The sequence below is a fragment of the Pelodiscus sinensis genome, chromosome 26 (assembly GCF_052426305.1).
Source record: "Pelodiscus sinensis isolate ZL-2025 chromosome 26, ASM5242630v1, whole genome shotgun sequence".
Taxonomy (NCBI): domain Eukaryota; kingdom Metazoa; phylum Chordata; order Testudines; family Trionychidae; genus Pelodiscus; species Pelodiscus sinensis.
Genome location: NC_143077.1, coordinates 7,415,549 through 7,486,523, shown reverse-complemented (window position 1 = coordinate 7,486,523; position 70,975 = coordinate 7,415,549). Strand labels below are relative to the sequence as shown.

Here is a 70,975-nt window from a genome sequence, read left to right as displayed (position 1 = left end):
CCAATTCTTTCAGCCAGAAATGCATTCTGGGAGACAGGGCTGGAGGAAACAAAAGGAACGTCTAAAGGAAGTTGTCATAAGAATTTAAGAGCGGCCGCATGGCGTCGGACCAAAGGTCTATCTATCCCCGTGTCCTGGCTTTCGACAGTGGCCAATGCCAGGTGCCGCAGAGAGAACGCACAGAACAGGTAATGCTCATGTGATCCTTCCCCTGTCGGTACCATTACTTTCATCAGGAGTTGATGCTGCTCATACCATGCCAGATTAAGCTTTCGGTTAATGGTTTTTTCTCCCCTGAGGTCTTACCCACAGCAACGCAAGAGAATGCCCTGGTTTCGTGTGGCACACCCCATCCAGCACTAAGCACGTCGCGTCCGTGGCATGACCGCTATTTACATTGCCAGCTAGGAAACCTTCCAAGGCCCCAAGGCAACCCAGGTGTCTCTGCAGCCCTAGCGCCACGTGCTGTGATCCTACCAGCGTGGCCGGGATGGTCAGCAGAAGGTGCACCAGCTGGGGACTTCCTACTGATGGCTCCATCATTTACCTTGGACGTGCGGTGCGCAGAATGCCACGGAGTGCAGAGCAATGGAGAACCCTTCGCCATGATGGGGACAAGTTGCCTGGGAAGCCACGGTCCACCCCAGCACGATGGAACGAGCTTTTCATGCAGGGAATCGCTGGTTGCATTGCTAGGGCTGGGTGCAGTGCTGACTTTTCCATTCGGTGACTGCTTTGACAGCAAGGGGTCAAAGCTCATCTGAAATTTGTCAGCGGTTGGAGAATCCTGCGGGGTCTATGCTAGAGCAGGGATTTGAACCTGGCTCTCCCACTTTGCAGATGAAGGTACCCAGGCCTGGACTAAAGGGAAACAGCACCCTCCCCTCCCCATCCCAAAAATTCACCCAGCTCTATTCATCACTGATCATTTCCTCCTAACATGAAGCTCCTACCTTGGCTCATATGGCAACATCTCCTTGTCTTCCCAGCAAGCAAAACGACCCCCTCCCTCAACCCCAAACCATGCCGAGTAAATATGCATACGCCCCCACCAAATCTTTGCCATTTCATTTCAGGCCCCCGTCTGTAAAGAATGAGGGTGCAGGGTAGCAACATAACATAAGAACGAGGGGCACCAAATGAAATGAATAGGTGGCAGGTTTAAAACAAACCAAAGGAAGTATTTCTTCACGCAACGCACAGTCAACCTGTGGAACTCCTTGCCAGAGGATGTTGTGAAGACCAGGACTTTAACAAGGTTCAAAAAAGAACTAAATAAACTCATTGTGGATAGGCCCATCAATGGCTGTTACCCAGGGTGGGTAGGAATGGTGTCCCTAACCTCTATTTGTCAGAGGCTGGGAATGGGTGACAGGAGAGGGATCACTGGATGATTCCCTGTTCTGCTCACTCCACCTGGGGCACCTGGCATTGGCCACTATGGGCAGACAGGACACTGGGCTAGATGGGCCTTTGGTCTGACCCAGTCTGGCCATTCTTATGTTAACATGCACCCTGGCTGTTGCAGCTGGATGAGCAAGGGTCCAGTCCAGTTATCATGGAAATCAATGAAAAGGTTCCCGTCGATTTCCCCTGGAGGTTTTTAAGTCCGGGCTTGACAAAGCCCGGGCTGGGATGATTTAGTTGGGATTGGTCCTGCTTTGGGCAGGGGGCTGGACTCAATGACTCCTGGATTCTCTTCCAGCCCTGGGATTCTAGGATTTCCATGGGACTGGTCCCAAGTGAACCTTAAGAGAGTCTGGAGGCCTACATGCCCTCCGTCACATCTCCATCACATCAGAGGGCATGTTTCTCAATATCGTGTGTGAATGCGTGCATAGTGATGAGCGTGGGCATGTGTGGGACGCTGCCCAATACCATCCTTGCCATTTATTTGCGGGAAGAACTTTTATGCACCTACAGACTCTCCACCCTGCCGCCCCTTTAGGAAAAAAAAGTCAGCTCTTGCAAAACATCTAGAGTCTCCGCCAGGAAAAAACAGCTTCCTCCTCCACGGGGCTGATGCATTTCTGAGTGGGGCGTAGCTGAGCTGGGAGCTTCTCAGCCGTGTGATGCAGGCTCCTCCCTTTGCACTGGAGCGCGAGTGGAGTGCATGTCTGAACAGACCCGGCGCCGGGGTGGGGATCTCTCACAGGTTACAGGTGTGTTTACCTTGCGACTCAGAAATGCCCCTCGAAGACACTGGAGCCTGGCCACCCACAGGAGCACAGAATTCCCTGCTCTGGCATGCTGCAGGGGCCAGGCATTCCTGAGGCTACCTCTCCACTTGATCAACAAAACTTGTGACATGCCCAGGTGCTTACCCCCGTCCCGCCACGAATGACAAAGTTTTGCCCTGACAAGTGGCAGTGTGAACATTGCATTGTCGGCTGGAGCGCTCCCCCCGCTGAATCTTTTGCTTTGCTTTTTTGTCTGTGCTGCAGAAATTGACCACATCAGGGATATTTTGTGTGTGCCTACCATGGGGTAGTGTGTGTGTGTGTGTGTGGGGCGGGGGAAGCAAGAGGGATACCCCCCACAATTGCAAGCTTCAGGCAGGCACAGAATCCACCCCCGACCCAATTTGTGCATGCCAGGTTCATTGGAGCATTGTTGTCTCAGAGGGCAGGAATGTGCAGAGGGGGAGCGGAGGGAAGGAGCTACCTAATCGGGTGCCAAAATTCAGGAGAGCTCTGCAGGGACTTGTGCTTAAGGATCAGGTGAAGAGTCAGGCATGCTGGCAAGGAAGAAGGCTGGGTGAAATTCAGTGTTGATAAATGCCAAAGGAATGCAGATTCCCCAACTCTACATGTAAAACGAGGGGGTTTAAGTTAGCAGCTACGATTCAAGAGAGATCTCGGCATCATTGTGGATAGTTCTCAGAAAACATCCACTCCGTGTGCAGCAGCTGTCAACAACAACAACAACAAAAGCAGCCAACAGAATGTTGGGAATCATTAAGAAAGGGACAGAGCATGAGACTGAAAACGTCACGATGCCTCTCTCGAAATCCATGGTGTGTCCACATCTTGAATACTGCATGCACGTGTGAGTCCCCATCTCAAAAGACACACCTTGGAACTGGAACAGGTTCAGAAAAGGGCAACAAAAATGATTCGGGGTATGGAACAGCATCTGTCTGAGGACAGGTTAAGAAGACCGGGACTTTTCATTTTGGAAAAGAGAGGACTAAGAAGGGATACGCTAGAGATGTATATAATCATGACTCTTGTGGAGAAAGTAAATAAGGAAATGTTATTTTCTTCTCATAACACAAGAACTAGGGGTCACCAAATGAAATTAATATATAGCAGGGTTAAAACGAACAAAAGGAAGTATTACTTCACACAATGCACAGCCAACCTGTGGAACTCCTTGCCAGAGGATGTTGGGAAGGTCAAGACTAAAACAGGGTTCAAAAAGAAAGCTAGATACATTCATGGAGGATAGGTCTACTAACGACTTTTAGCCAGGACGGTAGGGATAATGTCCCTAGCCTCTGTTTGCCATAAGCTAGGAATGGGCAACAGGCAGAGCCGGCCCAAGCTACGAGCTGACCGGGCAACAGCCCAGGGTGCCCGATTGTGAGGGGTGCTGCGCAGTACTGCCAGGCCGGGCAGGGGTGGGGATGCACATGCGTCCCGTGTCTGGGGGCGCGCCTGGGGCCCAGGGTGCTGGAATGGCTCGGGCCGGCCCTGGCAACAGGTGATGGATCATTTGTTTTGTTCATTCCCTCTGCGACACCTGGCAATGGCCACTGTCAGAAGACAGGACCCTGGGTTAGAAGGGCCCTTGGTCTGACCAATATGGCCGCTTTTATGGTCTCAAAGCCAACATGGGGTCTTTAGATGTACAGGAGCTAGATGTTATCCTGGCTCTATGCCCCACAGTGCCCCCTACAGGCTCAAAAGGAAGAGTTCGACTCTGATTCACGCAGGAGGGTCCCAGTTCACGCTGTTAGTCTCCCAGTGATGTGAAAGACAAAATATCTGAGAAGACACAACTGGTGCCAGTTCCCAAGAGGATTTCATTGACCATCTCTTCTGACGGGGCTTCCTTTCCTCCGTGGAACATGTGCGTTCTCTCCCCCGCCACACAAAGTGTTATAGGCTTGTTCGTGCCTTTGCTTTGCAACATTTGGAGCCCTAGAAGGAAACCTCTGGGAGCGCATCAGCATGCAAAGGAGCGAAGAGCTGCCACAGAGCCGGCGCGTCCGGGGAGGAGAAGGACAGGTGTGCCAGGACACACAGCAGAGCTTGGTCTCCTAACCAGCTCAGCCCCAGCTCTCCTGGCCTTGGAGCTGGGCAGCCCTCAAGGGAGGACTCCATGTCCCATGCAGGGCAGGAGAAGTGGGTTTGAAGTCTGAAGATCCGATCCTTTGCTGGGGAAGATAATTGTGGCTTGGTTGCCTTAGCGTAGCTCCCTCGGCGTGCAACAGCTGAAGCTCTGTTTCAATAAAAGGATTCCCGTTCTGCTCTCGCTGACAATGGCAAGAACCTGGAGGAACCACGCTGACGGCCGCGGGACATGCGCTGGGAGAGGGGAATCTGGCTCAGAGCCTGTGCGTTCCTAGCATTTCAATCACACCTCTGCACCCACTTGAGGAGTAGATCGGTGCCTGCCAGGCCGAGGAGCAGGGCAGGGCGTGGAGGGGGAGAGGAGCAGCAATGACTAAGCAGCCCGGCCCCAGGAAATGGGAGAAGGAGGAGCAGAGTGCAGAGATGGGGAAAAGCTTCCTCGCCAGGAGAAATGTGATGAAACGGGAATATTGCAGCATGCGTGTGAGGTGCCACCTTGTATCAGCCAAGCAGCTGGTGTGAGTCCATGGGACAGATCAGATGTCCCCTTTCTCTGTGGGGCTGGAAGCAGCAGGTAGTTTTCCCACTGGAGGAGAAATCAGTGATGCGGAGTCCAAGTATTCTTAGTGCACCTTTTTACTGACCATAAATTGCACCGATCTTGGAACACCACGCAGCAAGTCTTCTCTCAGATTCATGAATGAACATGAGCAGTAAGGGGACAGGGTGGAGGAAAGGGACACAGGGACTAGGTTTAATCAAAGCATCCAATCCAGCCCAGACCTTTGACATTCACTTGTCACTGACCAACCATACTGTAAACACAAGAGCAGCAAAAGTCTACTGGCAGGAAATTGCCAATACCTTGGTATGGGTACATCTAGATTACAGAGCTTTTCCAGGATACCTCTGGTATCCTGGAAAAGCTCTGCCACATCCAAGGAACACATCTGCTTTTCCGAAGAAAATTTCGGAAAAACAGATGCTTTTTTTGGCATCTCTGGAAACCTCGTTTTACGAGGAAGAAGGGATGTTCCGAAAGAGGTTTTTTTTCTGATATTTGGCCCTATGTAGATGGGTCAATTGTCTGAAAAGCCTCTTTTGGAAAAGCAGAAAAAGATACACAAATTGTGGTTTGCGTATTTTTTTCTGACTTTTCTCTGTAGTGTAGACACAGCCTGTGTGTCATCCTTACTATGCCCTCCACACTGCAACTGATTGCCTGGCTGTGGCTGTCCGACCTGTAACATTGGCTGTCAGTACGGGCAAGCCAGATGAGTCACGGTGAGTTAACAAAGCTGTGCTGACAAAAGGGAGTGCTGGGAAGGAAAGTGGCTTTCTAAATTCACTTACTCAGAACAGAGCTGAGACCCAGCCCATCTCGACTCTCCGGAGACCTTTGGGGCTGGCTGGATCTGGGCCTGTCACGGACGTATAGAAGCCCACGTTTCTACTTCAGGTTTGACAAGCAGTGCTCCAAGAAACGTGGCTGTCAAAAGACAAAATTTGATGATTCTCCTCCTGCGATAGAGGTCTAACATAACAGATTTGAAGAAAGTAAATAAGGAAAAGTTATTTGCTTGTTCCCATAACACAGGAACTAGGGGGTCACCAGATGAAATTAATAGGTAGCAGGTTTCAAACAAACAAAAGGAAGTTTTTCTTCATGCAGCGCACAGTCAACCTGTGGAACTCCTTGCCAGAGGATGTTGTGAAGACCAAGCCTGTAACAGGGTTCAATAAAGAACTAGATAAATTCATGGAGGTTAGGTCCATCAATGGCTATTAGTCAAGATGGGTAGGAATGGTGTCCGTAGCCTCTGTTTGTCAGAGGCTGGGAACGGGCAACAGGGGAGGGATTACTTGATGGTAATCTGTTCTGTTCATTCCCTATGGGGGAACCTGGCATTAGCCACAGTTGGCAGACAGGACACTGGGATAGATGCACCCTTGGTCTGACCCAGTCTGGCGGTTCTTCATCTGGAGCGATGGCATTCTGCTCTATGTTACTACATTGTCCTTCACTACCTAGTGCAATGACTAGCCACTGGCCCCCGACTTAGGAGACCTACGTTTGATGCTTGGATCTGCTGTGCGATATGAGATAGATTATAAACTTTTGGGACAGGCACTGTTCCTCACTGTAGGTATGTCTAGATTACATGCCTCTGCCGACAGAGGCATGTAAAATAGGCTACTCAACAGTCAGCGAAGTGGGGATTTAAATATCCCCGGCTTCATTAAAATAAAAATGACCGCCATGCTGTGCCGGCTCAGCTGATCGTCGGCACAGCATGTGATTCAAGATGCGGATCAGTCGACAGGAAACGCCTTTCACGAGGCAAACCTCATTCCACGAGGAGTAAGGGACGTTTCGGAACAGCGATTTCTTTCAAAATAAGTGCTGTGCAGACAGCGTCAAATTTCAAAATAAGCTGCTTCGAAACAAGATACACAATGTGCGAGGCTCAGATTGCGTAGCCTGTTTCGACCTATGGGGCAGTGTAGACGCATCCTGAAACACAACCTCTCCCGGTCGACAGCAGCTGCTGTTTGATTTACACATCAACTCTGGGGCCAGAGACTTTCCTTCGGACCCATCCTATTGCTGGTTTTTGAGAATGAATGAGCCAGCATGGGAGAAAAGTTCCCAGTACTCTTTTCACTGCCTGTGGCAGCGCGTTGGGGTACCTCCGATCCTGCAGCCCTGTAGCAGCAAGAACAGACTCCACCAGCCAGTAGAATAGAGAGGGTTTATCGTTTCTCCAGGATACAGCGCAGCACAGACGTGATGTGGCTACAGGAGTCTGGGCCAGGATGCCTCAACCCCCTTGAGATGGGGTCCCTGGGCCCCTAGATTCCAGCCCCCTCCTTAGTTTGTTTCCTTCATGGTTCCACCCAAGACTGCCTCACTCTGAGACCCCGCCCCCAAACCAGGTGTTCACCTCCACCTTCCTTCCTTTGTTTCTCCCCTGGATAAAGAGCCTTGTTATCAGGTGTCTGGGCTAATACACATGTGGGTGAACCAGTGGGAATCACACATCACAGTGCAGGGGGACACCGGGTTACAGAGCAGACAGCCCCCCACTACGTCACACTGTCACAACACGATCTGGGTGGTATCCTGCCAGAAACGGTGTCTTGCGATAGACAACTTTTCACCTGACCAGGGTTGTATGTGATGCACTTCGCTTTCTAACTAGTGCTACTTTCTCTGAGTGCAGAGGAGATGGTTTTGTACCTTCCTTCTGGCGGCTGCAGAAAGACCAGGAATTTCAGGAGAGAGACGGGGCAGCATTTTCAGGCATGAGCAAAAGCGAAGCGCTGAGATGAGATTAAACTGGGGCTTGGGCCTTAGAGGCGAAAGCCAGAAGGTTCTGGACTGAGAAATACCCTGGTGGAATAACAAGTGTTAGGCCATATTCGAGCAGGATATTTACCTCCACTGCTTTCCCCCTTCAGGGATAAAACTCTCTAGTCTCAAGCAGCTTTGATCCAAGCTCCCTGGGGAGGGAGTCCAAGCAGGCGGAAAAGCCAGGCAGCTGGAAAGCAACCGGCACTCTCCCCCTACGACAGCTCAGCGCTGGGTCACGGAAATCTCTGGCAAAGACCCAGCAGCTGATTCACAGCTGAGACAGGAATGGGAAAGAGGGACCCACGGAGCCTCCCTGTTCCTTACCGCTCCGTGACTCAGGTCAGCAGCATTGCCCCGGGGCGGATGGGAATCCCTACCGGAGCCACCTGCGTGTCTTTCAGGGTGGAGACAAGGGTGACCTCAGCAGATTCCTGCCTGGGGATCCCTGACAGGGACAATTTTCATAGGGCGGGTGCTGAGAACCATTCAACCAAACTGCAAACCCTGTCTATGATGGAAGCCACTTCAAGTCACAGCCCTGGCCACACCCTTAGTTCCAGCCCTTCCGTCCCTGCCCCATCTGGAACAGAGCAACTCAAGGGAAAGACCTGGCGGGGGTTTCTTTCTGGGACACGTAGCAGTGATGGGCAAGCGAGGCGAGTGAGTGGGGCGCAGCAGTGGCCCTCCTCCACCTCCGTGGCCCACACGATGGTCATCCCCAAGGCGGTGGCCTGGGCTAGGGCAGTGTGGCTCATGGCGCTTGCGTGCCTAGAATTCGCAGGCGGGCCGACTGACCCATAGCAGCACTTGGATGGGTGCAGAGAGAGCGCCTGGCAGAATCAGGCAACAGCGAACGAAATGTCTCGTGGGCCACCCAGAGAACCCCCAGGCTGCCCACCAGCATCCGAGAGCCAAGGCAGCGAACGACAGCAGGCCACGGGGAACTCAGTGTCACTCCACTTCGGCTCTGGGGCAGCAGCGCTCAGTTGGGGGCTGAGAGGCAGGGCTACATGAGAGGAGCAGGGCAGGCACTCAGGCTAGTGCTGGGGGGCTCTGGAGGTGAGGGGCTCTGGGGGCAGGGCTAGTAGTGGGGAGGACTCTGGAGATGGGGCTAATATTGGGGCATGGAGCCTGGAACTGGGGGGTTGGGTGCAGTGGGGCTCTGGAGACAGGAGGCTGGAACTGGGGGGAGGTCTGGTGTTGGGGGGCTCGCACGGAGGCATTCGGAAGAGGGGCTGGAACTGGGGGGCTCTGGAAGCTGGGGCGTTTAGCAGACTGGCCACATTTTATTTGCATATTCATTATTTGCAGAATGAATATGCAAACACAAGGTTGATGGTGCACCACAAGTTTGTGAATGGATTTGCCAGTCCCCGGGATCAAAAAGGTTGGGAACCACTGTTTTATAGCCCCCACTGTTTTATAGCTAGAGGTTGGCCTAGCACTAATTTTAATGCCCAGTCTTTGGAGAAGAAAGTAGTTGGAGAAAAGAACACGTGGAATTACCCTAGAATCCTAGGCTTGGAAGAGACCTCAGAAGTCAGAGTCCAACCCGCTGCCCAGAGCAGGACCAACCCCAACTAAATCGTCCCAGCCAGGGCTTTGTCAAACTGGGACTTTAAAAACCTCCAGGGATAGAGATTCGGCCCCCCCCTTGGGAACCCTTCCAGTGCTTCCCCACCCGCCTAGGGAACCAGTTTCTTAATATCCAACCTAGACCTGTCCCACGTCAACTTAAGACCATTGCTCTTTGTTCTGCCAGCCGTCACCACTGAGAACAGCCTCTCTTCATCCTCTTTGGAACCCCCCTTCAGGGAGTTGAAGATTGCTCTCAAATCCCCCCTCACTCTTCGCTCTGCAGACTAAACACGCCCAAATCCCTCAGCCTCTCCTCATAAGTCATGTGCTCCAGCCCCCTAATCATTATGGTTGCTGTCCGCTGGAATCTGTCCAGTATGTCCACATCCTTGCTGTAATGCGGAACCAGAACTGGATGCAATACCCCAGATGTGGCCTCACGATGCTGAATAAAGGGGCATAATCACTCCTCTATATCTGCTGGCAATGCTCCTCCTAATCATCCTCCTTTATCTGGGAACAGTGAGTTGGCGGCAAAGCCAGGACTAGACAACCACCCCCCCACATTCTAACCACTTTACCCAGGCTGCCTCCCTCGTGCAAACAGCAGCTGGGTCACTAATGTACATGCACCACTTCACTTGTTAATGTTGGTTCGTTACAGATAAGCCGCATTAGGGGTTGGGTTCTTCCCCACCACACCCCAAAGGTGAATAGTTGGGCATGTCTGAGTAGCTGGCAGAAAACCAGAGCTGGCAGAGTCCCCAATGTCATTGGCTTCTTAAATGACTCAACCAAGCCCTCTCTGACTTTCTGCCTTAGGCCCTCGTGCAGGGAGGCCATGGTGAAACACCCCCGTAAGTCCTCCAAACAGGTTAGGCCAGGGCAGCTCAAAAGCAGCAAGTTCGCCCTTTGTATGGCGTCAACAGGCCGGAGCGAATCACTCTCTCTTAAATACACCCGAGTGATGAAAAGACGCTTCAGAAACACAGCCAGTGAAATGGTTCATATCACGGTCATGCCACTGCTTTGTAACACATCCATCTACTCCCCCACCCGTCACCTTGAACTCACCGAAAATATCAGAGAATCCTAGAACTGGAAGGGACCTTGACGGGGTCGTCAAGTCCAGTCCCCTGCCCTCACGGCAGGACCAAGCACTGTCTAGATCATCCCTGACAGGAGTCTGTCTAACCTGCTCTTACCTATTTCCAAAGGTGGAGATTCCACAACCTCCCTGGGCAGTTTGTTCCAGTGTTTTACCACCCTGACAGGAAGTTTTCCCTAACGTCCAACCTAAACCTCCCTTGCTACAATTCAAGCCCATTGCTTCTTGTTCTATCCTCAGAGGCAAAGGAGAACCATTTTCCTCCCTCCTCCTTGTACCGCTCTTTTAGATACTTGAAAGCCGCTCGTCTGTTCCCTCTCAGTCTTCTCCTATCCAAACTAAACAAGCCCAGGTCTTTCAGTCTTCCCTCATCGCTCATGTTCTCTAGAGCTTTCATCACAGAAAGTACCAGGAGCACAGAGACCTTCGGGAAGGAGAGGTGGTAACGGGAACACAAGAACGGACAGAAAGACCCAGAGTCTGTCTGACCCAGTCTCCTTTCCAAGACTGTGGCCAGCTCCCGCTGCTTCAGAGGAAGGGGCAAGAAACCCTCCAGTCACAGGATAACTTGGCCCCAGTGGAAGTTTTCACTGTCCCCTCGCTGTCCTCCCCGTGCATTAGAGGCCAGTTTATAAACTACGAGGAGATTGACCTGGGGTTGCTCGAGTCCTTAACGCGAATTCATTTTTGTTTGACCTCATTTAAAAACATTGCTCTGAGGTGGGGAGGGAGGGGCGGGGTTCAGTAGCAGGCTGCCCCAGGGAGAGAGAGGACAGCCCAGCCTTCCCACACCACAGCAGCTTGGGGACAGGTGAGACGCGCCTCTGCATGGCAGCCACTGCGGGAGCAGGTCCAGGTTCGTCTGCCCCCTGCGTTCTCCAGCCAGAGTGAGGAATGCAGCAAACTGGGCACTTTCCCCTCTCCTTGGAGAAGGGGAGCAACCAGCAATGTCCCCCTATGAATTGGGGATGTGGTGGTGGTGGGGGGGGGGAGCTTCAGTCCTTCAGCCCTCCCGACAAGGGCACCTGGAGGGTGGGGGGTGCCCCAGCCTGCCCCTTGCACTGGCCTAGTAATTCTTTCTTTTCTGTATGGCTGTGTCCCCAGATGAATGGGGTACGGGAGCTGCAGCCCCCCCCAAAGAGTGCCTAGGGGGTGGGAGGCTGAGGGATGGGACAGTCCTGGAGAGGGTGGAGTCACCCCCTTTCAGCTGCCTGGTGATTCTTTCTTTTCTGCAGGATTTGATTTCCATTCCGGGCATATCCCACTTTCCTGGCACAGCCGACCCCTGACCTTGCTTTCAGTTATGACAAGGAGGAAGCTGCACACCGAATCGGATGATCCTAGCTCTTCCCGTGTAGGTGGAGTTCTTGGACGGACAGACCCACACAGAGAAGCGCAGACACCTAAGCCCTCTCAAATCTATACTAGAAGGTTTGGATCGCGTTCAAACCTCTTGGTGGTTTGATTCGTCTGCACGGATATAACTCAGCTCTCAAAGCCACACAAGGGTCCAGACTTTTTTTCCCTCAGGAAGCCTGCTAAACTCTTGGTGCCCCTAGTATCTTGTGGCAATGAGTTCCCTGGGCTACTTCCTTTCTTCTGTGTTGAATTTACTGCTGTTTGATGTCAGGGAATATTCAGTGACCCCCTCCCCCCAGCTCGCACAGGAAAAGGCCCAAACCCTGCCCCCACTTTGGCCTGGCCTGGCACTGATTAGCCAGACCCAGCTCTCATTAAAGCCACCCAAATGAGCCACGGTTTGCAAGAGGGACTGGTGACCCCTCCGTTTTCTGGAGGAGCTCATCGTGCAATGCCATACAGGAGCCTGGTTTTCTGAGGGGTCGCTCAGTGGCTTTTAGGGAGTCAGGTCCCTTTAAGGAGCCTCAGATTGGGCCCCCTCATCACTGTGGTATGTGAGCACCTCAGAGTCTCACATGTGTTCCTCCTTAGGGCCCCCTAGGCTGCAGGGCGGAGCGGTTACCCCCATTTTACAGATGGGCAAATCCATTACATCAGCCTTCCTTGCTAATCATTTCGGAAAACTTGGTGGAAAACTCATGCAAAGCCTATGGCACGGAACCAGAATACAGGGCACTTTGGGGCAGTTCTCTGCCACAGACTCCCCATGTATCCTCGGGCAAGTCACTTGATCCACCCTGTGCCTCAGCTCTCCAGCTATAAAACCAGGGAGAGCACAACATGGGGGTTCTGTGACGCTCAACTCCATTGGTAATGGGGAAGTGCGTGGAGATCACCATAAAACCTAGTCTTTTCACCCAAAGATGGACAAGTACTTTACCAGCGAGGTCCCTAGAGTGCGCCCCATTCAGCGATGGGGAAACCGAGGCACAGAAACTTGGCCAAGGTCAGTCAGCATGCCAGTGGCAGAGCCGGAATCTCCTGAGAACCAGTGGGTCCAGTGAGAGCCAGAGAAATAGATAGAATAAGGGCTCCTTGCTTGAGCCAGTGTTGCAAGTCGCATGTAGGGAGAAAAAACAGGACCGGGGTTGAGGAGTAATAGGCACCTTTACAAGAAACCCCCCCAGATATCAGTGTTGGCTCTGTAAAAACCAGAACTTCTGGTCCCCTCTGCACCCAGCAGTCCCCTGCTGCTGTGCCAGCAACTGTGAAACTCACGCCCTCCCCCGATTCATTATTCTCCTTAAATATCCCACAGAGAAACCCACCTGCTCCCGTAATGCATAAAACATGAGCGCTGGAGACAGCGCAAGGAGCCTCACCCTGCCCCCATCTAACATCCAAACAGCTCCTGGGAGACAGAGAGATTTCTTTGAATAACATTAAATAAACGTAACATCGCAGGGCCTGTGATTCCACGTGATTCCCATATGGATGCCTTGGTAATAATAAATACCAACCGGTACGTGCATCACCATTATATTTGGCTCTCCCCACCCCCATCTCTCTCATCACCTAGTGAAATGTACAAATCTCTCTGCCCGAGGGAAGAGGGTGCCCCTCCTGCTAATAGGACATGAAAGAACAAAGACTCCGTGCTAGCATACACATGCTGTTACTTGCTTCAGCCCGTTGCGAGGGTGTAATACACATAAATAAAACATGGTTACATTTTGCGCTCCCTCCATTCTTGGAAACCCTTTTCTGTCTCCATCCCTGGGTAACCGGAGCGAGCCACTGCGAACACAAAAACATCGTCCTACTCTGCCCAGAGGAACTCCTTGCCACAGGATATTCCGGAGGCCCAGAGCTTGGGAGGGATGGGATATGTCTATGAATACCAAGATCCAGAATTCTAACAGTGAGGGTTAAAGAGACTGAAAGTTTCAGCCAGGCTGGAAACTGTCCTGTCACTGAGAGTTAGAAAAAAAAAATCTGTGGTGGAAAGTGATTTCCCTCACTATGGGCTACCTGGATTCTTGCACTTTCCTCAGGAGCAGCTGTTGCCGATCATTTGCAGAGACAGGATACTGGCCTAGACTGATCCAGCTTATTATTTGTATTGTGGTAGTGTCTAGACACTACAGAGGAGTTCAGGCTCCATCATGCTAGGCCAGTCGTGGGCAAGATCCTGCCTGTGGGTTGGATCTGGCCTGCCAAGGCATTTGATCCGGCCCACAACCCTCCTTCCTGCACCCCCAGCCAATCAAGACCTGGGGGCGGGGGAGTGCACAAATTCATTTGCTGTTGAAAGCGGCAGGTGGTTCTCTCCCCCCCCAGCCAGGGATGCATGGTGCCTACAGGGAACTGCCCTGTGCACTTGAAGCCCCTCCCCTCCCCCTGAGGCTCCGCCCCTTCCTGGGGGCAGAGTCGACCCGCAACCAACCTGCAAAATTGGTGAAGTGGCCACCCTTCAAAAATTATTGCCCACCCCTGTGCTAGGCAGGGTAATTACACAAAGAGCGTCCATTCTAAATAGACCAGACAAAGCATGAGAAGCTAAACAGATGCACAGAGAGGGGAAGTGACTTGCCCATGATCACACGGCAAATCGGTGACACAACTAGGACATATACAGAGCTGGTCTTAGGGACGGGTGAGCTGGGCGGTTGCCCAGGGCCGCCATTTTCAAGGGGCCACTGACAGAGCTGGTCTTAAGGGTGAGCCGCAATTTTTGTCCGGTATTTTTTTGAAACCATCTGGCAACCCTACAGGTGAGCCAGGTGGTCGCCCTGGGCTGCCAATTGATTAGGACCAGCCCTGGACATATAGTTTCTATTCCTGACGTGTCCCTGTGCCCTATCCACTAGGCAACACTGCCTCTCCAGTAACGCACTTCCACCATTCCTGTTTCGCTCTGGATTTCACCGCAACACTGGTGGATCCACAACGGTTTCTACATGTATTTCCTCCTAGCCTCTTTCTTTTCTTTTCCCCAATTGCTGGAGTCCCTTCCCCTCCCACATGGCCTTAGATTTCCGCCAGCCAACTGAAACCAGAACAGAGAGAAATTAATTTGTAGGCATATCGTTTCTCATTATTTAAGGAGGCAGTGAAGCATCTCTATTCCGGGGGTGTGCCTCCGAACAGATGCTTTCTCTGAACACAATGGCATAGAACTTCAATTTAAACTATGCAGCCGATATTTGTTTGTTCCCTGGTGCTGTAATACCTTTGATTACAATAGACCCAGGGGTATTCATGCAGCTGTGACAGCAAACTGGAAAATTCCATTATCACTTTTAATTTACAAATAGGCTGTATGGTCATTTTGGTTTCCAGAGGCCACCTTTACAGGGCAAGGACAGCCAATATGAAAGGGCTCTAAAAGTAGCCAAGGCAGAGCAAAATCCAGTGGCTGGAAAATGAAGACAAAAATTCAAACTGGAAATAAGGTGCCTATTTAAGACAGGGCGATTCACCATTGGGACAGCTGACCCATGAGTGTGATGGACTTTCTGCTGCTTGGAGCTTTACATCAGTTCTGGATGTGGTCCTAAAAATATATGCTCCAAACCAAGCCCAAGTTTTGGGATTAGATGTAGGAATGACTGCACGCAATTCTCTGGCCTGCAATATATGGGTCATCAGACTGAAGTATGAAAATGGCCTCTCCTGATCTGGACGTCCATAAATCTATAAACACCCATGTGAGGGGGGGCACTCACCACTGTAACCCCCCTGCCGTCTGTCCTCAGGAATTGGCTCCCTCGGCGGGTAGGGTGCCTTCTCTGGGGTGATGTCTCCCCTCTTTACTCCCGGCTGCGGCGTCCTCTTCGCCACACTGCCCTCCGGCAGTGCCCAAGTCTGTCTCTGAGCCCCCCTTCCGGGGGTCGATGTTCCTTCATCGGGCCTTCTTTCAAGCCCTGCAGTCTGAGGATTTGCTGGCCAGAGCTCCCCTAGCCCTGCCTGGCCTCCCCCAGCCCTGCCCTAGCTCCAGGGAGCCTCCTCCTCCTCCTCCTCCTCCCTCAGCAGCCAGGTTCTCACTGCTTCCTCCTCACAGCAGCAGCCCATCCTCTATTATAGCGCCCAGCTGGGCCCTAATGGACTAGTACAGCCTCAGCTGGGCTAAACTCCCCGGCCCTGGTTCAGGCCGGGGTCTGCCCTTAAAGGGCCAGTGCAGGGCGAGCGCCCTGTCACAACCCAGAACAGTTGTAGCCTGACTGGATATGCTGGAGTTTTGAGAAAACAAAATCAGGTCACTCAGTCCTACCAGTGGTCTTCAGACTAGTCAACCCTAAACAGTCAGGCTATGTCTACACTCGCAGCTTCTTGCATGAGAAATATGCAAATGAGGCTAAGCGTGGAATATTGCGGAGCCTCATTTGCATACCTAATGAGCCGCCATTTTTGCAGAAGAGGCTCTTGCGCCAGAAGGAGCTGTCTAGACGGCCCCTTCTTGCGCAAGAAAACCCCTCTTGCGAAACGCCGTTAGGCTGATTATTTTCAGGAAGAACGGCGTTGCGCAAGAGGGTTTTGTTGCGCAAGAAGGGGCAGCGTAGACAGCTTCTTCTGGTGCAAGAGCCTCTTTTGCAAAAACGGCAGCTCATTAGGTATGCAAATGAGGCTCAGCGATATTCCACTTTTAGCCTCATTTGCATATTTCTCACGCAAGAAGCCGCGAGTGTAGACACAGCCTCAGAGTACAGTGTTAATAGTGTCTCTTCTGAGCTGGCCCCTGTGCTCAGGCAGCCCAGGGCAGATTCAAATGATTAGCAAAGCCCCCCCAGCCAACCACAGATGGCAGCATGTGTTTATATTGGTGGTGCACATAAACATTTATTCCACACATGGATGGAAAAAGAGGGAACATTAAAAGCAAGCTGGGCCCTGTATAACCACATTGGAACTGGACTGAAGGCCAAGTACCCGGTTACCAGTCCTCCTGCCCTGAATCAACTCAAGTCCGAATAGCAATGAGTTCTTAGCCACGTCCGCACGCTGTCATGGAGATAGGCATCTTCATGCTGGCTGATTTCCACACAAGGGGGAGAAAGGAAGGGGAGTGTTGGTTTATGAAGCTTTACATGGAGTAGCCAAGTTGAGCCAGGGAGATTGACATGATTTAGAGAGAGAAATTCTTGGCAAGAAGTGAAGGAGAATGGTACGAGCGCTGGTCTGTAGCCAGAAAACAAAGCATTACAAAACAACTCCGGGAGACGACAAATCAAAGGGAGGCAAATAAGCCAGGATACCTGGGAGCAATCGAAAAACAATACCCCTGGGTAAGAGGCACGTGAAAAAGGACAGGCTGTTCTAGAATCAGAAGTCAAAATTCTCCTCTCAGAGCTGCAGGACGTACCCCTCGGCTGAGCCCTGCCTCCCTGGAAGGAACATGGGACTCTCATTCCGACAGCAGAACCGCTACCAATCTCAACGGAAGGAGGAAGCAGTCCTGCCAGCCTGGCTGCAGTGCTTTGTCTCAAGGGTGCGGGGAGGGAGCGTGAAAGAAGAGAATGTTGCCCTTAGTTTCTTGCAGAGCTGCAGTGTTGATAGTCCCAACGTAGCACAATTCACAAAACTAGGGCTGGCTCAAAGCAGACGCTGTGTAATGTCTGGAGGGAGCAATAGTCTGAGTCTCCAACTACGTCTACACAGCACAGTTATTTCGGAGTCACCTATTCCGGAATAGTTCTTCTGAAATAGCTTATTTTGAAAGAGCACGTCTACACTGCAGGGAAGCCTCAAAACGAGTCCGAGGGAGGTTCCCCTAATGTAGACGTGCCATCTCGATTTAGAGCCCCTGGAGGAATAACTTAACCCCTCACCAGGGCCAGTCTATTTCAAAGTAGCAGCAGTGGAGTGTCAACACATGGGCTACGTCTAGACTGGCATGATTTTCCGCAAATGCTTTTAACGGAAAAGTTTCCTGTTAAAAGCATTTGCGGAAAAGAGCGTCTAGATTGGCACGGATGTTTTTCTGCAAAAGCACTTTTTGCAGAAAAGCATCCATGCCAATCTAGACGCGGTTTTGCGCAAGAAAGCCCCGATCGCCATTTTCGCGAATAGGCATTGTTCTTCATAGAATGAGGTTTACAGAAGTCAGAAGAAGCCGTCCATTATTTCAAAATTATTTTGTAATAACGGATGAATTGCCGTGTAGATGCTCGCCTAGTTATTTCGGAATCACGGCCGTTATGCCGAAATAACTTTGCTGTGTAGACACACGAGACTTTTCCACCTTGAAGTTCTAGGATTCTCAGGGGGCTGAGAATGAACCAGTGTACTCCAGCCCCCCTAACCCCACTTTTTCAGCTGGTAGGATCTTGTAGCCCATGATGGAAAAGCCCTGTTAGCTCATTGAATCACCCCCTCGCCAGTCCCCTGACAGAGGATGTACAAGTACCAGATATTCAACTGCTCCAAACCTGGGGGTGTGTCTAGACTACTGAGTTTTGGTGACAAAAGTGGACTTTTGTCGACAAAACTATACCAGCGTCTACACTACCGCTGAGTTCTGTCGACATAACGTCGACAGAACTAAGCAGTTTTGTCGACGCTGGTATACCTCATTTTACGAGGCATAACACCTTCTGTCGACAGAGTTCTGTCAACAGAAGGTGTTATTGCCTGTAGGGTTGCGTCTAGACTACAGGGTTCTGTCGACAAAGCAGCTTGCTTTGTCGACAGAACTCAATGTGTCTGGACGCTCTTTGTCGACAGAAGTTTTGTCGACAGATACTGTCGACAAAACTTCTGTCGACAAAACCCGGTAGTCTAGACGTACCCTGGATGTTAGCCAAGAAGGAGAGAGCTAATGTCTCATGAGAGCACTCTGGGAAAAAAACCAACCAGGAACGTTCCACCTGGAAGCCGCACTACAGCATGAACAATGTAACACCCGGTCTCCCCCTACTTCAGTGGAGATCAACTAAGGCACCTGAAATGGAGCCCACAAGGCACATGCATGCTGGTAGCATGCTCCAGATCCACTTTGCAATTCACTCATGGCAGGAAGGGGCTAGCCCCTAGAATGGCTTACCAAGGGATGCGCCAAGTTCTCTGTCCCTGGGAGTCTTTAGAGAGAAGCCCAACCTTGCTCTAAACTAAAAGGTGGTGGGGCCAGCATGTCCTGCTACAGCAAAAAACCACGCTGGTCCTGCATGCTGATCAGCAGAGCAGTAAGCAGCCTCAGCAACAGAAGCACTCCTGAGATGCAGTGAAAACCTTGATGGGGATTGGCCTTGTGAACCGAGAACAAGGGGCAAGAACCACAGAGGAACAGATGTTGCACAAACAGCACAAAGCCCAACCAGACTTCTTCCAAAGAGACACTGGCAGATCGAAGCTCTTTAGTTTGCACTCAGCTTCCTTTCCAGAGCCTCTTTAGTGCTGGGTAAGAAGCCTCAGGGAGAGGTTTCTAGTGATTAACAGAGGAGAAGTGGTGTCAGGGTTGCTGGGTTCTATTCTTACCCCTGTGGGCAAATCACTAGACAAAACTTCTGCTCACTTCCATGGGAGATGTGGGGGTGGAGGGGAGGGGGAAAGAAGTGACTCAGGAGTTGAGTAATTCACCAGGTTCAGAGGGTCTGCAGCACTTAAGCCTGCAGGGAAAAGGAGTCGCACCCAGTTTGCATCCTGATCTTTAAAGTACTGTATGGACTTTAGTGGTGAGTTACACCATCTCTAAGATCAGGCTCTAGATGGACGCAACCAGATTATATTAATGTGCTTCTGTAACCACCGGGCAGATGTGAACAGCTGCTTGAGCTAAAAGCCAGCTGGCTCTCAGCTTAGGCTGTAGAGCTCCCTTGTTCATATTGCTCGTTGTTAGTGGTCTAAGTGCCACTGCATGAGACAGGGAATCACACTAGGGCTACGTCTAGACTGCATCCCTTTTTCGGAAAAGGGATGTAAATTAGACGTATCACAATTGCTAATGAAGTGGGGATTTAAATCTCCCCCGCTTCATTAGCATAAAAATGGCTGCCGCTTTGTTTCAGCACAGAGCTTTGTCGGGTAAAGCAGTAAGTCAGTTCTCAAGGATTTATGCTTGAGACCCAGGCCACTCGTGTCTGTGGGAAGAGGTGGCAGAGAGAGCCCTGCAGCAATAGTATTTTGGTACCACGCAGTACCACTGTGCTAGGCTCTGTACAAACACAGAAAAGAGCCAGTGCTGCCCCAGAACACTGACAGGCCAAGGACAGCATCAGCATCAGCACCTGCTGTGTCTCCCACAGCCCAGGACTAACAGCATCAGCTCAGATCCATAAAGCCATCCCAGAGCAAGGCTAGTTCCCTGACCAACAGCAGCTGCAAAAAGCCTCTTACCAAGGCCAGACCCTCCCCCACAGACTGGCTTTTATCATCCCTTGATCAGACTCAGCTGGGAGGCAGCGGATCAGTCCCAGGTGAGGCCAGGCCCAGGCCCCCTGACAGGGCCGGTTGCCCAGTGATAACAGATGAGACCAGAGAGGGGAACAAAAATCACACTACAGGTGGGACCTCCCTGGTCCAGCACCCTCGGGACCGACTGGTCCTGAACGAGGGAGTTTGGGGGATGACGGGAGGCTAATTCCACCCCCCTGTCACCAGCACCCCATCCCAGTTCCGCTCCCGGCTCCGACCCCCGGTTCCCCAGGCAGCCTCCCTGCCCTGGCTGCCAGCCGCCCGGCTCGGCTGCTGGACAGACTGCTGCCCCCGTTGCCTGGCTCCACTCCTAGCCAGGCACCCACTGCTTTTGGCTCCGGCCAGTCACCAGACCCCCCCAGACTGCCCGGCTCTGGCTCCGCTCCCAGCTGGGCTGCCTGTACTGCTGCCGCCAGCCCCGGACTCCCCCGCCACCCAGCTCCGCTTGTGGCTTGGTCTGGTCTGCCTGCCCTGCTGACACTGGTCCCAGCCGGGCCGCCTACCCCGCTGGCTGCCACTCCTGGCCCCAACAGGGCTCCCGGCCCTCCTGCCAGCCGACTTCCAGAAGCCGGCGCTCTCCGGCCCAGGGACGTCCGAGGTCCTGCCCGGCCCTGGGGGTTGCCGGGCCAGAGAAGCTCAACTTGCACAGGGAGAGGAAAGAAGAGGCACTTTATAGATTGAGAGCAAACCTGTGGAGCTTAGGTGATCCAGCTACCCATAATCCTCAGTGCGCGCAGCACACAGGGCTAAGGTAGCCTTGTATTACACGCAGCAGCCATGCCAGGAGCCTGCGTCCTGTAGGCATTCGCTGAAGCAAGTCAGCCTAAGCAGAGCCAAGCCTGGCAGGCCTGCCTGATCCCCAGCGTGCTGGGGAACTAAGACAAGCTTGTTCGAGAGCAGGCGCTCGAACCGCATGATCCTTGGCAGCTGCAGGAACCGGGATGTGGCCTTGGGCTGGGATGCTGTTGGCCGGATCGCTGGCCGAGGGCTGACCACCAGCTTGCGCGAGCCTTCGGTGAGGAGATGAGCGCTAGCGCATCGGCACCACTGCGTTCCGCTCTAGGGGCTGCAAACAGCCCAAACGGAGCTTTTTGACCGGCACGTTCTGATGCCATGGGAGGACGGAGCAGCACACGACCAGGCTGGGCAGCAGGCAGGAGTAAAGGGGGAGCCCCCCAAACAGGCAGCTGATTTCACAGCCTGTTACCAGGCAGGTGGACACAATCCTGTTCCTAGTAGAGCCCCCAGCCCAAACCTGTCCCCCTCTGAGCCCTCCTCCTCCCTTCCTGGGAGGGGACACCCACGAGCTGCTCGCCCAGCTGGGACCAGGGAGCTACCACCTGTGACCGCCCCACTGTGACTTATCAGCTGGGAGCCTGTAGGGGCTGCTGCACCCGGGCCTGCTGTACCCCATTCCCTGCCCCCACTGCGGGGCGCCCGGCAGGGCTGTGTGCTGCACGCTACACTAGTGTTCCCTGTGAGCTGAGTGCTTGAGCGGCTGCCCACGAGAGACATAGATGTCACCCAGCTGATTAGCAGAGCGCCCACAGCCTTCCTCGGCTGGTAGGGTGAGTTTTTATGGGCAGTGCACATCCGCACATGCACTGGTGCACAGAACAAAAATTATTCTGCGCACAGATGGAAAAAAAATGAGAGGCAACGTTGACACACGCCCTCCAAAAGTTGCTGCCATGCTGACGCTAGCGACGTGGAAGAAGAGTGCAAAGCCAGAGGCAGAGAAGAGCAGCCCCTGCCAGCCAGCTGGTCAGAGACACCCCTTGCCAGGACAATTCCCTTCTTTGCCCTTGCCCCGGGAATTGCAGCTCAGAACTCGCTCGGGGCCAAGGTGTGCTGCAGAGCTTGGTGGTTTCTCTACTGAGATCTAAATGTTTTTATGGACTTTATGGACCGGTCCAATTTTATCTCTGGGTTACAGACTGTCTGGGAGGTGACGGATGGTTGGCAAGAGGAAGGTAGATTTAGAAGTGGAAGGCTGGGTATCGGAGTGACTGTTCATAGTAGGGCTCAGGCCCTATATAAGGCCATGTGGGGGCAGTTAGCTTCCCCTTCTTCCGCCAGCTCTCTTGTTCTCTGCCACCAGTCTTGGTCAGTGGGGAGCCTGGACCATGAAGTTCATTTGACATGACAGAGGCAGGGCTGGTCTGTTGTCTCTCCCCTCCACATCCGCCAGGAAGGGTGTAAATGTGCAAGTCTAAGAACATAAGCAAACAGGACACCACCCATCTCCCCCAGACTCGGTTTTTCTGATCGGGTTACGTAGGCTGGAGCTTCCTGTCTCTCGGATGGCCTGAGTGGCAATCTCCAAGGCTTGGCCTTTGCCCCAGCACGAATGTCCTTGCTGTCCACCCTGAGGGTCCCTGACTCCGGCCCACAAGGATCCTCCCCCCCCACAGCAGGGAACCAGCACTACCCCTGGGGGAGCAGCAGGTAGGGCTGCAGGGTGTCCAGTTTTTGCTGGGACAGTCCGTTATTTCTGGCCCCTGTCCAGTAAAAAAACAAAACAGAAAATACCGGACATGTAAAATATCCGGTATTTTCTGGTTTTTTTGGACAGAAGGCGTGGGCAGGGGGAAGCAAGGAGTGCGGGGATTCTTAAAGGTGCAGCGACCTTTTTTTTATCTCCCTTTTTTCTTTTTTTTTTTTCTCAACAACTTTCATCTCCTGGGATTTTTTTTTCTCAACCAAATTTTTTGCCAAGTTCAGGATTTTTGGTGAAAGCATCTGGCAAGCCTAGCAGCCAGGGGACGGGGGCACGAGGCTGGAGTACCTATGTGGGCTCCCCAGTGCTGATGGGAGGGGGGAATCCCAAACCTTTGGGGCCAGATCCAGGCAAGCTAGGGGCTGGATCCAATCCCAGGGCACTAGGCTCCCCACCGCTGCTTTAAGGCTAGTTTAAGTGCGGCATGGAAAACTCACCATTGACAACCCAGGCCTGGGTCTTTTATCCTACCCCGTCCCTCTAGCATCCAGGAAATGCTCTGAACTGGGCTTGTTTTATGCCCCAGAGCTCAGATCCCCAGCCAAGAGAAATTCACCACAAAAGACGAGAGAAAAACCTCCTGATCTGAACACCATCTAGCACTCATTCACCCTTCCGTAAGGGCCGCACGGTGCTTGCTGGGTTACAGCTGCTGCTTGTTTGTGCCAAGGGTTCTTACCAGGCTGTCTCACAGCAGGCTGCTGCCTGCAGGTGTTTTGGTGCGGAGAGAAAAACTGACTCAGAAGAAGATTTTCCACATACCAGTCCCTGGCTGTGTGCAGAAACGGCTGCTCTGAGCAGTGTTGCCGGCCTACAGACAGGCTCATGCATGTTGGAAATAGAAGGGCCGCCCATCGGAACAACAGATAAATCAGTTTGTCTTCATTCCCCAGCAGAAAGGCAAAGCAAGTGAGGCCGGGCTCCCCACTAGCCAGAGATGCAGTGGTCAGCAAAGGGCAGAGCTTGCTTGGTTAGAGTTAGCGCCACTCGCCATCTTCCAAAGAAACTTTTTAAAATCAAGAGTCTTAAAAGCAAAAAAAATCACAAACCACTGCTGCCTTTTTCGACATTGTGTTTTAATAGGAACGGTGAGCGACCTTTCGCGTGGCCCCAAAACCTGGCGTGGCAGTCAAGGAAGAATTTCAATCATGATGTAGACCGCTAATAATGTCAAGAACAACCAATAGTCTAGCAGCACCTTGGAGGACCAAACAGGTAGATGGCATCAGGCGCGTTCCTGGGCACAACCCACTTCTTCAGCCAGCGTTCTCCAGGTTTAAAGGAGTTGTCTTTAGGGTGACCACATTTCCAGAGGATGCTCAGATGGGGACTGTATGTACAGGTTGGACCTCCCTGGTCTGGCACCCGCGGGACCTGGGCAGTCCTGAGCCAGGGAGCATGCCGGAGTAGGGGAGGTCAGTGCTTCCCCGCTGTCTGCTTCATCCCCAGGCTCCCAGAGCTGGCACTCCTGCTCACTGCTGCTAAAGTTCCCTGGGGTTTCGGCCTCACTGCCACGGGAACAGGGTCCCCTGCTGGGGTCACCCGGCCACTACCAACCCTGCTCAGATGACACCGGCCCCTCTGCGGCTGGGGATTCCCCGGGCTCCCTGGCCGAAGCTCCCCTGCTTCTGTTCCACCTGGCCCCGCTGCGGCCAGGGTTCTATGGCTGGGACTGCCCGGCCATCCCAGCCCCACAAAATGGATCGGGTCTCTCGTGCCCACTGAAGAGCGTGGAAGGTGTCACAGATCTGGCTGGACGCTTCCTAGGTTATGGAGGAGGGGCTCCACATGGTGGACCTCATGTGCCATTAGCTTGCTGGGGCCTGGCTTTGGCACATACGCCTGCTGCAGCTCGCATGCCTGGCACCGAGGCCCCAGCAAGCCAATTGCCCCGGCCCTGAGCCTAATGCCACACCTCAGCGGCTCTTGCATGTTCCGAACCCACCCCCAAAGGGTTCCAAGGATGGGGGACGACAGAACCAAAATGGACATGCGTATAGCTCAGGGACGGGCAAATATTGGCCCATGGGTCCAATCTGGAACAGCAGAGTGAGCCTCTGGTGGGCCCCTTCTGCTATAGTTACCTGCACCTCCATCAGGACGGGCGATCACAGCTCCTATTGGCCGCGGATCGGCGTTCCCGGCCAATGGGAGCTGCGGGAAGCAGTGTCCTGGTCTGTACCACTTTGCGCTGCTCCTATTGCCCAGGAATGGTGATCTGCGGCCAATGGGAGCTGCGATTGCTGGTACCTGCAGAGGTGCATGTAAATATAGTGGCAGTGGCCCACCAGGGGCTAACCCCAGCGAATCAATGCCGTTTTATTGCCCCACCTACAATCATAGACTCATAGAGCCATAGTGCTGGAAGAGACCTCAGAAGGTCATCAAGTCCAGCCCCCTGCTCTAGGCAGGACCAATCCCAACTAGATCAACCCAGCCAGGGCTTTGTCAAGCCGAGACTTAAACACCTCTAGGGATGGAGACTCCACTACTTCCCTAGGTAACCCATTCCAATGCTTCACCGCCCTCCTAGTGAAATAGTTTTTCCTAATATCCAACCTGGACTTCTCCCACCACAACTTGAGACCATTGCTCCTTGTTCTGCCATCTGTCACTACTGAGAACAGCCTCTCTCCATCCTCTTTGGAACCTCCCTTCAGGAAGTTGAAGGCTGCTATCAAATCCCCCCTCACTCTTCGCTTCTGCAGACTAAACAGACCCAACTCCCTCAGCCTCTCCTTGTAGGTCATACGCTCCAGCCCCCTAATCATTTTGGTTGCCCTCCGCTGGACCCTCTCCAATGCGTCCACATCCTTTTTGTAGCAGGGGGCCCAGAACTGGACACAATACTCCAGATGTGGCCTCACCAGAGCCGAATAAAGGGGAAGAATCACATCTCTGCATCTGCTGGCAATGCTCCTCTTAATGCAACCTAATATGCCATTAGCCTTCTTGGCTACAAGGGCACACTGTTGACTCATGTCCAGCTTCTCATCCACTGTAACCCCCAGGTCCTTTTCTGCAGACCTACTACTTAGCTGGTTGGTCCCCAGCCTGAAGTTTGGTAACTCAGTACCTCTTAAGTACAAAGCAAAAGCACAAGCGTGCCCATATAATTTAGAAACCAACCCTCCTCCTGTGTACAGTGCTCCTCACTCCAGCTCCTACCTCTGGCGGGTCTGTGTTCAGATAGGCCGGGCTCCCCACTGCTTCATCTGCTTCTGCCAGCTGCTCAGCTGTTGGAAATAGAGCCGCTCCTGCCTTTCTATAACCTCTGTCAGGTGACCTTCTGATCGGTGTCTACAGGTGAGCACGGACCCCTTCCAGGTCACTTTGTTGCCAGGTGTCCTTTCTCTGGATAGCCCAGCTCTTCTGGGGAGAAGCCGTCTTTGGTTTAGGGTGTTTCTATGTGAATATCGGATCATCAAGGTTTAACAGCCTTCTAGCGTTAGCTTTGTGCCACTACCCCCTTGGAATTCCGGTCCGACTTGGCGGTAAAAAGGCAACTGGGAAGAATGACCAAACCTCACGTTCAAAAGGGACGTAGCAATCCAAAGCATGCCCATGATTTCAAACCGAATCCTCAAGCTGTCCACGGAAACAGCGCACAGCTCATCACAGAAGGACCTTATACCCAGGTATATTTACAAATGGTTTATGACCACTTATGAAAATATCTATGGACCATTATGGACTTCTACAGATCAACAGGCTGCTTGTACACTTGCCGCAGACCATCTGGGGCACCTTTTACCAGTGTGTTTATGTCCCTTGAAAACGCCAGTCTGTAAGGTGCATCTACACAGCACCCTTAGCTCAAAATAAGCTACGCAATTTGCACTACACAAATTGCATAGCTTACTTCGAGTGTATTTCAAAATAGCTTATTTCATGATTTGGGGTTGTCTACACAATGCCAAATTTGGAAATAACTTGCTATTCCGAAACGCCCCTTAACCCTGGTGGAATGAGGGTTATCAGAATGTCGGAATAAGCCACCTGTTATTTCGAAATCTATTTCGAAAGCACGGGATGCTTCAATAAATGCAGAATAGCTATTTCAGGATACGTCTGGTATCCTGAAATAGCTCCGCAGTGTAGACATACCCTAATTACATGCCTAGAACATCTACAAATCATGTATCAACTCTTTATTGAAGATGGGCCAGAAACAGGGCAAATTGTCTCACAAATGTCATCCCTTTCGACTGTTGCTGTTGTTGAAAAAAATAGAATTACGCAAAGCTCTGACTGGTTCTGCAACTTGTCCATGCACTTTTCAGGGACAGTGCGACCCTGCCTCCAATGGACACTGGCTTGAGAAATGGTTATAGCCTTAGAGAAAGGGTTTGAATTAGGCTTGCCAGGTGCTTTCAACAAAAATCCTGAACATGGCAAAGATGGTTGAGCAAAAAAAAAAAAAAACCTTTAAATGATCCCAGTTTTTCACCAGTTTTTTTTCCCGGACAGGGGACTTGAATACTGGTCTGTCTGAGCAAAAACTGGACACCTGGCAACCCTAGTTCGAATCAGCCTTTGATTACTTCATCAGTCAGGCTGTAAGCTGGTGAGCAGTTTGCACTGTTGGATGGAGCCTGTGCCGGAGACCCTGAGTGCAGAGAGAGAACGTGTGAGCCTCCTCTCTCTTCACCAGCACCCTCCCCACTATCTAAAGGGACAGACCCACGTGGAGCCTGCCCTGAGGATGGTGCACTAAGAACCCGGCTCTGTTGCGTGCAGTGATGATAGCCTGCAGGTTTGCTCCCACGCTTCCTGCCCTGGCACCGGGTGGCAAGTTCCCAGCAGCGTTTGGTGACCAGGTAGGCCATCTCGCAGAGACTGAGAAGGATGCACAAGGCGGTGGTGGCCACCATGAAGTAGGTGAAAAGTCTTTTCTCGGTGGGCCTGGCGATGAAGCAGTCGACCGTGTTGGGGCAGGGGGCCTCGGCGCACCGCACCACGCGGGGCAGGCTGAAACTGGCGTAGAGCCGGTGGAAGATGTAGAGGAAAGTCGCGTCCACGGTGACTTTGAAGACCAGGCTGAGCAGGTAGGTCCACCACAGACCTCCCCGCTTCTTGCCAGGGTTGGGGTAGAGCTGGCGGCTGTTCCCTCCCTCCGCCTCCTGGTGCTTCCTCTGCTTGGCCACCCGGTAGGCCACGTGCATGACCACCAGCAGGGAGGGGCAGGTGACCAGGATGAGCTGCAGGGCCCAGAGGCGGATGTGGGAGACGGGGAAGATGCGGTCGTAGCAGACGTTGGAGCAGCCGGGCTGGCGCGTGTTGCACTCAAAGTCCCTCTGCTCGTCGCTCCACACCTGCTCTGCCGCCACCACGTAGACCAGGAAGCGGAAGACAAAGACCATGGAGAGCCAGATGCGCCCGAAGGCCGTGGAGTACTTGTTCACCCCGCTTAGGAGCTCCTGGAGCGAGGACCAATTCATCCTGTCCTCTGGGCTTCGCAGAGCTGGAAGGGAGAGCAACCAAACTTCAGTGAGTGGAGCAGGCTTAACCACAGAGAGGACAGTCTGCATCAAGGGTGGCACAAGAGTATGAGAATGCTCTGGGGGCTACGTACCCCTGGGGTCTCTCAGGGCCTTTCTACCATCCCCTACTCCCTTGGCCAGTCAGAGGGGGAGGCTGGCAATGAGTTACTGCTGGGGCAGGCCAACAGTAAATCCCTGCCCCTCACCATGAGCAAGGAGGAGGCTGGGGAGGGGGTGAACTGTGCCTCACAAGTGAGGCTCTGAGTTCAAGTCCCTCTCACCCTCAAGCTCTTCTGGAGTGATGCTAGGCACCAGGTTTAAAACAAACAAAGGGAATTTTTCTTCACTCAGCACACAGTAAACCTGTGGAACTCCTTGCCAGAGGATGTGGTGAAGGCTAGAATTTTCACAGGGTTCAAAAAAGAGCTAGCTAGATTCATGGAGGTTTGTTCCCTCAATGCTATTAGCCAGTATGGGTAGGAATGGTGTCCCCAGCCTCTGTTTGTCTAGAAGTGGGAAACAGGAGGGATTACGTGAGGATTCCCTGTTGTGTTCCCTCCCTCTGGGGCATCTGGTGTTGGCCACTGGCGGCAGACAGAACCCTGGGCTGGATGGACCGTTGTCTGACCCAGTATGGCCACTCTTATGTTCTTATGATGCTGCTAATACACATGCCTCACTCAGGGCTGTGTCTGAAGGAACCATTCACTCCTGGATCTGACATATGCCCCATTACTATGGCTCTCTCCTCCCTGCTGCTACCAGCCAGTGCAGAGGAATACCGGCGTTCTCTTACGTCCTGCACTGGGTGCTGGCCGGAGCCCGGCAAGGCACTGGAGATGAAGCCAGTGGCCTCAGGAAAGCAAGCATGGGTCAGTAATGGGATCAGCATGCAGACCATGGCCCTCTTGTGCTGGGGGATGAAACTCAGCCCTGAGCAATGTGACTTTGGCCTCGTGGGCTCTGACTTCTGACTATAGCAGATCACAGATGCTGCTTAAGACAGTGGAGCCTGCCCGGGATTCAAGTGGTGGCTCCCGGGTGCCCGGCCCAGGGCTGGATTTCACCCCTCGCTCACACCCTGTGTGCGTTTTCCCCAGCGCGTGTTGCACATGGTCTTATCAGAGCAAACCTGCACCATCAGCGCCATGCTCAGCAAAATGGCACATTGTCTTTGAAGAAAGAGCATAACGCTTCAGGAGCATTGTGTATGTGTGTGCGAGACAGCACGCTTCATATGAGGGTCCGTGTGTGTGTGTGTGTTGTGTATGTGCGTGTGAGAAACAGCATGCTACATACCAGGGATCGTGTGTGTGTGTGTGTGTGTGTGTGTGTGTGTGTGTGTGAGAGAGAGAGAGAGCATGCTACATACCAGGGACCGTGTCTATGTGTTGTGTATGTATGAGTGAGAGACAGCATGCTACGTACCAGGGATCGAGTGTGTGTGTGTGTGTGTGTGTGTGTGTGTGTGTGTGAGAGAGAGAGAGAGAGAGAGAGCATGCTACATACCAGGGACCGTGTCTATGTGTTGTTGTATGTATGTGTGAGAGACAGCATGCTACATACCAGGGATCTAGTGTGTGTGTGTATGAGTGAGAGAGAGACAGCATGCTACATACCAAGGACCGTGTGTTTGTGTGTTTGTGTGTGTGTGTGTATGAGACAGCACACTACATACTGGAGACCTAATGGGAGTTGACGTTTCACACCAGAAGGCCAGGGATAAAATTCCCTCCCCACCAAATTCTGTTACAGAGATGGAATGTTTTCAGAAAATGCCTTTCCAGAAAACGGTTGTGTTTCAGAGGCCAAGAGTTACCCAAGCAACAAGTGATTTCCAGTGAAAATCTGGCCTCTTTAAAGGCCCCCCCAAGTCAGACCACCCCCAAAATAGAAGCACCTTAAACATCTCATGGTTTAGGAAAATCTTGGCCGAAGACAATGAAAAGCCATTTTCTCCTATCATGCGAGCAGTGGAAAAGTGGCTAACAGAACTTTGGAAATGCAAGAATCACCCTTCCCCCACTTAAAATAAAAAAAAATCCAAATAACAAATTAAACGCCATGTTCAGCATTAAAGTTCCTGATGAGTGCCTTCGGGTGGAATTAGCTATTGATTCCAGATAACTTTTAAGTTACGGCTGAAGTCCTCGGGAATTACAGTGCCGCCCGAGGCGCCGCAGAACACGACGTATCACTGCCATTTAGTGCTGTTGTTTTAACCATGGTTGTTTATTAACGAGGTGGGGATGTGGCATGACTGGGTTTCCATGGGACTCTGTTCCTTGGGGGGGGGGGGGTCACTCCTACTTCTCCAGCCCGTCCCTAGTGTGACCCAACTGTGGTGAATAGTCCTGAGACTCCATGTTGGGCAGGATTAGCAAGAAGTCTGCCTTAGTTTGAGCAGTGATAGAAATGTAGCCGTGTTAGTCATTGGACCTAACCAAACGAGTTATAAGATCAAGAACACATATTCCTGCGCATCCAGAAATATCATTTATGCTATCATGTGCCGAAAGTGTCCGTCTGCTATGTACATTGGACAAATGTCTCAGACACTTCGCCAAAGGATCAATGCCCACAAAACAGATATCAGACAGGATCACAAAGAAAAAAACAGTTTCTTGCCATTTCAACCAGCAAGGATATTGTCTCAATGACTTGATTACCTGCATCCTGCTTCAAAGGCCTTTTAAGACTGCACTTAAAAGAGAATCCTCTGAACTGTCATTCATGCTTGAATTCGACATTTTACACTTAAGTTTGAATAAAGACTCTAATTATCTTACCCATTACAAAGATAGCTTCCCCAATTATCACCTCTAATATCATTAGCTCACAGACATTTACCTCCCCCCTTCCATCCCCCTTCTGTTCTGAAATTTGATTTGTCCTTTTCATATGTGTTCATTTTTTTAATTGTATCCTTTGGTATATATGGTTGTGACAATTTTCTTCCACTATTTGATCTGAGGAAATGGGTCTGGCCCATGAAAGCTCATCACCTACTAAACCATCTTGTTAGTCTTTCTGGGTATGTCTACACTACCCTCCTAATTCGAACTAGGAGGGTAATGTAGGCATACCGCACTTGCAAATGAAGCCCGGGATTTGAATTTCCCGGGCTTTATTTGCATAAGTCGGGCACCGCCATTTTTAAATCCCGGCTAGTTCGAACCCCGTGCCGCGCGGCTACACGTGGCACGGAGTTGCTAGTTCGGATTAGGCTTCCTAATCCGAACTAGCTGTACTCCTCGTGGAATGAGCGGGGTAGTGTAGACATACCCTCAAGTGCTACATAGTCCTGTTTTTTGTTTTAGTTTGAGCAGGTCGTTTATGCCGAGGTGCTATTCCAGCTAAGGGCTGAGGTGGAGTCTGGCTCTCTGTGTGCCCAATGTGTGAAAGAAAAGGCAATTTTATGAGTGAACAAATGGGGGAAGGAGGAGCATGACATAGGGGCCGAGGCAGGGAGTTAGGAAGACCTGTGTTCTATTCTCTCCTCTGCCACTGGTCAGCTGGGTCAGTGTTTCTCAACCTTTTTTTGCTTGTGACCCCCTTCTGAGCCTTGCTTACCTCTGGGGCCCCCTTCATAGCTACTGTTAGTTGGAAAAAAGGTCCATCATTTACCTAATGTTCCGTTTTTTCCATGTGGCCCCCTAGAGGTAGGGCGTGGCCCCTGGGGAGCCATATGGCCCACGGTTGAGAACCACTGGGCTTACTCCAGTAAGTCATGCTGACTTCTCTGCCTAGGGTTGCTAGATGGTGTCACAAAAAATACCAACCTCCCAAAAAACCACCAGGAAAAAATTCTGTTGAGCGTGGCCTGAAATCATAGAATCATAGAATCATAGGACTGGAAGGGACCTCGAGAGGTCATCGAGTCCAGCCCCCCGCCCTCAAGGCAGGACCAAGCTCCGTCTACACCATCCCTGACAGATGTCTATCTAACCTGTTCTTAAATATCTCCAGAGAGGGAGATTCCACCACCTCCCTTGGCAATTTATTCCAATATTTGACCACCCTGACAGTTAGGAATTTTTTCCTAATGTCCAATCTAAACCTCCCCTGCTGCACTTTAAGCCCATTACTCCTTGTCCTGTCCTCAGAAACCAAGAGGAACAAATTTTCTCCTTCCACAAATGCAGTTGTGACCCCTTTAAATGTCTGTTATTTTCTGAATTTTTTTTACCAGACGGAAGGTGCAAATACTAGGCTGTCCTGTTCAAAACCGGGCACCTGGCAACCCTGTCTCCATCCTTGTTTCCCCTGCTACCTCCTGGCTGTCTTATCTTCTCAGACTATAAGCTCTTTGGAGTGAGCCCCACGCTTAGCACAATGGAGACCCACTCCAGTGATGCAATACGATTTAGGCTGCAAGAGATCGGCCAGACCCTTCCCTCCGATTCCAAACATCCGCAGCATTAGTGCACTGGGACACCGGGCCTTGGCCACTGTCAGAGGACAGGAACTGGGCGTAGATGTCCCTTTGGTCTGACTTATTCTTATGCTCACTACTGGAGCAGCTCAGCAGTTTGCATCCAGATTTTTCTGAACATTTGAAAATGCCCCCCAAGTGACCACATTTAACCTCTTTGCATCTGAGCGCTTCAAGGTAGGGATCGTGTCTTCACGGGTGTTGGCGTGTCTCGTAGCACATGAGGCCCAGGGGCTGTGGGCTTGCCTACAATATCAATATTCAATCCCACTAGCAATTTGACGACAGCTTTCCACCAAAACAACCAACAAAGCTCCCCTCCCTGAAATCGTCAGACTGTACAGCATGCACACTAGCAAGGTGACAAGACTATCGATCATATTCACAACTTCTGGAGCTCCCCAACCACCGGCCTTTGGCCCCCAAATGCCTAGCGCATGCAGAACACACACATACATTCATGAATTGACAGAGCCTTAGTGACAATCAATTACTGCCGAAATGTAACGTTGCGCCCTCAAATGCTTTCACGACATGATACATTGTAAGCAGTAACCCTGTGTCTCATGGGTGAATGTCTCTTTTATATACTCACACCCCAGGCTCAGTGCGGCCGCCCCGGACTAGCTGCTATGCCAACTTGAGGAACTGCAAAGTTTATAATCCCTCAAGCAGGCTGCTTTCCAATCAATCTGATTTCTCCCACCTAGGATCTTGCTTCTTGCTCCTCTCCTTTGTACACTAAAACATGCCTCTTACCTGACAATGTGGAATCCCATAGACTCTCTCTAGCTATTCCAATGCACAATCCAGTTTCTCTCCCTTTGCAGATGTGCAGGAGGTGGTACACCTGCAGGGCGGGCCTCCCCTTCGCCAATACGCTCAGAAGCCCTTCTTCAAAGACTTTTTTTTAAAAAAAGCCTAGAGTCCCAGAAAAAAACCTGGACCTGTCACTCTAGATCAGCATTATCGCCAGTGCTCCTTGAGCTCCAGGTGAGTTTTCTCATGGGCTTCATGGAGGCAAGGGCTTGGCCCGGTACGGGTTTTAACAGGTTGCACAAAGTGTGACAGGAGAATGATCAGGATTGAGCAGGTTGGATAGACACTGGCAGAATGAGCAGGTTGGATAGACATCTATTGGGGATGATCTAGACAGCGCTTGGTCCTGCCATGAGGGCAGGGGACTGGACTCAACGACCTCACGAGATCCTTTCCGGTTCTAACGTTCTATGCTTCTATCATCACATGTTGCCTTTTTGCCTCACATTGCTTTGGAAGCAGGAATCCACTAAGGTGCCAACCCCACTCAGAGTGGGAGGGACAAGCGCTAGCCCCATGGTGCCGACAACAAGACCACAGCTTGGAGAGGTGAAATGCCTCAGCTCAGATCAGGGCAGGAGAAGAGGGGGGAAGGGAGGGAGCACATCCCCTGCACTTGGCAAGTAATCAATTCACATGACAGAAAAAAATGGATATAAGAACCAGGAGTCACCAAATGAAATGAATAGGCAGCAGGTTTAAAACAAACAAAAGGAAGTTTTTCTTCACTCAGCCCAGAGACAACCTGTGGAACTCCTTGCCAGAGGATGCGGTAAAGGCTAGGACTTTAACAGGGTTCAAAAAAGAGCTAGATAGATTCATGGAGGTTAGGTCCATCAACGGCTGTTAGCCAGGATGGGTAGGAATGGTGTCCCTAGCTTCTGTTGGTCTGGAAATGGGTGACAGGAGAGGGATCACGTGAGGATTCCCTGTTGTGTTCCCTCCCTCTGGGACATCTGGCATTGGCCACTGTTGGAGACAGGACACTGGGCTGGATGGACCTTTGGTCTGTCCCTGTACGGCCGCTCTTATGTTCTTATGACAGGAGTGAAGCTGGAAACGGAACCAAAAGTGAATCCTGCACCCTGTTTTCTGCTCCAACTACTCTCCACTCCCGCCCCGCTAATCAAAGATACTTCGCTCTGGGGGGGCTGGCTGCCAGGGGCTATTCTTCTGATTTCAGGGCTTGTGAGCAGGTGAATCTTGGCTCTTTATAAAGGTAGAATTCCATTGTAACGGTGTTTAGAAAATTGTCCTCCATGCTCTGTGTCACAAGAAGGCTACTCCCAGGCCACCTACAGGAACACGAGCACTGCCAGACCACAAATCGTGGCTGAAGGCAGCGCTGCTTCCAAGGAGGATGAAGCCAGGCCATGATCTACCGAGTGGGGAGCAATTTCCGAGAACTAGGGAGTTTATTTTCTCCCTCTCGACAAGCACATCTTCAGTACTGTTAGACTGGTCCACGGGGAAGGGGGGGGGGGGAAGAAAAGTCCTGTCCAGGAGTATTTATGCCGCCATGTTTTATTGGTTTTAAGCTAAAATAAAGAAACCGAAACACAGCCAGTTTCTTACAAAGAGACATTTTTATTAGTTGCAGGGGAACACAAGCTGAGCAACACATACCGGGGATGGGGGGGATTCTCAGTGGATGCAAACGGGCTCTCCTCCCCTGAATTCAGTGCAGCTGAGAGGATTCATAGCAGCGGAGGGGCTGGCCTATGTCCTGTGCAGTGCAATGAATTGTTTGTGTTGGGCTTTAAAAACACACACACACACACACACACACACACGGCTTTGCTTGGGTCCTTAAGGAGGGACACGGGGGGGGGGGAAGGCAGGTCAGTTCTAGAGTGGCCTAGGGGATAGGGCACCTGCCTGAGAAGTGCCATGTGGTGGGTTCAAATCCCACCCCCCACCCTAGGAGTGGCCAGATATCTACTTGCCCTGACCCTGCACCCTCCCTTGAAAGCAGCTGGCATGTACAGCAGTGGCTCCATATGCTACCCCTCATCTATAGGCACCAACCTCACAGCTTCTGGAGACCCCCTGCTATGGGGGTGCAGGAATCAGGGTTGGGGGTGAGGAGGGATTCTGTGCAGGGGACTGGTTGGGTGTGGGGGGGAGGGGGAAGAGTTTGGGGAGGGGCAAACTTCCCCCCTCCCCTGAAATTTGTACCAGGGCTGCTTGCCACCAGGGAGTGACAGCAAAGTGCATAGCTCCTCTGTGCTCCCCGGCCAGAGTGAGGAATGCAACAAGCTGTGCACTTTCCCCTTGCTCCCTAGCAAAGGGGAACAGCCAGTAACATCCCTGTATGAGTTGGGAGGGAGGGAGCCTCAGTCCCTTGCACTGCCTTCCCCCCCAAACATACCTGGGTGGGAGGCTTGGGACTGGGGCAGTCCTGGGGGGGGGGGAGGTGAGAAGCGGACATGCCCCCAGCAAGCCCCTTTCATCTGCTTGGTGATTCTAGCCCTTTTCTGTAGGGTATTATGACAAGCAAGCAAGCAAGCCTTTTCCTGGCCCAACCAAACCCTGACCTTGCTTTAAGTTATGATCAGAGGAAGCTGCCTACCACAGCTGAAGGTCCATTTAGGAGGAGTTCTTGAAGAAACAGACAAGCAGACAGAAAGACAGACGGACAAAGTCTTTCCAATATAGAGTAGAAGAGTAGACCTAGCTCATGTCCACCTCCCATTGTTTTGCAAAACCTCATCAGTGCCACATCTGCTGCATTGCGTTGTGAACACGGGAGGAGTATGGAATTCCACCCTCCAGGTGCAGCTCCCCCTTGAAATGCTGCCACCTCTGGGGTGGAACACAACAACCATCCAGTACCAGTGACCTGACATCATCACTGTCCTTTTAGGAAGGGGAATGAGGTAGCTGAGAATTTAGGGCAGCATGACGCAGTTTCCTGATGTGGCTCCATCACCACCAGCCACTCCCTGAAGCATGCGAAGGGTTGTTTAATGATAATTGTCTCCATAGGAAGAGGGCCACCTACACAGCAGCGCTTGCACCACCAATTAAGGTAGGTGTTTAAACAACAAGGGTAATTGGAACAACTTCCTGTCAAGGGAGGTGGTGGATTCTCCACCCCTTGATGTCTTTAAAACCAAGACAAGATGCCTTTCTAGCTCAAAAGTTAGGGGCTTGATGCCGGAAGGCCTGGGGGGACTTCTCTGACCTGTTTTCAGCGAGGATGATCATAATAGCCTTAAAAACCAGTATTTCTAGATTTTTTTCTTTCCCTTTGGCCGCCCTTTACCCCCTTCCCCACAGTCAGCAAAACTCTAATTCCCTCAGGCTACGCCCACACTACGAGTTTTCTTGGCAAAAAATATGCTAACGAGGGACTCATTTGCACGAGCCGCAATCTCATTTGCATATTTTCTGCTGATCCGTTTTTGCGCTAGGGGTTTTTGCGCAAAAACAGGCAGTGTGGACATTTTCTTTTTGGGCAAAACCCCCTTTCTCCGAAAGATCCTTATGCCCCAAAAAAGGAGGTTTACGGATCTTGCGGACAAAGGAGATTTTGCGCAAAAAGAAAACATCCACACTGCTTGTTTTTGCACAAAAACCCCTAGCACAAAAACAGATTGTCAGAAAATATGCAAATGAGACAGTGAGTCATGCAAATGAGTCCCTCATTAGCATATTTTTTGCCGAGAAAACTCGTCGCGTAGACGTAGCCTGAGGGTGAATGGATTCCCCCGTCGCCAGCATTAGCCATGTTCAGTTGCCATGACTTGGATCTCTGGCAGGATGGACCGGTCATTTCCCGCAGACAGGAAAACGCAGCATTATCTTCACTGGGAAGTATCCTGTTCTTTCCGGTGTTTTCTGCTACCTGCAGTTGGTCCCTCGGGGTTAAGCAAAGCTGAAGGAACTGCTCAGGAAAGGAGGCATTTTGGAGACCTCATGTCCCTCTCTCCAGCAGGCATGGAGAGAAAATATCTGCTTGACCTAGACCTTCCAAGCCAAGGGGCGTTCACAGCTGTGCCGGGATTCCCCAGCCTCCGTAGGCCACATGGCACCTCCCCTCAGGGACAGACACGAGGGCCTGGCTCTGTTTCCCCAGATGCACGAGGTCTGTTGTCTAAGAAATTCTCAGCTGAGGAGTCTGGCTTGGTCCTTCCGTTGCACTCCTCTCTCAGGCTGGACCTCCGTGCAAGGAAGGAAGCTTTTCCCCTCAGGTAGGACACGCTACTGAAAACACAGGCGGGCACATTCCTGCATGATAACAGGACACAGGAATTGCCAGGCTGGGTCTGAGATCCGGTCCTTCTAGCCCTGTGACCTGTCAATAGGAGCGGCCGGCAGCAGCTGAGGCAAGAACTCATCAAATCTCCTCAGTCTAAATCCTAGTGCTAGGCTCCTTGGTGCTCCCCTTTTGCTTCTCTCCAGCCTGTGACCTGCAGAACTTCCCTTATACCCGAGGGGCCATTCTTATTTCCACCAGACCAAAGCAACACAGGGGGACCACCTGGTGTAGTTAATACCCAGGTGTGTGAGGGGAGCAGCTGCTGACCCCGGAGCTGATCGTGGCTCATGACGTCCAAAGGCACCGCCAACAAGAAGGGCTGGTCTAAAACAAGGGCCGTTCTGTATGGAGATGGCCTCCCTAGGTCTTCCCCTCCGTTTAGGAGAGAACCTCTTCTGCCTTCTGGGAGCCAGTGGGGACCAGAACCGTGGCTGGCTTGTAACGTGCTTCAGGAAGAACTTGCCCTCCTGACTTGAAGTTGTGCTGCTCGTCGACGCACGACGCATGATGCACGATGCTCCTGCACCGCCTGGTCTCCCGCCTGCTCCTCTCGCTCCTGGACAGCAGGGCCTCCCGGCACCTTTTTCCCACCAGGTAGGAGGCCTCCACTAGGTTGAGCAGGATGCAGATGCAGGCCGTGATCACCATGAAGAGGGTGAAGATGTTTTTCTCCGTGGGCCGGGAGATGAAGCAGTCCACGATGTTGGGGCATGGGGGGATCTCACACTTCACCACGACGGGAAGGGTGTAGTTCTTGTACAGCCTGTAGAAGATGTAGAGGAACACCACGTCCACGGTGGCCTTCACGAGGAGGCTGAGCAGGTAGGTCCACCATAGCCCTCCGCGCTTCTTGCCGGGGTTGGGGTACAGCCGGCGGCAATGCTCCCCCTTTGCCTCCTGGTTTTTCTGCTCCTTGCTTTCCCGGTAGGCCACATGCATGACCACCAGCAGGGAGGGGCAGGTGACCAGGATGAGCTGCAGGGCCCAGAGGCGGATGTGGGAGACGGGGAAAAAGTGGTCGAAGCAGACGTTGGAGCAGCCCGGCTGGAGCGTGTTGCAGTCAAAGTCCTTGTGGTCATCACTCCACACCCGCTCCGCTGCCACCACATAGACCAGCACCCGGAAGATGAAAACCAAGGAGAGCCAGATGCGCCCGAAGGCCGTGGAGTACTTGTTCACCCCGCTCAGGATCCCTTCAAATACACCCCAGTTCATGGTGCTCGGCTCCCGGGAACTGGATCTGCAAGGGGAAGAAACACACATAAATGAATCAATATTCCAGGCTCCCAGCATAGGGCCCTTCCAGAGGCAGGAGCAGAACCCTTATGGTCATAGACAAAGTGTCCTGCAGAGCCGTAACAAGGCAGGGGAGGTGCAGTACCTTTAGGGGTGCAAAATTAAAAATTAGAGAGTTAAAATATTATTTCATTTACATCTTAACTATCATCTATTTGCAATCTCAATGCATGTGCAATTAACAACATGTGCAATGAATACAAAAAATTACGAATTTTATCATTTCTTTGGGACGGGAGGAGAGGGCAGTTCAGTCGCTTGCCCCAGGTGCAGAAAACCTTAGTTTTGGCTCTGGTATCCTGTGACATGCTGGACACAGCCGTGGCCTGGACTGCGGTTCTGAGAGTGTCTGGGGTCAGGAAAATCTGGGTGGGCTTGTATCACCCTCACCCAGCCCTGCGAGCATTTTATTTTTTAACACCTAGCTTGACTCTCGCCCTACGCATACTTGTGCAGCCTTTAAGTTCTCCGATCTCTCTCCTGCCATCCATCTCCACCCTCTGACAAACAGAGGCTGGGGACACCATTCCTTACTCATCCTGGCTAACAGCCATTTATGGATTTAACCTCCATGAATTTATCTAGTTCTCTTTTAAACCCTGTTATAGTCCTAGCCTCCTGAGGCAAGGAGTTCCACAGATTGACTATGCGCTGTGCGAAGAAGAACGTCCTTTTATTTGTTTTAAACCTGCTACCCATTAATTTCATTTGGTGGCCCTTAGTTCTTATAGTATGGGAACAAGTAAATAACTTTTCCTTATTCACTTTCTCCACACCACTCATGATTTTATAGACCTCTATCCTATCCCCCCTTAGTCTCCGCTTTTCCAAGCTGAAAAGTCCTGGTCTCTTTAATCTCTCCCCATATGGGAGCCGTTCCAAACCCCTCATCATTTTAGTTGCCCTTCTCTGCACCTTTTTTAATGCCAGTGTATCTTTTTTGAGATGAGGAGACCACATCTGTACACAGTATTCCAGAAGCGAGCGTACCATGGATTTATATAAGGGCAATAAGATATTTGCTGTCTTATTTTCTATCCCTTTTTTAATGATTCCTAACATCCTGTTTGCTTTTGACTGCCGCTGCACACACAGCAGAGGGAAGCAATGCATTGAAAGCAGGTCAACGCAGTGGGAACAGTGGCCTACCCCCACCCCGCAAAGTGTAAGCTTGTGAGGGGAGTCGAGGTAGGGTTGCCAGGTGTCCGGTTTTGAAAACTGCAGTGCAGGCATGATGCTCCTTCCTCCCCAAAGAGAGGCTCCGCTCCCGAATGCTGCTTCCTAAAAGGCAAAGGCAGGGCCAGCGAGGAAAGGAAGTCCGTTCCCCCATGGGCCCCAAGGAGTCGGGGTGGGAAACGTTGATTCGGCCCTCATTAGTCTGAGAAACGAGACGCCCTGACTCGTGCCAGAGTGACCCTGCACTCGCTTTCCTGCCGAGATGGACGGGTTCCAGCGGCTGCCTGCAACCTGCCAGATTCTGCAGAGGAAAACGATGCTGGGTCTGAGGGCAGGTGGGTGGAGGAGAGAGAAGTGGGTAGGATGGTGAGATGGCAGGATGAGGAGCAATGGTCTCAAGTTGCAGTGGGGGAGATCTAGGCTGGATATTAGAAAATACTGTTTCCCTAGGAGGATCGGAAGCCTTGGGATGGTTCCCTAGGGAGGGGGTGGAATCTCCATCTCTCGACGTTTTAAAGTCCCGGCTTGTCAAAGCCCTGGCGGGATGACTGAGTTGGGGTTGGTCCTGCTTCAGGCAGGGGGCTGGAGTCACTGACTCCTGAGGTCTCTCCCAGCTCTAGGATTCTCTGAGGGGCTGGAGCTGTCACCGTCCCAGTAGGGATTTCATCTGGGACCATTTCCCACCAGATTCAGCCATGGCAAGTGGGTCAGTGGGGTGGTGACTTGACCTGAAAGGTGATGTCCTGGCAGGGCAAGCTTAGTGAGATCGCCTGGGCCCTTTCTGCTGGAGGAGATTGTAGCTAAAATGTATTTTAGTGTTGGCTTAAGACTATAAGTATAATGATGACAGGAAGTCCTGGATAATGATTTGCTTAGGAGTTGTGTAGGCTTCTGTTTCACCCTGCTCCTCATGACTGGAGAATGTCTGTGTTGCAAGGTAAGTTGTAACTCTGTCCTCCTTCGTTTGAAAGGCATCGTGTCCCGGGAAATTGTCTGTGCATTGTTTGGAGTAAGTGCAGGAGGTGTGTGAAAGCCGCCACAATGGTCCAGACGGTCAAAAAGACGTGAGAAATGTGGAGACGCTCCGTGAGCATCCATTGTGCTCGATACTCGAATGAGATCAGCAGAATCAACAAACCTGGGAGCCAGGCCAAGACCCCCAAAAGGTGAGATGGCAAACAAGGGATCGCCAAGGGAAGCCTGACCATAAACAGCAAGGGATGCACTGCGGAAACCCCCCAAAATGAACACATTGAGTATTGCAGCAGTATGCAAAACCCATAGATTCAAACGGGATCTCACAAGTATAAAGACAGGATGTTCTTGCCACGGGACGCTGGCTTAGGTCCTGCAAGCCACGCCTCAGAAGAAACTCGAATTGTGATCGACAAACCCCGACTCCTCACTCATGTTCATTCTTACGTGGCCAGTAAGATTGACTTGAGCCATGACAGACTGGTAACTATAAACCATCTGCAGGGTGTGTGTGTGTGTGTGTGTGTGTGTGTGTGTGTGTGTGTGTGTGTGTGTGTGTGTGTGTGTGTGTGTGTGTGTGTGTGTAAACCAACACGGCACATTGTCTTTTCCTCTGAAAAAGACCTGTGTGCTTCTTAGAAGCATAACAGGATAAGGAGGGATGGATGCTTGCTGCACCCTTCATCCAAAAAGGCCTCCCACCTTTATTATTTTGTTATTTCGAATTGCCGTTATGCAAGGACCCCACCGGTCTGGACTTTTACCGCACCCAATGCAAACAGATGGTCTGTGCCCCAAAGAGCTTACAATTGAAGCCCCGCCCCCATCTCAGGCTAATGGCTGAAGGCCAATGTAGAAGCGTGTAATATCTGTATAGACTGTCACTATGGGTGTGTCTAGACTACAGAGTTTTGTCGACAAAAGTGGACTTTTGTCTACAAAACTATACCTGCGTCTACACTACCACCGAGTTCTGTCGACATAACGTCAACAGAACTCAGCAGTTTTGTTGACGCTGGTAAACCTCATTTTACGAGGCATAACGCCTTCTGTCGACAGAGTTTCTGTCGACAGAAGGTGTTATTGCATGTAAACTGTCCTTTGCGTCTACACTACCATGTCGACAAAGCGGCTTGCTTTGTCGACAGAACTCAATGTAGTGTAGACGCTCTTTGTCGACAGAAGTTTTGTCGACAGTATCTGTCGACAAAACTTCTGTTGACAGAAGCCTGTAGTCTAGACGTACCCTTAGTGACCAGGCTAATGCTGATCCCCTGGTCTGGTCTGAATGCTAAGTCGAAATCCCCTTCCGTGTCCCTTTTCCGTGGCCAAACTCTAGCCTCTGTAGCATGGGGCATGGATCACTTGCTGGAGGATTCTCTGCATCTTGGGGTCCTTAAACCATTTGAGGACTTCAATATCTGAGATATAGGTGAGAGGATTATTCTAGGAGAGGGTGGGTGAGATTCTGGGGCCTGCATTGTGCAGGGGGTCAGACTAGATGATCATAATGGTCCCTTCTGACCTTAAAGTCTATGAGTCTTGTGCTGCAAGAAGCGCTGGCCAGAAAGATGAGGCCAAATCTCCAGCTGGCGTAAATGGATGTAGAGCCAAAGGGCTGAACCTGTTCACACCACCTGAGTATTTGGCCCTTTATACTTGAATCACAAGAGGCTCAAACTCCTGTTTTTCTCCAGAGACCATTCCAGGGTGCGAACTCAGGGAGCGCCCCCACACCCATCTCTCTCTCAGGCCAGCCCCTCTTCACCAAGCCATTTGGTGTCGACTTGCCTTGCGTTGCCCAGAAATGGCCTCACAACACAACTCACAGGACAAGCGAAGGGATGAATCCTGTTGTACGTCCGCAACGCTGGTGCTAAGGCCCCCTCCCAGAGCAGGAATCCACGCGGTGCTACAGTAACCAACGCAGCCACGCACCAGATCTCCCACGCTGCCCTCCCTCCACACAGCCCCAGGGCTGGGGCCTGGTGTGTGGGGAGAGGAGGCCCCATTCCACAGACCTGGCAACCCACTGGAGATGGAAGGCAACCGCCCTCGCGTCTGGGCCCAAAAATAAGTCTGAGCGGAAGGAGGTTGATAAATCTGGTCGTTGCATCCCACGCAAGGTGGATGCTTGGCCAGCCTGGAACAACTGGGATAAGGACCAGGAGGGGGAGGAGGAGGAGGAGGGCGGAGCTTGGACATCTAGAGTCACTCTCAAAACAGGCACAAATCAAGAACCAGGATTCGGAACAGCTGCAGTGGGTGAGAGAGGGAGCAGAAATGGACTGCTGGCTAGACCTGCTGGTCAGACCACCAGACACTTAGTCCTGGCTTTGACCCAGAATCACCGTGCCGCTTGGACAAGTCACCTGACCTCTGTGCCTCAGTTTCCCCATCTGTAACTAAGGATGGCATTCCTCCTCCTAGTGCAAAATTCTAGGAGAGCAGCACATCCAGTGCTCCATGAAAGCAAACTATTCATTAGACAGGTGCACACGGACACCCCCCCACACACCCCCACGGGCAGCCGCAGCATGTAACGCACCATGCACGGCACTCGAGCTCACGCGTCCAGGACACAAGGGGCTGATTCTTTCCTGACTCATGAATCTGGAGTAACTTTCTCTCCCTCCCTCCTCTAGCTACCTGCCCAGCCAGACACCAGACTTCAGACACCTACAGAACACCCGCTGAAACACTACACTGCTAATGCCTAGGACCAGCCTGAGAGGGTTTGTGTCTCTCCTATGTGTGAGCATAACTCTCAGGCAAACTGTCAGCCAGCGCTCACTCTGTGCCCATGTGTCTGAGACACACACCCTGGATCTAGGACTTTCTGCAGCCCCCACATGTCTCCCTTCCTTCCCAGCCAATGCTCCTTACCAGGTGGGAGGTCCCTTGCCGAGTTCTGCTCTTCCTTAAGGGGCTTCCTTTTTGCAGAGGCAGTCCGCCTGGTTCTCCGCGCACAAGCCACCGTGCAGCCCTGCGCTTTCAGCAGCCGGGAGGAGGAATTTTCAGAGGGAGGGCGGGACTAGGAGTTAAGGTGGATTTCCAAGATGCCCATTGGCTGCCAGCTTGCGGCACGGCTGGAAGGAGAGGTCCGACCCAATGGTATGTTTCGGCTGCCCGCCCTGATCCTGCAAACTTTTAAAGTCCGCGCTTCACTTTACGTCTCTGAAAACATCCAGTCAATGGGCAGCATCAGTTAAAAAAGCAAACAGAATGATGGGAAACATTACAAAACCAGGATGGAGAAAAAGCCAGAGAATACCTTATTGCCTCCATATAAATCCATGGGACACCCACATCCTGAATACTGCGTGCAGATGTGGTTGCCTCATCTCAAAAACGATCTCTTGGCATTGGAAAAAGTTCAGAAAAGGTCGACAAAAATGGTGAAGGGTTTGGAACGGCTGCCATATGAAGAGAGATTAGAAAGTCTGGGACTTTTCAGCTTAGAAAAGAGGAGACTAAGGAGGGGGGGGGGATGTAATAGAGGTCTATAAAATCCCATCTGGTGTGGCGAAAGTGAATAAGGAAAACAGTTATTTGCTTGTTCCCGTAACATAAGAACTAGGGGTCACCAAATGAAATGAATAGGTAACAGGTTTAAAACAAACAAAAAGAAGCTTTTCTTCACACAGCGCACAGTTAACCTGTGGAACTCCTTGCCAGAGGATGTTGTGAAGACCAGGACTTTAACAGGCTTAAAAAAAAAAGTAAATACATTCATGGAGGTTAGGTCCATCAATGGCAATTAGCCAGGATGGGTAGGAATGGGATCTCTCGCCTCTGTTTCTCCGAGGCTGGGAATGGGTGACGGGAAGGATCACTGGATGATTCCCTGTCCTGTTCATTGCTTCTGGGGGTACCTGACATTGGCCACTGCTGACAGACAGGCCACTGGGCTAGATGGGCCTTTGGTCTGACCCAGTCTGGCCGTTCTTACGTTACGTTTCTCCCCGGAGCAGCCCTGTTGGTGTAAATAGGATTGCTCAGGGCTGATCTTGGCTGGGGCCCTCCAGCCAGCGGTGTGAATAAGGTAGGGCATGGGGCACCAGCCAAAAGGATGCCAGGCCTGGAGAATGGAACATTCTCTCCCATCCCCACAGGGTAGCCTGTGGCACAGGGGGCTCAAACTCCCGGCCCGTGGGCCATCTACGGCCTGGGCAGTTTCACAGTCCGGCCCGGGAGGCCCTGTAGCCCAGGTTGCGGGTGTCCATACCCAGCTCCCAAGCCCCACTCCTTCCCCCAAATCCTCGCCCACAGGTGGGGCCACGGGGTGGCAGCAGGGGTGGCCCCTCCCACTCACTGCTCAAGCTCCTCCTACCAGCTCCTTCACCCCTGCGTGGCAGGGCTTTGGCTCTCTGCCCTGGGCCCTAGAGAGTCTAATGCCAGCTTTGCTTGGTGGACCCCAGAACAGGGCGAGGGGAAGCACTTCAGGCGAGGGTTATTCTCACGTGGCCATTTCCATCCACTTGCAGGTTCCGTTCGGTTGCGATCGCGGCTCCAAGAGCCTGAAGTGCAGCTGAGAACGAGTCAGGCTCCTGGATCGCTCCAGATCAGGTTAGCTTAACACCTCCTCCATCCGGCTCCTTTCAGACGACGTCGTCAAGCAGGCCAGCAGCTGGCGGAGCATTTTCCTCCCTCGTCACGAGTGGGATGAGGGTTAATGATTTCTCAGGGAATTATTTAACAACCATTTCAGCAAAGTCTGACTCCCCTCGCTGCACCCGGGCATGCGCGTCTTTCCGAGCGCCATGTGCAGAGAAATAGAATTACCCTGGGGAAGCAATGATGGTGGGTGAAAACCCGGCAAACTCCAGCCCTGCCTCTTTTGCCTCAGGCTCTCCCCTTCCGCGACCTTCCCTTCGCTTCCTCCCCATGGAGCCAAGACCAATCTCCACCCCCTGTTACTGCCCCAGCCTTCTTAGGCTATGTGTAGCCAGCACGGCTATTTCAGGAGACCAGAAGTATCCCAAAACAGCAATTCCACGTCTTTAAATGCACCCGTTATTTCTAAATAGATTTCAAAATAATGGGCATGCTATTCCAGCGACCTTGTAACCCTTGTTCCATGAGGGTTCAGGGACTTTTCGGAACAGCATTTTACAATTTTGAAATAAGCCATTTCCAAATAACCTTGACATAAGCGACACAGTTTGTGTAGCGCAAGCTGCATAGCTTATTTCAAGGTAAGGGTGTTGTGTAGATGTACCCGTAAGCTATGTCTACACCGGCGGGTTCTTGCGCAAGTACACGTCCACACTGCCACATGCTTTTGCACAAGAGCATCCATGGCAGTGTGGACGCTCTCTTGCGCAAGAAAGCTCTATTGGCCATTTTAGCCAGAGGGCTTTCTTGTGCGAGAATCCCCTGCCATGCGTCCACACTACCCTCTTGCACAAGAGGGCTTACATTTGTTAGAAAAGAGCGTAGTTCTTGTGCAAGAAGCCTTCTCTTCCCACGCTTTCCTGTAAATCTTCTTGCACAAGAGCAGGCGGGCCGTGTGGATGCTCTGCAGAGGAACGGCTGTTCTTGCGCAAGAACCCGCCAGTGTAGTCATAGCTAGCGGGTCCCCAATCCCAGCAGGTGACGTGGCCCCATCTTTGCCAGATAGCCAGACTGCCTGGGGCAGTCGCCTCATCCTTCCTAGCCAGCCGGAGAGCAGGGCTGCTGTGCTGTGGCCCCAGAGTGGCTAGAGAAGAGTAAAGGCAGTTTTGGGAAGGCAATGCCGTCTCCTGCCTGTATTACCTACCACCCATGAAAGCAACCAAGTGACTGCTGGACTGTGAAGGGAGAAGCCCTGCTAGCCACTAGATGGTGGTATAGCACTAACGTGGAACGATTTGGCCAGGGAAGCTGGCAGCCTGAATTATTTCGTTCTCTTTTTTAATCCTGTTGTCTCTGGGGGAATCATTTTCGGAGTCTTCTGCACCACCTCTCCCCCCCCTTCTGACTCACCAAGGACAGAAGTTTCCCTGAAGTATTTTTAAAACCAAGAGATGCAGCAGGATTGGCAAGTTCCTGTTACACGAGCAGCCAAACTTTGCGTGTAAGCGGCCTGACTGAAGTCACAAGACCTTCAGGCTTTCTCTGCGTCTCTGAGGACGTGGCTAACTGGGCCATTCGCTGCTGCAATGGTATAATCAGGTGCTGCCATTCTTATATAACAGCTGTCACTTCCACAATGCTCCCAGAACCCATACGGAGTTACAAACCATGAGCTTGATTTTCCACAAAAGCGCAGCACCCAAAACTGGGCTGGATTTGACCTCTTTGGAAACTCGGGCCCTCAGTCACAAGGGGAGATGAACACTTCAGCAATTCTGGCCCTAGTTGTGCCTATCTGGCAGCTGAGTTTTTGGATCAGTCTGGCCCCACCTGTGGGTCCTGAGTCTTAGATAATCGGGTGTTGAGTTCTTTGGAAAATCTGATGTGCCTAGGAATTATGCCCCTCATCCCTGAAATGCAGCCACTTCTGGCGTGGAACGCAAGTGGCTGTTTAACAGCTACACACCTGGCAATATCACCCAGGAAGCAAAAACAGACGAATATACACCGGTGAATCACGGAGGAAGGGAGTTGGTTCAGGAACACAAAGTCATTTCGACTTTTGGCCTCAATCCCATTGAACTAGCGAGAGGCCAGATTAGGAGCCTGTTGTTTGAATCCCCTGAGTTTGCTAGTTCGGATAAAAATCCAGTTCATCCCCTTGCAAAATCCAAACTTTGGCTCCATCTCAGATGGGTCTTGAAAGCTGCAGAGGTGAAAGGCCATTGCAAAGCATCCCTGAAGTGTGCTTAGCTCTCTGCCACCTAGTTCCATGCATGTTCCTTGGCAGCTGCGCAGACCCGATGGTGAAAACCGGCAGGTAACAACAACGTCATTTCTTTCCTACAAATATATTAATACTCGTCTGTGGATTTTTTTCAGACATGAAGCCCTGTCATCCAGGAAAGTGCCTTGCTGGCCAAAGGGTCTGATTCTCCCTTGGGTGCAAAAGGACTCTCGGTTCAAATGGTGGATAAACCCTTGCAACAGCTGGATTAAAGCTAAGAATTTGAAGGGGTGGTTCTGGGGTAAGCGTCTCAACGCCATCCAGGAAGCCTGGGGCTCATTCCCGCCCTATGCAGCAGTCTTAGGCTACGTCTACACTACAAGTTTTCTTGGCAAAATATGCTAATGAGGGACTCATTTGCATGAGTCGTGATCTCATTTGCATATTTTCTGCCAATCCGTTTTTGCGCTGGGGTTTTTGTGCAAAACCAAGCAGTGTGGATGTTTTCTTTCTGTGCAAACCCCCCTTTTCAGCAAGATCGGTCTACCTCCTTTTTGGGGGCATAAGGATCTTGTGGGAAAAGGGTTTTTTTGCGCAAAAAGAAACTGTCCACACTGCTTGTTACTGCCCAAAAACCCCTAGGTAAAAATGGATCTGCAGAAAATATGCAAATGAGATCACGACTCATGCAAACGAGTCCCTCATTAGCATATTTTTTGCCGAGAAAACTTGTAGTGTAGACGTAGCCCCAGTTGATCACAGTGGTGCCTTCCAGCTTTAGAATCTATGATATGCAAAGGAACTCCAAGTGCTTTTCCTACCACAGGCTGGGGGCTCGTTCTTTCCTTGGGCATTTCAAAAGGAAGTTTGATGGTTCCCTGTAAGCTGGGTGCTTGAGAGAAGAGATTCAAATGCCATCCAGCTGATTAGCAGAGTCCACAGCGAGGTGTTGTTTCAAAGGGTGGTGCACTTTTCACATGCCTCAGTGCACATAAAATTATTCCACACACAGATGGAAACGATGAGAGAGAACAGTGGTGCTGGCCCCACTGCAGAGCCAACCAGTGCAAACCCATTCATGGTGGAAGAGTGCAGGGAGAAGGAAGAAATAACAGTGATCAAGGGTAATTAACCTGCTTGATCATCTCACTAATCAGGTGCGCGGCCCGGGGAACGCAGGGAGGGCTGGTGCCATTTGAGAAACAGCTGCTGGTTTTCTCTGCAGTGCCATTGGGTTTTTTTAAAAAAACGTGGCAAAACCTCTAAACAGCTGTAAAGCACAGTACTTTGTTTGCGGGACGGCTCCGAGGAGGAGTTCGGCCCGTGCAAAGCAACAGACCTCATTTTTTCACATGCCCACATTCGCCAGCCAGGAAGCACCCCCAGATCCAAACTCTGATCTGAATCGAATTTCCACCGAGTCCCAGCAGAGGGCTCTCCGATCCAAGTTCCTTCCAGCATCACAAATGGACAGGCAGCTCTGCAATCTAACTGCAGCAAGGAATAACCAGAGCAGTTTGCAGCTCTCTGGGTTTAACTTGCCTCTTTGGGGCACCCCTTAGCCAGCCCAGAGAGCTAACCTATGCCTTCCCCAGTCTGTGCTGGCGTCACGCTGAGGAGGAAGCGAGCTAAGGGTTCCAGAAGGGACAGGACTGATATCGGGACGGGGCTGATGTGATCCCACTCCCTTAGGTGACTCCAGCAAAACTAAACTGATGGCACCAATGCCGGGGAACCTGCCCCTCTGTCTCTCCCACAGTGTTTTTATGGCAGAGAATCGCACAGAGCGTTGCAAACTGCCAACAGCCACTGGGTATCGCAGAGAGGGACAGGTTGTAGATGTCTAATGCAAGAGCCAGTTTCGCGCCAGCGCCGGTGGACTTCAAAGCAGCCTCGAGGCTGCTGTAACTCACACCAGAGCATTGTAGCCCGTCTGCTAGGCAGGGAGAGTACAGCAGTAGGTCTACTGCCCTCCTTTTGCAGAGGGATTTCCAGCTGGGGTGAGCTAGCTGCCTTCTAGCCCCTTTGTCGGCCAGAGTGCAGCAGAGAACCTGACCCGGCTGAGAAGGAATCGCCTCGCCGGTGCAGCCACCTCTGGCTGTGAACACTGATGCTCTCTCTCTCACCTCAACATAACAAGGTGCCAGAAAGCAGCATTCGGGTGAAGCGGAAAGGGGAATGCAGAGAAGTAGGCTGCAGCGATTGTTTGGAGCTGGCCAGGGTGGTTCAGGCGGCGGAAATCTCGTGGGAAGTCAAGTTCTGGACTTGACAGAGACCCTCAGGAGTCTGTACTTTGGTTTTGTGTGATTCAAAACCAGCCCAGTACCGGCAGCTCAGTATTGACTTGGCAGGAGAGCGCCCCCTCTGGAACCTTCAACACCACTGCCCCTTGCACCAGGGGTCCCCATCCAGGCCCTAACCAGGCCGGAGTCTGTCTAGTTTGTGAACGCCAGCTCCCAGGGGTAAGTACAAGCTGCTCCTCGGGTCTCACACTTGCTCGGGACTTCCCCACGGCCAGGAAGAAAGAAATACGCTCTTTCCTTTTACCCGCCTCTTGGTATTGCTGGCAAACAGAAGAAACCTGAGCAGGCAAATGAAACAACGATCTAAGCTGGCAAGCAATGGAACCAACCCATGTTCTGCCATGGCAGGAGGAATAGGGATCCTCATGGTAACTTTCTTTGCTCCTCCAAGCTCATCAAGGCCTGATATTGTCTTCCTAGCTCGTTAATTTGGCAAGCACTCCCAGCCGAAAGCCAAGAACCTCGATCTGGGAGAGACAGGGCATTGCGGAGCCGGGGGTGGGAAATGAAGGAACAAAAATTCCAGGATTATTTCAAACAACCTGCTCTCGGACACCAGCTCGGACGCCCTCACGCTTCAGCTTTTCTCTCTTCTCCCTCCGTCCTTTTCAGCCCCCATCTTGATGCTGCCTGACAGCTGGTCCAGTGCAAGGTGAGCTGTCAGGGAGGATGGATATATATATATATTTTTTATCAGCATAGGACTCCAGATGGAATACACCATCCACCGCTCAGCAGATGCGGCTGACAGCAAGGTATGTGGTTGGCATTCCAAGGCAGGTTCTCTGGGGAGAAAAGGGGGCGGATGGTGGCTGTAAATGGGGGGCTGCGATGACCTCTTCTGAGCCTGCCAGCAGCGCGCGCGCGCACACACACACACACACACACACACACACACACACACACACTCGCACACGGCTGCGTCGAAGACGGGCCCAAGCAGGTAACCACGCTGCTTTGCTTCATGCCGCTGTTTGAAATTGTCACCGGTGAACCCAGCGTGGAGATCGGCCCTGGGCCGCCTGCCACGTACTCTCCGGAGAAGGTATGCGTGACAGCTGTCTACCCAGGAGCTGCTCTGCCATCATTTCCCCTCTGAGCCACAGGCAGGGTTGAAAACCAACCAGCAAACGTGGTAGCAGACGGTTCTGGGTGTGCTCGGCCGACGACAGCTCCGTGTCCACTCTACGATCAGTGTTGCACTAGACTTGCTGCACACGGACGCGCACCCGCCCCTCATCTTCACTGTGCACATCACTGGCAGGATCGAACCGTGAGAGCGGCACCATCTGTGGTTAAAGGTCTGTCCTTGGGTAGCAGCCTTCTATTACTGGATAGCGCATGAATGAACTGCGCTGTTGCTGCTGATCCCAGCTGGATCAGGACTTGTTCATTCTAAGAGGTCATACTTCTATTTACCCCCATCCATCCATCCATCCATCCATCCATCCATCCATCCATCCATCCATCCATCCCCAAACACACCCATTTCTCCATCCCTCCACCCCCCCACATATACCTATGTCCCTCATCCCTAGCATTCTAGTGTATTGCAGCCTCTTTAAAACACAAGTTCTGTAATGTATCCATCATGTAGCACAGCAATGGGCCACTTAGGCTGCATGAGGGGCCCTCCTTCATCTCCATGGGCCGGCTGGTCTTCCAGGATAGGGTAGCTGCGCTCACTGTGCTTGCCTACCTAGAACGTGCCGGCGGAACCGTAGCAGCGCTGTGATAGGCTGCAGAGGCAGCGCACGGCTCTCACAATCAGTGCTGTGCGCAATCAGCACGCCCCTCCCTTCACGTGCCCTGGCTTTATGGGCGTGTTGCTTTAGTAATGCCGATAGGGGGAAAACTTGGTGGCCAGAAAACTTGGTGGCCAGTTACTCTCTGCTGAACGTGTGCACACAAAAACAATTTTCCACCCTGCACACTTCCTACGCAGAGCCGTGTCGCTGCGTGTCGGGCGTCAGGAGGTTGCTGGGGTGGTGGCCGGGACCGGAGGAGCTGTGAGCCATGAAGTGGGAGGCCGAGGAGACACGAGCCACGAGGCTGCTGCGTGGCTGGGGCCGGAGGAGCCACGAGGGAGCCTGGGCGGGAGAGCGGCAAAGCAGGTACCAGGGCCGTATCAGAGGGGCCAAGGACAGCGGGGACCTTGCCCAGAAGCCGGCCGGATGCGTGTGCGGCTGTGTGTGGTCCTGATGGGGGCACAGTGTGTGTGGGGGCAGGGCCAGCAAGCTGGGTGGTTTTCAGGGTGGGTGGGTGCAGGCTCATGCACCTTGTTAATGATCCATTGGTTTAGTATTTTTTCGTACATCACAATTTTAAATGATATCTGTGTGTGCGTGAGCACGCGGGGGTGTCACTTGGTTAGTAACTGGTGGGTGCCACAGTGGCACACCTCCAAACCAGCGCACGCAACCTCAATATCGGCGCACAGGACAAAACTCACTCCGCCCGCGGACGGAAAACCTCAGAGGGAACACGGGTCAGAAACCAGCAGAATCGGGCCGCCCTGCATGTGGGCAGCAGTAAGCAAAATGTCTCGTGGGCCACACACGGGACCCCAAAGGGCCACATGTGGCCCATAGCCCATGGGTTCCCACCGCCAGGCCTGCCAACAGAGGGGGCAAAGGGATTGCCCCAGGACTTGGCAATTCAGAAGCCCAGACCTCCTGGCTGTCACTGCTGCTACTTTGAAACCACAGCCCCTTTTGAATGAGAACATCAGAACGGCCAGACTGGGTCAGACCAAAGGTCCATCTAGCCCAGTGTCCTGTCTTCCAGCAGGTGCCCCAGAGGGAGTGAACAGAACAGGGAATCATCATGTGATCCTGTCACCCATTTCCAGCTTTTGACAGAGACTAGGGACACCATTCCTACCCATCTTGGCTAATAGCCATTGATGGACTTAATCCCCATGACTATCTAGTTCTTTTTTGAGCCCCGTTGAAGTCCTGGCCTTCGCGACATCCTCCGGCAAGGAGTTCCACAGGTTGCCTGTGTGCTGCATGAAAAAATGCTCTGTGTAGCTCTGAGGGCTGGGGGAGGGATGAGCACATGTGGCAGTCCAGGATGTGTGGAGGGCTCTGCCCCTTCCACCACCAAGGCCCTGCCTCTTCCGGGGATGTGGAGCAGGTCTCCACCATACTTTGCTGCAGGGTCCGTGGCGGCTGTCAGCCCTGTGGCTCACCTCTGATGTAGAGGTTTTGAAGACAGGCCTACACGAGAGAACACCCCATGATTTTAGTGGCTGGAGTGCCTGGGTGCACAGTCTGATCTGTGGAAGAGTTGGAGCGTATGGTCATCTGTTGGGGCTGGATTTAGATCTTCCTGATGCAGGGGATTTTCCCTCGGCAGGACTAGTTCTAGGCAGTCCAAGTCGGTGCTTTTCTACCGAGCACCACAGAGCTGGGGAGGTACTGCCATCTTCAGGGAAATCTCGGAGTGGTCACCGTATTTCCAGAGGCATTTCTATGCAGCTACTGCTGTCTCCAGTGGCGTTACCGTGTTGTTACTGCTGGGGAGAAGCAGAAGATAGGAATTCCCACCATGGATCAGCCTGGGAATCCATCTAGCGCAGCACCCTGTCAGTGATTGGTACCAGAGGCTTCAGAGAAAGGTGCAAGGAACCCTGGGTTTGACACCAAATTTCACCCCAAATAGCACAGCCAGGGGATTTCGTGTATTTACACTAGTTTGCAAGGGCGTCTCTGTAGTTGCCTCTAGCCAACTTCCCGTGCATGCGTGGGCAGAAAAAGAGCGTCTCCTTTGGAAGCTGCTCTCAGCTTGAACTGAGGAAGGCTGCGTCTACACTACAGCTCCCGGGCAGTGCTGTTTGTCCCTGTGCTAGGAGAGCGTCCTGTGTATGTACTCTACATTGCCACCAAAAGAGGCATGCCATGTAGATGGACCCTAAGTCACTCACAGCCTGATTCACGCATCTCTTCCCTTCTGAGCGGGGGCATCCCATTCTCTGCTGCCCTGCGCTTTATACACCAGCACAGCACGAGTTCAAAATGCATCACTCTCACTTTGGAGCCTCCCTCGGACTACATATTTTAGAAATGTACGTCTGTCTGTCCTTCCGCCCGTCTGTGAATCCGTTTGTTCAAGAACGCCTCCTAAATGGTAAACGCTAGGACCACCACAGTTGATATGCAGCTTCCTCTTCTCTTAACTTAAAGCGAGGTTGGGGTTTGGTTGGGCCAGGACAATGGGATGTGCCTGGAATTGGATTGTTTCTCATAAAAAGGAAAGGAGGGGGTCTGGTAGGAGGGACAATTATACTGTAGAATGACCACAAGGGGGCAGAGACGGGGACCGGGACAGCTAAAATCTGTTTGGATCAGCAGGGGGCAGGAGTGGCGAGAGGGACAGCTACCTACCATATATTTCAGAGAGTGTGTGTGTGTGTGTGTGTGTGTGTCTCCTAGCTGGGACACATGCAGCCCTCCCCTGGCTTTGCCCGCTTCAGCTTCTCATCTGGACCCACGCTGCTGCAGTGAGAGAGGGCTGGGGCTGTCCTCTCTCTCCCCAGGGCAACCTGCATCCTGAGCCCCTCCTCCCCAGCCCCACCCCAGAGCTATGATTTAAAGAAAAACAAAACTTATTTGAGTTACGAACTGGAGCAATGCCGGGTCGGTCTTCTATGCCCACTAAGCCAGCCCCGGGGTAAAGGACAACACAAAGTGCAGGGTACTGGAGACTCAGGGAACAAGGGCTAGAGTCACAGCTGGTGTCAACCTGATTAAAACCAACAGCACTATACTGATTGATGCCTACTGAGGATACAGCCCCATTGACTTCAATGGAGCAGCCCCTGATTTACACCCATAGCCATAGAGAATCAAGTCGATTGACTTGGATGCTCTGGCTTGTTGGAGCGACGCTGTTTGTGCAGATGTGCTGTACTCTGTCTGTGCTCACTAGCGTGGGGGCGCGTGATGGGGGCCTGGCCTGTGGGGAGACCCGGGCTGCATCACTCCACAGCAGTGGGGACAACCAGAAATTAAACAAGAGCGGCGCCGTTTCTGCCCACACCCATGAGCCAATCCATCAATCGCTGCCGCCGCTCCTTTCGCGGCGGGAGGTGTATTAATGGGATCACTTTATCTTCCGGTAACAAGCCCCATTAGCACATTTGCACTACAGCGTGGAATATGAATAACACATCGCACTGATGTGGCGGCGTTCGACCAAGGAACTCAGGCTGCATTCCCAACACGTATCAAATGAGGCTCCTGAATCCCCTAGGAAGCAGGTAAAAGTTTCCGATGAGTATGTTGAGGCACAGACCGAGCGAGTTATCCCACCAAAGAAGGACACAGGAAAAGCCCAGAGCAGGACACCTTTGCGGGAAAGATTTAAAATGCAACCAGATCAGGATGGGAAGCTCCATTGATTACAATCTGCCAGTCAGCAGTAGGGATGGTTAGCGTATACATTGAAATGGTTATCCAATGAGCCTAGGCCCCCAAATACCCCCTCCCCTCCGGGCTGGCCCACAACATTTTGGCACCTGAGGTGGGAAGCTCAAATGACACCCCCATGCCCCTCTCTTGGGCCAAAACTTTGAAAGGTCTCAATCCTGCCTCCTTCCTGTTCTACTCCTCCCATGGGACAGCTCTGCTACCTACCTATGCACCAGCAGCAAACACAATTTCTACACTCTGGGTCCTCATGGTGCCCCCGTCACAGTCTGGCACCTGAGGTGGACGCCTCAGTTCGCCTCATGGTAAGGCCAGCCCTGCCCCTCCCCGGCTGTGTGTTCTGGCTTCCGAGGAGCCACCCCCCCCACCCCCATGCTGCTGCCTCTGATACAGAGGCAGCAGCCCGAGGGCGCAGGCAGGAGCCAGTCCATGCAGGGAGCCACCTCCCTCCACAGCTCCCTCCTGCCTCTCTTGCTGCTAAGCTAGCGCCCCATACGCACTAGCCCCCACAGAGCTGCCCCCCCCCGCTGTGTGTAAACATGTAACTGCTGAAATTTTTAGCAGTTACACATTTACCAAACACAGTGTTAAAAATCATCCCTAGTCAGAAGAGAGCCAGGTAGCACTCCCCTGGGTAATTCAGCCCTCCGGCCGAGAGCAACGTCACGATGCACAGGTGTGATGCCAGTTTACACCAGCTACGGTACCGAGCCACGGGCTACGTCTAGACTGGCATGAGTTTCCGCAAATGCTTTTAACGGAAAAGTTTTTATGCCGTGGGAATAAACGCAGCGCAGGCCAGGGAGGGCTGAGGCATGGTGCGAAACACAGGCCTGGCATCACTGGGTCCCCGGGGTGGCCGGTTTACGTTCTGCAAAGGGCACCTCGGAAGCCGCTTCAGCAGCTGGGACTCTGATAATATCCCCTTGCCGGCTGTGAGGCACTGAGATACACACGCCGGTGACGTGGGGAGGGGAAGGACCCATAACTAGACCAGTTTTCCGGGGACTGCTGACAGAGAAAGCACCCAGAGACTGCGGCGAGCAGTTTGGGATGGGATCCGGCTAGTTCCAGTCTGCCTCAAAGGTACAGCAGCCAGTACATCCCCTACCGGCCCTTCCCTTATTTCGCCTCTCCAGACCTGCCTCTCACTGGGACCTGCCTTCAATGCCAACCTAGACAGCTGTCCAGGGATCTCCTCTAGCAGCCAACGCTGCTCTTGAGGCTGCGTGGGCACCGAGCTGGAGCCAAGTGGCACATAGAAAGCATCAGTTGCCAAAGAGCAACACACAACAGGCCCACGCCAGGGGCGTTGGGGAAAAGACTGAGGATGCTGCCAAAGGAGAAGTCGGCCTGGTTTTGGCCTTGGCCGTTAATCACCACAGTCAATGGGAGCTGTTAGCGCTAAGAACCTCTGACAATCAGACCCAGGGGCCTCTAGTGATGTCAGTGAGGTTTGGATAGCCCCCACCCCACTTTGTGGAGTTAACATCCCAACGCCCCGGTGAGGAGAGGGGGAGGCTACGACCGATGGGAGACAGATGCAGCCCATGGTGGCAAAGACAAAGCAAGAAACAGAATCACTGGGTCCCCAGTCCAGCCCCTTCACAACAAGCCTGAACCATCTCACCTGGCTCACAAACTGATGTCCCCCTCCCCAAACCAAGGGCCACTTTTCAAGTGGTTAGCCTGGACACCAGTGCCTCAGTTTACCCATCTGTAAAGGACAGGCGATGACCATTCCAGACCTCACCCAGAGGGTCAAGGGCGTGGGGATTACTTCAGGTCACACTGTGAGCCTCTTTTCCTGGCTGGAGTGCCACCACGCACATGAGCATCTGAATCAAGTAAGCGGTGGAGAAACACCACACGCCGCTGGTCTGCAAAGAGCTTGGAGATCCTCAGACGGGCGTTACCATGGAAACGCCAAACGATGTTGGCTCAGGGTTCAGTTACAAAGTTCTTCCAAGTTGAACTGAAAGGTCTTTCATTTTTAGGGGGAAAAAAAAAAAACCCCGCACAGTGTTTCTCACTGCGGGCCTGTCACTGGTTTCCAGCCAGCTCGAGTGATTATTACTTCCCTGAGGCAGCGCAAATGGAAACTGGTCATTTATTTCTCAGCAAGGAGAAGCCAAAGGCATTTCCAGGTCGTATTTCAAGGCTTCTGAGAGACTATGTCAACGGACCCTGCTATTTTGGATACCCAGAGCAAGCCATGGCCAAATGCATGGCTTCTCTGTATTCTTGATCATTGATCCAAAAGCATTTCCACGGGGGGACCCAACACATGCGCCCGCAGAGCTGAGAAAGTGACCTTGACTGCTGCCCGATGCTTCACGTGTGGTTGCTAATTAAACGGTGGCAGCTGCAATGTGAACAATCTTGTGGCGCTGAGCTACGCATCCAGCAGCTACTGTCTCAGGGTATGTCTACACTACCCTCCTAGTTCGAACTAGCGGGGTAATGTAGGCATACCGCACTTGCAAATGAAGCCCGGGATTTGAATTTCCCGGGCTTCATTTGCATAAGCGGGGAGCCGCCATTTTTAAAACCCCGCTGGTTCGAACCCCGTGCAGCGCGGCTAAACGGGGCTCGAACTAGGTAGTTCGGACTAGGCTTCCTAGTTCGAACTACCGGCACACCTCATTTCACGAGAAGTAACGGTAGTTCGGAGTAGGAACCTAGTCCGAACTACCTAGTTCGAACCCCGTGTAGCCGCGCTGCACGGGGTTTGAACCAGCGGGGTTTTAAAAATGGCGGCTCCCCGCTTATGCAAATGAAGCCCGGGAAATTCAAATCCCGGGCTTCATTTGCAAGTGCGGTATGCCTACATTACCCCGCTAGTTCGAACTAGGAGGGTAGTGTAGACATACCCTCCGAGAGGTGCCCTCTGCTAGCCCGAAAAAGGGCCCGATCCCCAGCTGGCGTTAATCGGCCTCGCTCCGTCGATGGGAAACTCTGGAATGACTGGCCAAGGGAGGTTGTGGAAACTCAGAAGAGAGCAAATCTCTGGTCCCAGGCCTCTTGGAAGTGCCACTGGAGCACCATTCCGTGCAGCTCTGAGGGCTGGAGGCAAAGCATTGCGATTTGGGTAGTGCTAAGGGCTGACTGACCTTAGCCCCGCCCCTTCCACCAGAGACTCCGCCCCCACTTTCCCCTGGTGCCCGCAGTGGCTGTCGGGCCTGCTGCCTGGTTCCCTTCCCTCCCAAAATACCGGGTTAAATTCACTCCTGGGTGTCAGCGAAGGGAAAGCTTCCAGGATGGGAGGTTGAGAACAGACAGGGAAAAGTCCTGCAGACTGGTATTACCCCAAAAGACATGCAGCAAAGGGAGCAAGCCTGGTGTCAGAAATACAGAACATTTCTCCTGCCGGTGCAGGCAGGAATCTGGCCCAGAGCCTACAATTAGCCATCTCCCCTTCTTGGAGCTGTGAGCCACTCAAGCATCTCATGGTTATTTGCAAAGCTCGGTTTAGTAGCTAAGCACCAGGGCAGCATCAGGGAGCTATCGAGTGCGGCCGGGCTTCCCAAGGCGCCCTTGGAAATCGCTGGCTGCTTTGCATGGCTGTGTAATCGCTGGCTTCAAGTAATGGGACTAATTACTTCCTCTTTCCTGTCTTTCCTCCCCCTCCACCCCTTCCCTCAGCACTTAAGAATTTTCCCCACTGCAGACGGCGAGAGAGCAAGCCCCAAGCTGGGACATACACACTGGCTTATTTCTACACATCCCTGCTGTTTAATGTGGCAATTCTTCTCCAACACTGTGTCTGGGACTGGGACTTTGCAGAGGGCTAGCAGGGAAGGGAGCTTTGCAGAAGGCTAGCAGGGAAGAGGAAGAGACAGGACGGAACCAGAGGGTTGAGATGAAAGGCTCAGATGGAAAGTCTAATCTGCCATTCCCTGCCCCTCTTGCAGCCTCGGACACCTGTGCAAAGTGAGTGTGAGATGCCACCATTCTATGTGCTCATCTGTTCTAGGATAGACCAATCTTCCCTCATATGGTGCCAGTGGCTTGAGGAGATGCAACATTGCTCTGGGATGCAACATTGCTCCGGCAGGGAGCAGGACTGACCCAGGCACATGCAGTTCCCAGGGCGCTGCCCGTCCCGCGCACGGTCCCGAGCGAGTCCAGCTACGGCTCCACAATGCACTTGAACAGCGCTCAGGAGCACAGGCAGGGCTTCTCCTTCTCCTCAAGGCATCACTCCTACATTAGGTGCAACCAGAGGCTCCCAGCACCGATTGTGCTCGGCCTCCCAGCCACTCTCCCTGCCCCCGCCAGGCTTCCGTCAGGTGCCCATCCAGAAAACACCGGACACTGCACATGTCCGGTATTTGCTGAATTTTTTTACCGGACAGCAGGCCTGAAAACCAGACTGTCCGGTTGAATACCGGACACCTGGCAACCCTATGATCAGCCATTCATCAGGATCATCTCTTGCTGTGCTCTATGCCCATTGCCAGGGTATGGTAATGCTTCTCAACGTACCCCAGGCTTTGCTAGGTTATTTCTGGTGGAGAGGCACTTTGGGTCCCTTGCATAATGGGATGTCCAGCTGGTGTAGTGTCACAGTTGCTACAGGGAGGGGAAAGGCCAGGAGTAGGGGGGAGCATGCCGTGATGACTGGCTACGTACGCTGGGGGTTATTTATCCTCGGTACAAAGAACAAGTCTGTTGCAAAAAGGTTGTTTTACATCTCTGCTTTGAAGAATGATGTTTGCATGCCCCCGTAGGAAGCAGCGACTCTGTTGCCTTCGTCCTTAGGCAGCCTGCAAAGGCCTGTTCTTCATCCGTTCCAGCTACTTTGAAAGATGCACATGTGAAGCGAGATGAAAGACACAGCTCCCAGGCAGTGTAATGATTATCGGACAAGCCCTGAGCCCCTTGATTAAGTTTTTATTCAGGCAAAACTCCCACAGATGCCTGTTACTTAAAGGGATAATTACTGGAGCTGGTAACACAAAGGGCGTTTTCAAAGTATTTTAAAAACCGTGGAAACTGAACATTTTTTGGCTGAAAAAAACAGGATGAAAAAAGCCCCACCTCATTAGAACCATTTTTTTTTAAACAAAAAAAAGTCCATGTGACTGAAGTTTTCAAATGTGGGGTGTAGTTTTTGCACAATAATGTTTGGAGAAAGCAAAAATGTTCTTCATTTAACCAAATCCTCAATTTTCCATTAAAAAAGTTTCAATAGAAAATGTCCCACTGACTCCAAAGTCTAAGTACGTGAAGGAGACAGTGCAGCTTTCAAAGGAAAGATGATCTTGTGGTTAAGAGCAATGAGTAGTCATGTAGCACCTAGGGCTATGTCTTCTGTTGGAAGACGCTTTTCCAGAAGAGATCTTCTGAAAAAACTTCTTCCAAAAGAGAGCGTCCACACTGCAAAAGTGCATCAAAAAGGTGATCTGCTTTTTCAAAGAGAGCATCTACACTCAATGGACGCTATGTCGCATGTCAGCTGTGATTACCATGGATGGAGCGGCTACCGGGGCATCTGTGCTTTTTCCTCTTTCCTCTTCCCCATCCACACATGCCTTTTTCCGAAAGAGCTCTGTTCTTTCGATTTTCTTTCGGGAGAATGCGATTGCAGTGTGGATGTAATTGAAGTTTTCAGAAAAACGATTGTTTTTCCAAAAAAACCTCTGTAGTGTAGAGACACACACACACACATAAAATATCATGAGCTTTTGTCTCTCTGCTCATCTGAAGAAGTGGATTTTGCCCATGAAAACTCATGTTACTCTCTCTTTCTCTCTATTAGTTTCTAAGGATATGTCTACAATAGCCCCCTAGTTCAAACTAGGGAGGCTAATGTAGGCATTCGAAGTTGCAAATGAAGCCCGGGATGTAAATATCCTGGGCTTTATTTGCATCTTCCCGTCCGGGCGCCATTTTTAAATCCCCTTAGTCCGAACTAACTGCTACACGCGGCAGTCGTAACAGTTAACTTGAACTCGGGACTTAGTTTGAGTTAATGTTTGACTGCCGCGTGTAGCCGCGGGCAGTTAGTTCGGACTAAGGGGATTTAAAAATGGCGCCCGGACGGGAAGATGCAAATAAAGCCCAGGATATTTACATCCCGGGCTTCATTTGCAACTTCCAATGCCTACGTTAGCCTCCCTAGTTCGAACTAGGGGGCTAGTATAGACATACCCTAAGGTGCTACAGCACCACGCATTTTTAAAGTTCCAGACTAACATGGCTACCCCCGAGACTTGTGGTTAAGGCACTGGGCTGGTACTCAGGAGAGCTGGGTTTAATTTCTGTCTCTCAGAGTACATCTACACTGCACGGCTATTTTGGGATACCAGAGGCATCCTCAAATAGCTGCCCTGCATCTACACAAGCCGCCTGTTATTTCAAAATATTTTAAAAAATAACAGATGCGTTATTTCACCATACCGGTAAACCTCATTGCACGAGGGATATGGGATGTCTTGAAACAGCGTGTTATTTCAAAATTTGGTGCTGTGCAGACACACCAAATTTCAAAATAAGCTATTTTGAAATAGTTAAGAACATAAGAGCATAATAACAGCCATACTGGGTAAGACCTATGGTCCATTCAGCTCAGTATCCTGTCATCCAACAGTGGCCAATACCAGATGCTCCAGAGGGAGGGAACACAAGAGGTAATCCTCACGTGATCCCTCTCCTGTCACCTACCTCCAGAGAAACAGAGGCTAGGGACACCATTCCTACCCACCCTGGCTAATAGCCATTGATAGCTAACCTCCATGAATCTATCTAGCTCTTTTTTGATCCCTGTTAAAGTCCTAGCCTTCACCACATCCTCTGGCAAGGAGTTCCACAGGTTGACTGTGCGCTGATTGAAGAAAAACTTCCTTTTGCTTGTTTTAAACCTGCTATTAATTACATTTGGTAACCCCTAGTTCTTATATTGTGGGAATAAGTAAATAACATTTCCTTATTCACTTTTTCCACACCAGTCATGATTTTATAGACCTCGATCATATCCCCCTTTTTCTCCTCTTTTCTAAGCTGAAAAGTCCAAGTCTTTTAAATCTCTCTTCATATGGGACCCATTCCAAACCCCTAATCATTGCCCTTTTCTGAACCTTTTGCATAGCGCAAATTGCGTATCTTATTGCAAGTTTAGGGTACCGTGTAGATGCACATTTAGGGTATGTCTAAACTACATGGCTCCATCGACGGAGCCATGTAGATTTGTTTTTTTGGCAAAGGGAAATGAAGCCACGATTTAAATAATCGCAGCTTCATTTAAATTTACATGGCTGCCGCGCTGAGCCGACAAACAGCTGATCAGCTGTTTGTTGGTTCAGCGCGCTAGTCTGGACACTCCCCTGTCGAAATGAAAGCCTTTTATCGACCTCCGCGGTAAACCTCATCCTACGAGGCATAACGGGGATGTCGATAAAGGGCTTTCAGGTCGGCGCGGGAGCGTCCAGACTAGCGCGCTGAGCCGACAAACAGCTGAGCGCGGCAGCCATGTAAATTTAAATGAAGACACGATTATTTAAATCGCGGCTTCATTTCCCTTTGCCTACAACCCTCATCTACATGGCTCCATCTATGGAGCCATGTAGTCTAGACACAGCCTTACAGACTCTCAGGATGAGTCATAAGGCCCTGGTCTATATTAGGGAGTTACTTTGAAATTTATAAGGGGAGCGACCACACTATTTTGAAATAACAGGCCGCTTATTTCGAAATCCATACTCCAGCTTTCCTCGGGGAATAACGCTAATTTCAAAATAGTCATTTTGAAAGAGCGGTAGTGTGGGCGCTCCACTGCCTCTATTTCAAAATAATGACTCCCCAGAGTCATTCGAACGGACTACTCCCCAGTGCTTCCTGGGGCTGTAGTTCGAGTTAGCAAATCTACATTAATGGAGCCTGCCTCGGACTAATTTCAATGCTTCTCCATAGTGTGGACTCGCTAGTTTGTTATTTTGGGAGTTATTAAATCAATTTCAATTATTTCAAAATTGTTTCCTCGTGTAGACACGGCCTTAATTTCTTTGGGCCTTCGCTCATCACCTGTGAAACACACACACAGTAATGCCCTCCTTCTTATTAATGGAGTTTGTAGGCTCTTTGGGGCAGGAACCAGCTCTTACTGTGTATTCTTACAGCATCTCGCACAAGGAAATCCAGTTCCCTAAATGCTACAGTAACACAAATAATTATAATAATGATGGATTTCCTAGAGAAAACCCAGAAGGATAGAGGGTAATTCACTATGGTTACCAAACCCAGGAACTAATTCTGACAGCGCTGGAATGACTATGGAAGCAGAAAAGAAGCCAGCAGAAGATTGTCGGGGCGGGGGGAGAAGGGTTATTTGCAACTTACTCACGAGGCCTCATCATTATAATCACCTTCGGTTCTAGTGCCAAAGGATCGCAAAGCCTTTTAGAAACTACCCAGGCAAAGATGACTTCCTTCCCTGCCCATGGGGCATGCAGATGGTATTTAGCAGGGTACAGCAGCATTATTAATACTGGGCAAGTCCAGCAAAATAACCTCGGGGCAGAACGTCCCCACTGGAGTTACACAAGATGTTCAGACTAGCTGTTTGTTATGGCCCTTTCTGGCCCTTAATGACTCTGAGAATATTGCGGACATAATGCATATGCTGAACAATGATACACGATTTGCGATTGGCAATGGAGGTCACTTCTTGCTTGTGATCTGAAGCAGAGATCGGGAAACAGGAATACGTTCATGTGACTCAGAGGCCAAGAGCAGCAAACAGGTGCCTGGTAACCACCGAGTAAACAGGCCACAGGCTGAAAGGTATTTGCATAAACCGGGCTCCGACTAACGGCCAATACACATGTTCTTAGCTGCCGCAAGGGCGAGAAGAGAAGAACCCCACGTCCAATCTGCCTTTCACCGGCTTGCCTTGGAGCAACGGGTCCCCTGGCGAGACTCTGGGAGTGACCCATCCTTGTGTAGGGCAACCTCCCTCCTCGGTGTGCACCGCCCCCCCCGCGGAGCTCAGTAAGGGGACAAGGGATAACTGAGGGTCAAGGCTGGCTCCTAGTTTTGCGCACTGCATAGGCCCGGGTTTCTGTGCAAGGAAATTCCTTTTGGAAATCCAAAGCCTCTTTTCAGCTGCACCAAGGTAAATCTAGGACTGCCCTGAAGATTTCACTGGAGGTCACTACGGATTTACACGCTCACTATTACACACTATCAAAGGCAGTCTGAGTGTGGCTAACAACTGCCAGGCCCCTGAGCAAGGGGGCGGGGCAGCTCAGAGCTCCCAGAAGGGGCGGAGCCTCGGGTGGAAAGGGTGGGGCTGGGGGCTGCCCTCCCCAAGTCAGCCCTTCAGAACCGCCCAGGGTGATTTTAAGGGCCCAGAGTTCTGGCCACCGCTGCTGCAGTAGCAGGGGTGGTGGACGTTGGTTTTCCCGGGCCCTTTGGAATTGCTGGGCCCCAAAGCAGCTGCCCCCCGTCATCAGCTGGCCTGCACAGAAGCCACCTTTCCCTCGGCACAAGCTAGCGTGACAACCAGATGGGGTGGGAATGAGCTAGGGGGTCTGGGAAGCAAGCATTGACCGATTCCCTAGATCACCACACCCTCTGGACATTGGTGGCCAGGTCAGCATCCTTGTCATTGGCGTGACCTCTCTTAGGCATGCTGAGAAGAAGGGCAGCAAACACCATTGCCAGCTACGGGTCTCCTGCCACGTTACCCTGGGCCTCCCAGGCTGCCTGTAAATTCTCATCCCAGGTCAGCTCACAGGGAAGGGGAGACAGAGAGGAATACTATCGAAGGAAAGATAGGACGGCGAATACACAACAGGAAAGTAATAACACTGGTGCTGCAGCAACTGCAGGAGGAAGGGAGAGTGCTAATTAGGAAGGGACTCATTGCTCCACCGGCGGGGAGCAGCCATGCCACACCAGCAGAGAAGGCTGCTGAAAGCCTGAAAGGTGGTTGAGAAAGAACCGGATCCGGTTCTAAGAAGAGTCTCAAGGATGTTTGCAAGCCTTGTGTCCTCTCTTATCCATGTTACAGGAGAGCTAGCAGAGGGATCAGGGCCCCATCTTGCTAGGAGCTGCACACAGAGGGTATGTCTACACTGCAGCATTATTTCAAAATATCTTATTTCGAAATAACGTGTCTACACACAAAAATGCATTTCGAAATAGCTTTTTGCTATTTCCAAATGGCGCGTCCACACTGATTGGACGCTGAATCGCATTTAAGGCCGGCTGGAACTGGTTCGGGTAGGGCATCAGGTCAGAAGTTACCTTGTGGCCAGAGCGGCCAGCAGGGCACCCTGGGAAGGGCTGGAGGCCCTCTATTTCGAAATAAGTGTCTCCATGGCGCTTATTTCGAAGTAACAATTTCGAAATTGGTGCTATTCCTCATGGAATGAGGTTTACCAATTTCGAAATAGGCCCTCCGCTATTTCGAATTAATTTTGAAATAGCTGTTGGCTTGTGTAGACGCTAGGAAAGTTATTTTGAAATAATGGCTGTTATTTTAAAATAACTTTGCTGTGTAGACATACCCAGACATAATAAGAGAGAAGCCCTGCCAGAAAGAACCCTGCGATCTACATAGCTAGAGGGTAGGCTGGGAAACTGAGGCACGCAGAATCATAGAACACTAGAACTGGAAAGGCCCTCCAGAGATCATTGAGTCCAGTCTCCTGCCCTCACGGCAGGACCAAGCACCGTCTAGATCATCCCTGACAGGTGTCTGCTAACCTGCTCTTAAATATCTGCAGAGATGGAGATTCCACAACCTCCCTCGGCAATTTATTCCAGTGAGTCACCATCCTGACAGGTAGGAAGTTTTTCCTAATGTCCCACCTAAATCCTCCCTCGCTGCAGTTGAAGCTCATTGTCACTTGCTCCCACCACTTTCCTTGTTATTCTCTGAACCATGCCAGCTCCTCTCTAGCAAGAAGATCCAGGCTTTTTCCTCATTAGAGGAAGGCCTATTTCCTTGGCATAGGGTAGCCTCCTGCTCAGCCTGCAGAATGTTTGGCTGTTTGTTACCTGCCAGACCCAGCTAATTAAGATCAATGTGATTAGAACATTCTGCAACGTGCATCCAGCAGCACATCCACTTTTTATTCTCCTCCTCCTGGCTGCGTCTGATTCTCTCTGGCCTTACGCACAGAAGCTTGTCATCATGGGAGGTGGGTAAAGGTAAGGCTGGGGGAGGCAGCCCCGCCCCTTCTGTCCAAGCCCCGCCCCAGCATCACAGGGAGGTGAGTGGCATGCGGCCCCAGCCTCGGCGCATGGGGAGAGCAGGCAGCCCATGGCCCCACCAGTGACTTGCCCAAGGCCACATAGTGAGTCGGGGCCAAGCCAGGAATTGAACCCAGGCGTCCGGGCATCTCTCGCACCACAGTCCCTGACGGAAATGCCTGCGGGTAGGACAATCCTGGCTGGCTTTGGCACACCGCTGGCTCACATGGCGCCAGGGCCGCCTGTTCACACCCGAGGCTGGTACCAATTCAGATTTCCCTGACGGAGACAAGGCCACAGTTTGCAGCTGAAACGTGTGTCCGCTGAGCTGCTCTTTTTAACGCCCGCCCCTCTTCAAGGACGACAGCCGAGACGAACTGTCCCTGGTGCAGGCTGGTGGCAACCCTCTGGCATACCCACCACCCAGTCATCGGCTAAGATTTATAATCGTGGCTGCAGGGAGCAGCCCCATCTCTGGGGAGCGCCTAATTCATCGTGGTTTCGGACCAACCCTGTGAAGGGTTTTGCAGATGAAGAAATAAATTTTTGCACCAATTGTTGCCGGGGGGGCGCCGACGGGTCAGAGGGACCCTAGTCCCTGTGACGAGGGACTCATTATGCAGGAGGCCAATCAAATGATAGATCAGGGGTTCCCAAACTTTTCGGCATCATGCCCCCTTTTTGATTTTTGAGAAACCCTCATGCCCCCCCCAAAATAGCAGCAAAGCTTCGGGTGGGATTGACGGGGGTGTGTGTGGCTGGGTTGCCTCGCGCCATACCTGGAATTTCTTCAACCCTCCCCCACCGGGGGCACGCCCCCAGTTTGGGAACCCATGCGATAGATCAAAGAGAGAAAGCCATGACTTACGTCCTACATGCTTAAGTCTCCAGGGGACATACCCTCCGTGTCTTTCCACACACCCAAGCAGCGCGCCCATGGCTACGCTGCTATTTTTAGCAGTCGGGCAGCATTCTCTGTAAGCTGGGCGTTTGTGTGGCTGCTCAGGAGAATTCTAATGCCGCCCAGCTGATGAGCAGAGCGCCCACCGCTAGGTTTTTTTTTGTTTCTATTGGTGGTGCACATTCACCCATGCCTTGGTGCACATAGAATTTATTCCGCACAGATAAAAAACCCGCACATGGATAGAAGAGATTCGAGGGAATAACTGTGCCGTGTCCTGGTGTGAGAGCCTTCCCCCATCACAGAGAAAGGCTCTGGCAGCAGGAAAAGGCGGCAGAGAAATCGTCTGGCTACTCCCCCACAAGTGGTCAGGGTGGGCGCCACCTTCCTCTCCAGGCTGCAAGTACGTGAGGCGTGCCTGTCCTCTACAGCTGGCAGCGCAGATGTAGCTGCAGGGGCATAACCATGGGTGGGCCCGGATGGGCCGTGGCCCATCCATTCTCATCCAGGCCCACCCACGCAGGCCAGGGCAGAGCTTGGGAGCAGACCCCCACTATTACCCGCCCACCTGAAGTCGAGGTCCACCTAAGTAGGAACTCCTGGCTACGCCACTGCACAGCAGCCCCGATGTACGGCCTCAGGGCCTCTTGGTGGCTCTGAGCACAAGATGCGGGTCCCAGCAGTAACGGGTGCGGTTCTGCATTCGGGAGGCTCACAGGCTGCTGGGGCATCAGGCGCAGAAGGAGCCATGGCGCGAGTCAGGCTCAGAAAACAGACACGCAAATCTGCCTTTCTCCCTCCAGCATCAGAGCCAGCCCCATGGCAAGGGAAGCAAGCTGCTTTCCCTGGGCTTTGCTCCTCCGACCAGCCCTAGGGCTCACCACGCAGCGCTGGGAGCAGAGAGGGAAGACGACGAGGATTGGTGGGGGAGGAGATTCATGCTCAGTCCAGTCCCTCGGGCAGCTTGTCCATGGGGCCTTGTAGGTTTCTGCCCTGGTGAGCACAGACCTCTCCTCTCACTGCCCAAGGACTGAAAATATACTCCATTCGCTCAACATGCAAAATGACCTAAACTGCACCATCAGCTATAGGGTGTGTGTGTTATTTAGTACGTGAAACTGGTGCAAAGGCAGTGCAGTGTAATTTGCACCCATCCAGCACTCGGCGAGCGTGCAAGTGTCACTTGCACATGCTGGGCTGAGTTTTCTCTCCCTTGCACGGGTTTTACACTGGTGTGACTCCATAGATTCCTCCCGAGACAGGCCCCAGTGTACAGCAAGAAGTATCAAGCCCCCATGGAAAGGAGCTAGGGAGTGGGGCGTGAGGAGCCACTAACGAGAAGGCCTAACGAGGTGGAACATGAAAGAACTCCACTCCCTGCGCCAGCTCGCAGGCCCTCAATATCCAAAGCAGTTTGGCCCAACGTTTCCTTAGGAATTGTCCGTGTTTATACCCAGGCTGCATTTGGCTCCAGCCTGAGATCAGTAAACCACACAGCCCAGCTGGGATGGGCCTCCTTTGGTGGAAAACTTCCCGTGGAAAGAGTCTGCCCCGGAGGCAGAACAAGGCCCCGCTTTGGGTAACGGATGCCCTGCTGCCCGCAGAGAGATTTGGGAAGCACTGCTACACGGAGCCACCGGGGCAGGATGGAGCAGAGGCTAAGAGCGAGTCCTAGGCTGTCTGGAGAGAGGTGGGTATTAGACAGACAGGAGCACATGTGGCTAGAGGAGGGGACCAAGGCAAAGGTGTCTACCTTGGCGATAACGAATCGAAAGTGGCCACTGGCTGGGCATCGGACCCTGGACGTGGGGGCTGGGCTGCCCAAATAATGCCAGTGCGGCCAGCAAAGGGAAGGGGCAGCTGTAAACTTCTGGAGATGTTTCTTAGTCAGGCTTGGTAACGTGACAGGAAGCAGCATGTCCCAAAGGAGCTGGCCAAAGCAGCGGGAGGGAACCACTGCAACCCTTGATAATTCATAGCTCAGCTGGATCAGTGAGCAAGGCAGGCCGTGCCCAGAGGGGGATGGAGAAGAGCTGGATTTGCAGCCCTTAAAAACCCAGATTTCCAAAGGGCAACGCAAGGCTCCCGATTCCCATGGACAGTCACAGGGAGTTGGGTGTCTAGCTCCCTTGGCCACAATATAGTTTAATGGAGGTAACTTGTTTTGGGACTCAAGAGGTATGTCTACACAGCGGAGCTATTTTGTGATACCTGAAGTATCCCAAAAGAGCTATGCCGTGTCTATCGAAGCAGCTCGTTATTTTGAAATAGATTTCGAAATAACGGGCGGCTTATTCTGACGTCCCAGTAGCACTCATTCCACAAGGGGTAAGGGGCATTCTGGAATAGCGCATTATTTTGAAATGCCAAAATATGAAATAAGCGATTTCGAAATACACTCGAAATAAGCTACACAATTTTCATAGTGCAAATTGTGTAGTTTATTTTGAGCTAAGGGTGCTGTGTAGACGCACCCAAGGTCTAATCCCGGCTCTGCAACATGGGCAAGTGGCCACCCCGTTCTGTGCCTCAGTTTGCCCATTCCATAAAATGGCAATAATGATGCAGACCTCCTTTGAAATCTCCTGGTAACATGCCCTGTGTCAGAGCTAGGTTCTGTTATTACTACTCATGGAAGAAGCAGGTGTCTCCACCCCCCTGAAAGGACCCGCTGTGTAAGGAGGCAGGTTCAGTCGTGTAAGGGGATAGGTATCCCAGCTGCTCAGCCCTTGGCCTCTCTGTTCAGATCACGCTGCAGGGGATCAGCTGCAGTCAGGGGGACGTGTCCCAATTATTTGTGTTACTGAATCCCCCTCCCCCAGCCCTCAGTGCTAGTCACATCTCGATCTGGCCTCGAATGGCCGACCTGCGGGTCGGAGTCTTTATAGCCCATTACCAGCCTCAGTCATCTCAGGCCCCTGGCAAGTTCTATTATTTTGAAACAGCAGCTACATGGGACCGAGGTCGCGCTCCCAATCCACCGGCAATAGGACAGGGCAATGCATTTCTGAGTGATTACGCCGCAGGCGATGCTGGAGTTATGAGACATGGGGCTGACGGCTGGGTGACTAATCACCCTGGACGGGCCATTGTTTTCTCGCCGTCCCTCCCCCGCGAGGGCCTGAATTCCGTTGCAGAATGGAAATGATGCAACACAGAATGGAGTCAAACCGTGCACGACTCCCACCGGTGCTATTGCTCACGAGGAGCCAGAGAGCACCTCTGGGTGGCGAAAGCCATCTTCTAATAAGCAGGAACCGAAGGCAATAGAATAAAATAAAACACCAGGGCAGTGTCC

The 70,975-nt window shown here is 52.0% G+C and overlaps 2 protein-coding genes across 2 annotated transcripts; both read right to left on the bottom strand.

Moving 5' to 3' along the window:
- Window positions 1-26,598: 26,598 nt before the first annotated feature.
- Window positions 26,599-28,063, bottom strand: LOC102447347 (gap junction beta-4 protein-like). Its single transcript, XM_006125971.4, has one exon. It carries the CDS (start codon window positions 28,046-28,048, stop codon window positions 27,137-27,139), a length of 912 nt encoding a protein of 303 aa, XP_006126033.2. The 5' UTR covers window positions 28,049-28,063; the 3' UTR covers window positions 26,599-27,136.
- A 6,854-nt stretch (window positions 28,064-34,917) lies between these two features.
- Window positions 34,918-44,078, bottom strand: LOC102445669 (gap junction beta-5 protein-like). The gene is made up of 2 exons (XM_006125967.5): window positions 43,942-44,078; window positions 34,918-38,848 (listed from the first exon to the last, which is right to left on the bottom strand). The coding sequence occupies exon 2, from the start codon at window positions 38,821-38,823 to the stop codon at window positions 37,987-37,989; it is 837 nt and encodes a 278-aa protein (XP_006126029.3). The 5' UTR covers window positions 38,824-38,848; window positions 43,942-44,078; the 3' UTR covers window positions 34,918-37,986.
- Window positions 44,079-70,975: the final 26,897 nt, after the last annotated feature.

Bases quoted from the DNA above. Each gene is read 5' to 3' on its own strand.
- LOC102447347 (XM_006125971.4), bottom strand. From the start codon at position 28,048: ATGAATTGGTCCTCGCTCCAGGAGCTCCTAAGCGGGGTGAACAAGTAC.
- LOC102445669 (XM_006125967.5), bottom strand. From the start codon at position 38,823: ATGAACTGGGGTGTATTTGAAGGGATCCTGAGCGGGGTGAACAAGTAC.